This window comes from Citrus sinensis, chromosome 9, assembly GCF_022201045.2.
Source record: "Citrus sinensis cultivar Valencia sweet orange chromosome 9, DVS_A1.0, whole genome shotgun sequence".
Lineage (NCBI taxonomy): Eukaryota > Viridiplantae > Streptophyta > Magnoliopsida > Sapindales > Rutaceae > Citrus > Citrus sinensis.
The window spans coordinates 21,317,623-21,378,570 of record NC_068564.1 but is presented as its reverse complement, the minus strand read 5'-3'; the positions used below and the strand labels follow the sequence as shown (position 1 = coordinate 21,378,570).

Here is a 60,948-nt window from a genome sequence, read left to right as displayed (position 1 = left end):
AAACATCTAATTCAATCAAATAGCACCTAAAAACTATTACAATATAAATAAATTGTTGAAAATTATCAGGTTACACACATATATAAAGTTTTACATCACTTTTAATTCACCAAAAAAATGCTTAAATTTACACACATAACATAAGAAGCTCCACGTTTTATTTATATATCGGGTAAAACATGCATAACAAAGCTTTATATACATAAACAAGTTCTACAATATACACACAAAAATGTAAAAACATCCCATATTGCCTTCTTCCATTCTCAGCAAAGTTTCTAATCGTTGCACTGACACATCTATAATTTACATGAATCAAAAGTTCCGTCAAATTGCATATCAAGCTATTAAGAAATATTAAATACAACGTCATTGTTGGAGTTGAATTCTCACTTTCTCAAATTCTGCATTTGTTCAAAGATGCTCCTCTTCTTTCATTCTTAGGTGCCATAAATGGTAATGGATCATGTAACTTCGTAGCTAAACTGCCTAAAGTATTACCAGATTATTGGCGCTCTGTCAGCAATACATCATCTTGTGCCGACATTGTAGGAATAATCATAGAATTCGAGAAAATTGTAGCGGTGTCTACCTTCTATAACCCAAATTATAGCCTCTCAGGGTGGTCAGCTATGAAATTATTACTCTAGCATACGGCTTTGTTCACAATTTCAAATATTTTAGAGCCATATCCCGTACATAGAAGAGAGATATAGCCTTTTCTTTTCATCTCCATGCTCATTAACTTTACTTTCTACTACGATATCCTCCCATGGAAAGAAAGTAAAGTGCTCAACATATGGGTGTAGATAACTTTACTTTTCTTTTCAAAATCAACCATATCCACACACCATAAGCTCGACAACATATGTTATCTACACCCAATACCCTACAGTTAAAGTGCTTAATCAAAGACTTTAATTCCTTTAATTGTATTTTCATATAAAGCCAAGCAAATGAACAAATTAAACCATAATTAAAAATATAAACAAGTGCTTTAATTTTATCATGTCTGTTAGAACTTAAGAAGGCCGACTAATGTCTACATCATTAAATTCCCAAAATATAAGAATGCAGAAGCAACAAAACTCTATATGCAATCTTAAGAATGGAATAAATGACCATAAAATACATTAGTTCATAAAAGGAATCATATTAAGACATTATCCCTATCATATGGGTAAACTTAAATTCTATATCTCAGTTATCTTTAATTTAGTCTACAATAGAGAAGACAACCAATTCAACAATGAATATGAGGGGATTACCAACACATAATCTTATCCATTAGTCATTCTAACATCTGAAATGCATAAATACGAAAACCATTATTCTAAAAACGTCACTTCATTTTCAACTAACTTTTATTACTTTCCTCTGACTCATCAACAATAATGTCACATAACAATATCAATATTGGTTTCTAGACATAGTCTTTGCCTCATTATTGGTATCAAACATGTCTACTTAAACAGTTTTTTGCATTCTTACTAACTTAACTAGTTGTCAACTTAAATTATTGATACTCAATTTCTCACTACAACAACAACGGGCCTGGCTCACAATATGTATTTATTCTGTAAATACATAACAACAGATGGGCAACATTAATAATCAAATGATCAATAGGAATTACACTGCAATAGAGGACCACCCTTATAAGCAAATGACAAACGTATATTGCTTTATTTTTTAACTACAACTTTCGAATATGCGTCCAATTTTAAACAAATTCATATAAAATTGTCTGATCATTATCCTTCAATAAGACATTCTTATTTACTTACAAATAAAAAATAACAATATTTTCTCGTCTTCTTAAATTCTAACGTTCAAATTTCACTTTATAAATAAACATTTATTTTCAAATCCATTTGAAACTTTCTAATAAACAAGTCCCAATCAAGATTTAAAAAACACTAGTTGTTGGGTAAGATACCGTGTCGAGATTTACCCGGTTTACTATTTTTTGTTCCTGCACGTTATTTCTTCCTAAGCATCCCACATTCATTTGTCTACATGAACTTTTTAATACCATCCTTGCATATTCTTTTGTGTGCTTTCCATTTAAAGCAGTAGTTCACATAAAACCTGGTGACGGTTGTTCAAACATGTTAAACATAAGGCCAAAATTTAAAAAAAAAAACATACTCATTCATCCCTAAATTATGACATACTCATGCTTTAGATGACAGTACCGATTATCTATATGCTCATGCCATAAAAACAGAACATTCTATATAGGTAATTCCCCAAAGACTTCCCAAATTAAAACACCTGATCAACCATTTCTTCCACTGCATAATATTTTCACTTCATTGCCAACAATTCATACTGACTATGTTACAATTAAATTTCGTCAAACTAGGTTAAATCATAATGACTATTTTCACTTCCAAACTTAATAATGAAATCATACGCACTTCATCGATAACACATCGTATTGACTATGTTAGAAATAAAATGGCATCAAACTAGTTGAAATCGATACATGAATTTGTTAAATGATATTTTTTTCACGAAAAAAAATATAATTCTTATGCTATCACATATTCAATCACATAATAATCACCATGAGACAGCAGATCACAATCAATGGTTATATGCTATTACATTACAACCCTTAGCCACCTCATCCTTGTTGAGTGTTAGAAAATGTATATTTATAAAGAAGAAAATCGTCATTTTACACTACAAGTTTTACTAACACCTTTACTTTTATGAATTTAACATTCTTTTGATTTAATTCCGTGTGTTTTATTTTAATTACGTATTTTATGTATTTTAGGGACATCATAGTCATTTCACAATAAACGAGAGATCAGATGGCAAAACGGACATCACTTTTGAACTCAGGACGGTCGAAAACCTTAGGAGGAGCATAAAAGGAAAAATGGCACTATTCACATGTACGGTACTATTCACGTATACAGTACTGTATACGTTACTGTTCACGACACTGTTCACATAGACGGACGATGATGTGGCATTGACTGATGAGGTGTCACAATCCTGTTGGACTAAATTTCTTATGTATTGGTGATGGTGACATGGCAGCATATCAGTGGACCAAAAATCTCGCGTACAGTACATGCATCACACAGGATTATTTTCAACCAAACCGCGTTACTGTTCAACCGGGTCAAACCGTATTACTGTTCATCCACATGGTCAAACCGTGCACTGTTGACTGATGACGTGGCGCAATCTTGAGCGTCCAAACTGTTTTTAATCCGATGGCCATGATTTACTCCATGTATCTATAAAAAAGGGGCCTCTCCCCCCTAATTTGATAGTTCTGAATCCATTTTTCAGATCCATTTTCTGTAATTCCTTCACCATCTTGTATTTTCTACATATTTTAATAAATTCCCATTTTACCCCTAGTTCAATTATGAGTATCTAATTTTCTTTCAAGCTTGGGTTGAAGGTGAAGTCTCAACATATATCATGGGCTTTATTTGGTAAATTTATTTTCTTTTCCCCTCTAATTTTTGTGGGTGATTTGACTTTTCGTCGACAAATAATAATAATCTTGTCTAGATACCGCCTTGGTTACACCGGCTCTCTAGTACAAGGTTATTATTATTTGACACGATAAGCCCTTAGCACCATATTGATTAGAGCGTGGTTCATGAGGTGTGTATTTCCCCCTCATGATTTAATTGGTATTAATAAAGAATATTTAGCCCATGGTGCATGTTGATACGGATCCAGATACCCAAGTACGTCATTTCAATAGATTTCTCTTCAATTTATTCTCGTCATTTCAATTTTAATGTTAGAATTTATTCTTGACATTTCAATTCCAATTTTAGGATAATCTAAATCATTTTCACCACAAATCCAATCACCCATTTACAAAATTAATTCTACACACAATTAAAATTCACCTCCTCGTGGGATTGACACTCGTCACCATTGATCTATATTACAATAGATTCGTGCACTTGCGAGTTTAATAAAATTTGCACAACAAGTTTTTGGCGCCGTTGCCGAGGAGGTAAGTAATTTTAATTCATGGAATTAATTTTTGTGAATAATTCCATTTAATTGTTTTCTTGTATTTTTTTCTTTAAAAAAAAAGAAAAAAAAGTGAATCTATATTTAAAGGTTAGTATTTCTTTTCTTTTTCTCTTCTTTAAAATTCTGTAATTTAATTTTCAATTTATTTTTCTTTGTAAATTTTTTTTTGGTTTATCTTATTAATTTATTTTTAGTTAATTTATTTCACATATTTGTTTTGTGTATTTTTATAGTAAGGTTGTAATAGCGCGATAAGGTTAGTATCGTAATTTCTCCTTCCTCTTTATTTTTATTTGTTTTGTTCCCATTTATTTTTTGTTCCTCGCATGCATGGTCGTAGGTTATTATTTCCTAATCTTGAACCTATAGACCTTGAATTAGAAAAAACATTTCGCACACACAAACACGTTAAAAATAAAATGGATTTACAAGAACTACAGGAGAGGCCATTTAAGGACTATTTTAGTCCCTTAGCTAATTTGAGCACAATGTTTATAAGATACCAAAATGTAGCTGATAGGAGTTTTGAATTAAAACCTAGTGTGCTAAATTGTCTCCCCACATTTTATGGCCTAGAAAATGAGGACCCATATAATCATCTGAATGATTTTCATGCCATTTGTCAAACTTTTAAATATGAAAAATTTTCAGACGATGATGTTAAACTCAGATTATTCCCATTTTCTTTAAAGGATAGAGCTCGTTCATGGTTAAATACTTTACCTGCTAATAGCATTGTATCATGGGAACAAATGGTAACGAAATTTTTGAATAAATATTTTTCAGTGTATAAAACCAATGCTATTCGCAGGGAAATCTCGGAGTTTACCCAGAGAGAGGACGATCAATTTTTCGAAACATGGGAGCGATTCAATGGCTACTCTTGAAGTGTCCACATTATGGGTACGAGAAATGGCACCAATGCCAATACTTTTTGGAGGGATTATTGCCGATTGTGCAAGAATGGCTAATGGCAACAAGTGGAGGAGAGATAATGTCAAAAAGTGCATCAGAGATTTGGGAATTCTTCTAGTGACAAGCGGATAATTCCTAACAACGGAGTCGATCACTTAGGAATTGGCGAGTAAATGAGGTTCAAATTGGCGAGTCAACTTCGGGAATCAAAGAAGCCAAGGAGATGGTTGAAGGTCTTGCTCAACAAATAGCATCGTTATCGACTGCTAAATCAATAGAACCACATGACTCATACCTTGATTAAGCCAATGCCATAGGTGTAATGAGAAAGCCATCAAATTATAACCCATACTCCAACACATATAACCATGGATGGAGAGACCACCCCAATTTTTCATGATCTTAAGGATTCCAACAGAATGGACTAGCAGCTCCAGCTCCACCAATGCAACAAATTTCTCAAAATCCTCAAGCCTCTCAGCCACCATTTAGACCATACAATCAAAACCATAACTACTTTCAACCTAGACCATGGGAGGATGCATTCCAGAATTTCAAGAATGTTACTCACTCCACGATTGAGCAACAGAATCGCACCATTGATGGACTACGAAATGAGTTGAGAGCAGGCTTCAATTCACAAGCCCAATCAGTTTCAAGCCTTAAGAAGATGGTGGGACAACTGGCTTATTCAGTTCAGACCTTGGCAATGACCGTTGAGAAAGGTAAGTTTCCAAGTCAACCAGTGCCTAATCCTAAAGGAGTACATGAAGCAAGTACCAGTTTACCACAGCAGCATGGAGAAGTCAAAGCAGTCATGACCTTGCGAAAAGGAAAAGAAGTCGACAACAAAGTGGAGATGTCGGTGACAAAAGAAAATCAAATTGTACCTGTGAATGTTGAAGACTCACCATCGGAGGAAAAAGAAGAAACCAACCCACGAGAATATGTTCCTAAAGCTCCATTTCCTCAGAAGTTAGCTAAAGGAAAGAAGGGAAAACCAACAGGTGAGATTCTCGAAATCTTCAAACAGGTAAGTGTTAACATCCCTTTGCTTGATGCTATAAAGCAAATTCCATCTTATGCCAAGTTTCTTAAAGACTTTTGTACTAAAAAGAGAAATATTCATGTTCAAAAGAAGGCATTTTTAATAGAAAATGTTAGTTCTATACTCCAACACAAAATTCCTCTAAAATGCAAAGACCCAGGCTCCCCCACTATCTCATGTAGCATAGGGAATCACACAATCGAGAATGCTTTATTGGATTTAGGAGCTAGTGTAAATTTGTTGCCTTACTCTGTATTCGTGAAACTTGGACTAGGAGAATTACACCCAACGCTAGTGGTCTTACAACTTGCAGATCGGTCCACGAAAATACCTCGTGGTATTGTGGAGGATGTGCTTATCCAGGTAGACAAATTTTATTTTCCTATTGATTTCATTGTAATTGACACTCAACTAATACAGGATTCGAGGAAGCGCATCCCCATTATTCTAGGCCGACCTTTCTTGGCAATTGCGGATGCTCATATTCAATACAGGACTGTAAATATGCAGTTGTCTTTCGGCAACATGACTATGAAGCTAAATATTTTCAACATTGCCAAACAACCTCACAGTGCAGATGATGAAATTATTGATGTAGATTTAATAGAAACAATAGTTGATAATACTTTTTTTTCAAACCTTAGTGATGATCCTTTACAAACATGTTTAACTCACTTTGGTTTGGATTTTGATATTGACAGATCGGTCGATGAAGTCAACGCCCTACTTGACTCAGCACCATCCATAGACACTAATAAATGGAAGTCAAGAGTAAAACAACTAGCACCAACAGAAAATAAACTTATCCCATCACTAGAATCACCACCAAAACTTGAGCTCAAACCATTGCCCAACACATTGGAATATGCATTTTTGGGAGAAGAAAGTACTCTACCGGTAATCATCTCATCATCTCTAAATGACGAACAAAAAGGTAAGTTGTTGGATGTTTTAAAAGAGTACAAAGGAGCATTAGGATGGACCATAGCGGACATAAAATGTATAAACCCAGTAGACTGCATGCATTATATTCACCTTGATGAAAATGCTAAATCTACTAGGGAAATGCAACGTCGGTTAAATCCTAATATGAAAGAAGTTGTTAGAACAGAGGTCCTTAAGTATTAGACGCATATCATTTACCTAATTTCTGATAGTTCATGAGTCAGTCCTGTACAAGTTGTCCCTAAAAAGTCAGGAGTCACAGTAGTTACCAATGCTGATAATGAATTGATACCAACTAGAGTGACTACAGGATGGCGTGTATGCATTGATTATAGAAAGTTGAATTCTGTCACACGTAAAGACCATTTTCCTTTACCATTTATTGATCAAATACTTGATAGATTAGCAGGCCATGAATTTTATTGCTTTCTAGATGGCTACTCAGGATACAATCAGATCCCTATAGCACCAAAACATCAAGAGAAAACTACTTTCACTTGCCCTTTTGGCACTTTTGCATATAGGAGAATGCCATTTGGATTATGTAATACACCTGCTACATTTCAACGATACATGTTAAGCATTTTTTCTGATATAGTTGAACGATTCCTTGAAATCTTTATGGATGACTTTTCTGTTTTTGGTGACTCGTTTGATCAATGTTTACATCATCTAACACTAGTTCTGCAGAGATGTATCGAAAAGAACTTGGTCTTAAATTGGAAAAAGTGACATTTTATGGTAAAACAAGGTATTGTTCTCGGTCACATCATTTCGAGCAAAGGTATTGAGGTTGACAAAGCCAAGGTGGATCTCATTTCTAATCTCCTCCACCCAAAACAATCAGAAAAGTAAGATCTTTCCTTGGGCATGCTGGTTTCTATAGATGTTTCATTAAAGATTTTAGCAAAGTTTCTAGACCCTTATGCAATTTACTTGCTAAAGATATACCTTTTATCTTTGATGATTCATGTATTGTGGCATTTGAAAAACTAAAGCAGTTGTTGACATCATCACCCATCATTCAGCCCCCAAACTGGAGCTTACCATTTGAGCTCATGTGTGATGCATCTGATTATACAGTAGGAGCAGTATTAGGACAAAGAGTTGATCGAATTCCCCATGTTATTTACTATACTAGTATGACATTGAATGATGCACAGTTGAATTATTCAACTACTGAAAAAGAAATGCTAGTAGTAGTGTTTGCATTAGAAAAATTTCGATTTTATCTCATTGGTTGTAAAATAATTGTATTCACAGATCATGCTGCTCTTCAATATCTTCTCACAAAGAAAGATGCAAAAGCTAGACTAATTCGTTGGGTGTTACTTTTACAGGAGTTTGATTTAGAATTCAAAGATGAGAAAAGCATAGAAAATGTTGTGGCGGACCATCTCTCTCGTCTCCATTTTGACACAATTACAGAGCCATTAATATTGAATGAGTCATTTCCAGATGAACAATTAATGAATATGGAAGTATTACCTTGGTATGCTGATATAGTTAATTATCTTGTTACAGGTAAACTTCCAGAGCATTGGACCAAGCAAGATAAGGCTAAATTCTTTGTAGAAATAAAGAATTTCTTTTGGGATGACCTGTATTTATTCAAGTATTGTGCAGACCAAATTGTTAGACGATGTGTCCCAGAAAGTGAAATTCATATTATCCTTTCATTCTGCCATGAACAGGCTTGTGGAGGCCATTTCAGTACTAAGAAAACAACGACTAAAGTTTTACAATGTGGTTTTTATTGGCCAACTATATTTCGAGATGCTTACACTTTCTGTTCTTTATGTGATAGGTGTCAACGAATGGGGAGCATTACACGAAGGAATATGATGCCATTAAATACAATTTTAGTGGTTGTGATTTTTGATGTACGAGGTATCGACTTCATGGGACCCTTTCCCCCTTCTTTTGGCCATCAATACATATTGGTTGCTGTTGACTACGTATCGAAATAGGTAGAAGCAATTCCATGCAGAACCAATGATCACAAGGTGGTGATAGGATTTTTGAAAAGCAAAATTGTTTCACGCTTTGGATTCCCTCGAGCAATAATCAGTGATGGTGGTGCCCACTTTTGTAACAAAGCATTCAAATCTCTTTTGACAAAGTATTCAATCACTCACAAAGTGGCAACCCCATATCATCCGCAAACCAGTGGCCAAGTTGAGATCTCCAATCGAGAAATAAAGCACATATTAGAAAAGACGGTGAGGCCAGACAGAAAAGATTGGTCATTAAGACTTGATGATGCATTATGGGCATATAGAACAGCTTTCAAGACACCGATTGGGATGTCACCCTACAGGCTAGTGTATGGAAAAGCTTGTCACCTACCTGTGGAACTCAAGCATCGTGCGTATTGGGCCATCAAGAAATTCAACTTTGACATGCAGCAAGCCAGTTCAGAAAGAAGATTACAACTGGCAAAACTTGAAGAAATTCGCAATGATGCATACGAAAATGCCAAGATTTACAAGCAACGAATGAAATTCTTCCATGACAAGCAAATTATGAGAAAATCTTTCACTCCAGGTCAGAAAGTGCTTTTATTCAATTCTCGTTTGCACCTATTCCCAGGTAAGTTACGCTCTCGATGGTCTGGTCCCTTTATTGTTCATACTATTTTTCCACATGGGGCAATTGAAATTAAGGACCCAAAGAACGATGTCACGTTTAAAGTTAATGGTCAAAGATTAAAGCCATATCTAAAGTACCAACCACAAGGTGAAGACACCGAAATAAATTTGAGTGACCCATCAGATTTGAATTGATTTTTTTTCTTTTTGTTGATTTGATTTTTCTTTCTTTCTTTTTATTATTTTTTTGCTAATTGAAATTATTTTTGCATAAGTGTGTTTGTTTAACTATTAAGTTTTCTCTTATCATTTTTAATCATGAGTACCTTACTTAAACCGTTCCTCCTGAACATTCTTAAACCACTTCAACATGTCAAAACTCATCTCAAAAGGCAAATTCAATTTTATAAAACACATCGCATTTGGGCTCTACAACCACCAGAGTTAGTGGCCTATGTTGAGAATCTAGAAAGCCAACTCCGAGATATTGAGATAAGTGTTTACGACATCTAGTTGGAGCTTGAGGTAAATTCAATAAGAGGACGATTTTAATTTTCTTTGTGTGTTTTAATTTATTTTTCTGTTCGTGTGCTTTAGTTTGTTACCCCGGTGAAGTGGCGGATAACGGTACTCCGTGACAATCAAGTCGGTTACTTCAGTTTTTCATAATAACTGACATTCTGAGGTGAAAGTATGGACAAAAATGAGATTCTAGCAAAGCTTCACAAGCGATTCCCTTCACTTCCTCAGAATGCCCTCTTTACGATCTATAAAGCTCAGTCCAAACGCATGCGATTACTCATGAGGAATAACATACCTGCTGACATCCGTTGGTTAATCGAGGCTAAAGTACGATTGGCAGGTGAGTTACCTCCAAAATTTATTGCATACATACCTGGTTGTGGTAAAGGAAATTATGCAAGAAAACGACGAGCTCGAAGAATTTCTGTTGCTTGTCATAAGTGTGCCAAAATGAGTTGCGATAAAAACCCATGTTCTTTAGGAATGGTGTCTGATAATAGGGAAAATAAGATTCAATTCATTAGGGATGGCTTGAATAAGGAGTTATTGGATGATATCCTTCTGTCTCTTGAAATGCATCCTAGTGGATATGTGCAAGGAGCGATTCTCCAGTTATGACCATTATTCCAGAAAGAGCATGCACGATATAGTCTCGGGAATCTGACTATAAACGACCATGTTTGCCAGTTTATAAGAAAACTGGATGGGAAGCCTATCCTCGACCCATAGAGGGCGTTCAAGCCGTTTCTAGACGTAAAACCAGAGGAAGATGTGAGCCACAGTCGCAACTACGTGTAAATATCCTTTTACTTTACTGTTATTTTATTTCATTTCACTGCTGTTTTATTGTTTGCATTATTGTCTTTAATAATTTTATTACTGTTTACTTTTTCCTTTTTACTGTTTCCTTTTTGACTCGCGAGCCATGTGCTTCACGCGTTATTTGACACTAACATGTTATCTCATTCACAGCTGTGATCCACTGTCACCAAGATTCTTAAATGTGATTTCTTTTTTGTCAAGCACTCACAAATTGTTTTTGAGAAGTATCACAATGGCAGCTACTCCCAATAGACAATTTAAGAACATTTTTGTGCTTTTTGGATTTAACTATGGCAAACATAAAGAGTTTGTGGAGGCAGCTATAGATCTTGGTCGAAGCATAGCAGCAAGAAAATTACACTTGGTGTATGGAGGAGGTAACCGAGGGATATTAAAAATGGTCTCAGAAGCAGCTTTTATCAGAGGAAGTCAAGTGTTAGGCATCATCCCAAGAGTCCTAAAACCATTGGACAATTCGTCTGACTCATCAACTGGAGAAGAGTTAGTTGTCTCAGATATGTAAGAAAGAATAACTGAAATGCTTACTCATGCTGATGCTTTTATTTTCCTTCTAGGAGATCTTGCAACACTAGAGGCACTTATCACACTAGCATCTTGGGCCCATCTGCACATTCACCAGAAACCCATTGGTTTGTTAAATGTCAATAACTTTTATTATGGCTTTATCGCATTTCTTAACCATGCAATAAAAAACTATTTCATTCCTTCTAATGTGAAAAAACTTTTTATTTGTGCTCACACTGCTAATTAGCTACTTGATCTGTTACAAGCTTATAAACCAGAGCCAGAACCCTGGACCTTTGTGTTGGAGCGCCCAAATAATGATGGTAACAGTAGCCACAGTAAGAAGTACAAATTAGATTTAACTCTCCGCTTGTAAATATTTTCTTCTGTGTTGCACAACCCAGGTGATGTCTTCTAAACTCTACTTCTTTCCTTTCAAATATTGAGGAGAATGTTTCGTTCTGGTTGGGGGGAGGGAATAGTCGACAATTGTAAAATTTTGGTTAAGTTTTTACTAATTTTTTGTTATAGAAACTAACTGCTGCTAACTTTTTGTGTTGAAGATGGCTGAATATGGAGTGTAGTGACTTTAGAAACGCATCTTCATTGTTAAAAAAAAATTAATTAAAAAAAACTAAAAAAAATCAAACATTTTCTTTTTCTTTATTATGTTTTGATGTTCATTTTTCTTCTTCTTTTTAATTTATTCTTCTAAATATATATTTTCAAATTTTTAAGTCAAAGATGGCTGAATATGAAGTGTAGTGCCTCTAGAAACGCATTTTCTAAGTTAAAAAAAAAATCAATTTCGTTTTCTGTCATTTTAAGTGTAACTTTTCTAATTAGTTTTTATGCATCATTTTCACATTTCTGCATGCATATTTTCCTTTCATGTTTAGAATAGGTTGGGGGGCAGAATGTTGTTTAAAAAAAAATTGTGTGATTTGTTTTAACATTGGATGACATGATTAATTTCAAATTTTAGTATTTGTATTATCTTTGGTCTTAAGTGATGTTACGCTATGTTTGCTACTTTACATGTTGATGTCGGAGACAAATATGAGTTGCTTGAAGGAATGAACATGTCATAAATAAGTGCCAAGTGAGTTGTTGAGCCTATCATTTTCTTGGAGAGTAACCCTTTTGCCCATTCTCTATACAGCTTAGCAGTTTATTATTTTATACACGATCTCTAGATTTCTTTCGAGTTAACCCTTAAAAAAATGGTAAAAAAAAAGAAAAAAAATGTGTGTTGCTACATTGGGAGGCCCGTCTAACTAGTCGATATGGATGATTATTTAGAGCCCTAAAAGACGATGGAAAGGCCATCTTTGATCCGTTTGAGCTATTCTATCCATCCCTTTTATTAAATATCCATAGTTAATCCTTTTGAGCCTTTAAAAAAAAAAACCATTTCTTTGTCAACTTATCATCTTTACCCACTCCGATTTAGAGTATTACCTGATGTCTTATAAGTTCCATCACCTATTTATGTTTGAGAAAATGTAAATAATTATGTTGTTCAGTGAAGTTATGCCAAATAAAAGCAAAAACAAAAAACAAAAGTTGTTGTTTCAAAAGAATAAAAATAATAATAATAGGTGAAATCCACCTTGCAACTTCCAAAAAAAAAAAAATTCTGCATTTTTCTCAAACATACACTTTGTTTTCCTTTCTTTGTTAGCCATATCCCTAGCCTACGTTACGTCCTAATAAAAGTCCTTCTTGATTTTAGGGAACTATAGTTTGAAGTAGAAGTTAGTTATATGGGCTAAAAAGATGTAGTGGTACATATAAAAAATAAATAAATAAATTGGGTTGACTAACATTTTTTATTTGACTTGAGATCGTATTATTTCTAAGCTGAGGGCATATTTATTTCATCTTGGTGAGAGTATGTGATATCACTTCTTTATTATTTTCTCTCAATTACCATTCATTGGAATGACTATTTTTATTGGGTTTAATTTCTTTGTGAGAGTGTCACTACTTCCAGTGAGATTTTGGGGTTTGACATGTCATTCTTGGAAGTAGCTATAACAAAGTCTACTGGGCTAATTCATGTGGATGGTTGATGTGGGTGTGATGTTGCTTTAGACTGGAGATAATGCTTATACTTTTATTTGATTGCTATCATTAATCTGATTGAATAAACACGAGTGTTTCTAAATAAAATTAAAAAAAAATCATTTTGGTTTTGAATTTTGTTTTCGCTTTATTTGCTAGGGACTATCAATAAGCTGGCTGGGGGGTGTGTTGAGTGTTAGAAAATGTATATTTATAAAGGAGAAAATTGTCATTTTACATTACAAGTTTTACTAACACCTTTACTTTTATGAATTTAACCTTCTTTTGATTTAATTCCGCGTGTTTTATTTTAATTAAGTATTTTATGTATTTTAGGGGCATCATAGTCATTTCACAATAAACGAGAGATCAGATGGCAAAACGGACATCACTTTTGAACTCAGGACGGTCGAAAACCTTAGGAGGAGCATAAAAGGAAAAATGGCACTGTTCAAATGTACGGTACTGTATATGTTACTGTTCACGATACTGTTCACATAGACGGACGATGACGTGGCATTGACCGATGATGTGGCATTGACTGATGAGGTGTCACGATCTTGTTGGACTAAAATTCTTATGTACTGGTGATGGTGACGTGGCAGCATATCAGTGGACAAAAAATCTCGCGTACGGTACATGCATCACACATGATTATTTTCAACCATACCGCGTTACTGTTCAATCGGGTCAAACTGTGTTACTATTCATCCGTGTGGTCAAACCACGTACTGTTGACTGATGACGTGGTGCAATCCTGAGCGTCCAAACTGTTTTTAATCCGATGGCCATGATTTACTCCATGTATCTATAAAAAAAGGGCATCTCCCCCCTAATTTGATAGCTCTGAATCCATTTTTGGGATCCATTTTCTGTAATTCCTTCTTCATCTTGTATTTTCTACATATTTTAATAAATTTCCATTTTGCCCCTAGTTCAATTATGAGTAGCTAATTTTCTTTCAAACTTGGGTTGAAGGTGAAGTCTCAACATGTGTCATGGGCTTTATTTGGTAAATTTATTTTCTTTTCCCCTCTAATTTTTTTGGGTGATTTGACTTTTCGTCAACAAATAATAATAATCTTGTCTAAATACCACCTTGATTACACCGGCTCTCTAGTACAATGTTATTATTATTTGGCACGATAAGCCCTTAACACCATATTGATTAGAGCGTGGTTCATGAGGTGTGGATTCCCTCCTTATGATTTAATTGGTATTAATAAGGAATATTGCATGTTGATACGGATCCAGATACCCAAGTACGTCATTTCAATAGATTTCTCTTCAATTTATTCTCGTCATTTCAATTCCAATGTTAGAATTTATTCTTGACATTTTAATTCCAATTTTAGGATAATCTAAATCATTTCCACCACAAATCCAATCACCCATTTACAAAATTAATTCTACACACAATTAAAATTCACCTCCTCGTGGGATCGACACTCGTCACCATTGATCTATATAACAATAGATTCGTGCACTTGCGAGTTCAATAAAATTTGCACAACAATCCTTACCATTGTAGACGGTAAAGTCCAGAGGTGATGGCGACTATAGTCAGGAAGAACTATCAGCTAAAAGAATCTTCAGTGTTTCATATATCATGAAACATATACCGACTCCAGGAACCGCTTTGTAATATTCAAGAAGAAATCCTCTGTACAGACCACGAAAGCCTTCAGTCCGAATTATGTACTTAAATGTACAAAAAAGATCCGTTGTATAAACCCTGGCCCGGCCACCCGCCTCTTCGAGTTCCTTTCTTTGCCTCACCAAATCCAGAGGAAATGTTGCTATTGATGATGCAATGGTTGAAAGAATGCCACATGCCAAACTGACTAGGACAGGGGAATCATTCTGCATCATGACTGCCAAAAAGATCTTAAGGTCTCATATATTGAAAAGCTAATTGCAATACTGGGCCCAACACCCAGAAGCGTTGCACTAAGGCCCTTATAAAGGCCCAAAATTCCCTCATCTCTGCAAATAGTTTGTAAAGCATGACAATTACCTCTATAGTAGATCACGTTTGTCTGAGTTACAAGGCATGTCCTCACAAGGTCCAATGGTTATGTAACAGAGGCATTTGTTATTCCTGCTAAACCACAACTTGCAAAATGTACAAAAAGATTTGAACTTATATTTTCCCCTTGACTTTCCACCACTGGAATGGCGTGTAGCAACTTTTTATAGTGTTCATATGCAAAAAAGTTGATAGAAGAATATGGTAGTCAGTGAGCAATTGTGACCAGATTTCCTTTCCAGAAAGGCCTAAATCCTTCTTCACTAATGATTCAGGAAGCCTCATGCCATATGTTAGCCTTTTCTCAACGGTGCTGTATCAAAGTGCATGCCTTGCACCTTAAAGAGAATGGTAAGCCTTGCAAGAGGAGCTGTACAAGTTTTACTGAGAGCACCAGCTACACCTCCAGCTAAAAGCTAGGATATTGTCCCAATCTGGGACTGATTCTGCAACGTTTTTGTTGCTGTTTCTGTGATATTTTATCAACAGAAACACTTCCATTGCCTGAACTTAAACCTCTTTGGCCTCCTTCTACCACCACCCCCAATCTTGCTTCTGTTTGCATCCCTAATGTGAGTCAAAACCCTCAAGCTCCATTTCTGTAAACTCTAATAATAGAGTAAAAATTTAAAATTTTCAAAAATTTAGCAAGGAAATCAACAATGTCCTTCTTTTTTTTTTTATAGGTTTCAATTTGTTAACTGATTAACATGTTCAATATTGACCAAATATGATGTGCTAACACTATTTAGACATTTCATCGAACGCTTGATGCATATGGTCCATTTAAGAATTTGAAACAGGATAAAATAATTAGAATAATAATTGTGAAACCAATCAATGATATTACAATTTCATTAGTGCTATGAAAAAAAAGTAACGAAATATATTATAACTTTTTGAAACACTCTCTAACTTGTGAAACTGCAGCTCCCCGTCATTTCTCTATATACTAGTAACGGATAGAACTCTGAAACCATTTGTTTTTTTTCCCTCGATTTTCAGCCTTTGTTCAATACAATCCAATATAAAGTTGTATGAAATTTTCGCTAATTACGTTTTAGAGGCGAGCTGTTGCTTCTTCAATAAGTGATTGATCAGATTATGGAATAAGCCTCTTTCAAAAGTGCGTAAAAATTTGTCTATTTCCAAATTTTCCTTTCTTTTCAAAATTTTTGGTGATGAGTGCCTAATCTTCAACCGGCTATAATGAGAAACGCAAGGGATTGACTTTACCGTTGACCCATTTTGCAAATGGTTTCCAACCGGTTTCAACATGTTTTTATTACTGCCCTATACTGCCACGTGTTACTCTTACGTCGGTTAATTGGTCATGTCAGTTATGTTACTTACACCAAATGTAACGTAAGCTTACCCTATGACCGATAAAAAATTCATTTTTTTTTCTCAAAATTCTGCTGTGGCAGTTATTTGGCGCTTATTTCCCACTTGCTCAAAGGGAGAGTAACAGGGGATTGAGAGCAAGAAATCCTCTGAGTACTCTTCTTAATAACACAACATATTGCACCTAATCAATCATGCCTACATGATCCACATATTTAAACACGATACTATTATAATGACATTGTTACTTTCATCTTATCTTTGATCTATCTTATGTGCAAGCTATAAATAATTTACTAATGTATAGGCTATATATATTTATTGTAAACAATAATGCTTGAGGCTTGTGATGCCTTCAACTAACTAATTGCTTAATGTCACATTAGTCGTAAACATACAATAATTTATAGTATATCATTATTATAAATTTATCATTATGCTTATCTTATTAAACATTATTGTACCAATATATGACTAAATAAAAGTTCTAATATGCCTTAAGAACAAAGATTTGAATTTGATGTTACAAAACAATGTGAAATTAGTCATCTAATAAAAAAAATTAAAAATGAGAGTTACCTTAATGGGTCCCACGGAGGCCTGAGAGAGCGCGATTTCAGAAGCGTGGCCTATAGTGACGGTGGGCTTGAGTTGGACGAGTTCTAACTTCTAAGCAAGCCTTTAACTGGAAACTAAAAGCGCCAAAGGTCAATAATAATAATTTTCCCTTTTTTCTATGGTTCTTATAACCACCATAAGATTGGTAATAATAATTTTTGTTATGACCTCAGCTTCAATAAATAGCCACGACCACAAGCCACGATTATGTCTACAGTCACGGTTATGCCTACGGCCGCGCCCATTTTCATAATTGTCATCACGATCATGTCAGATAGCATTTACTTCAAAAATTAGTTTTATACCAATAGGATAGGCTTGATGATTTTTCATTAATAATTCATTATTCGTTTTTGCCACAAAAAAAGCATGCAATCAAGTCTATATATATTTTGTATACTGGCGGGCTCTATAGTGTTGTTGTAAAACCATGTTGGAAGCATAAAATGTTGTAAATATTTTTTCCAACATATCCCAATCAGTAATATTTTCTCCACACAATTTTAACTATGAAGTAATTATGTACAGTCATGTACTGACTTAAAGTCTTGTAACCTAAGGGCATTCCATTCACTACGAGCATTTGGAAGAATTATCAACCTTAAATGACCATATATTTCGTACAAATTACTTCAGAGGACATATGGATCCTTTATAGCAAGATATTATGTTTTAAGTGCTTGATGGAGATGATGGCGTAGAAAAATCATGGCATTGGCTCAATCCTGAAGGGATAAATCATTATTATTTTTTGTTGTGTCACTAACGCCCGTAGCATCAAGATAAATTTCAACATCTAGGATTTAGGATAAATAATTTTCACCATATATATTCAAGGCATTAAACTCTAGTTTTGTCAAGTGAGACATTATCATAAACAAATAAGCCAAGATTAGTATAATGAATACTGAAAAAAAAATGTAAATAACTAGTCTTACTTGTAAAGGTAATTTTAAATAAACATGTGGAAAATAAAAGAGCGAGGGGATAGAATACTTCCTATATTAGAGCAAAGTTGTGCTGATAACATGTTATGATTTGAGGGAATAATATGTGGGCAATTACTGAAATGAGTATGTGAACAATTGACGTTTAATTCACAGATAGACGAGGATTGAAGTAATAGGAACAAAGATGGTGAAGCCAAGAGTTTCGTTGAGCTTCTACTTGTGTTTATATATAAAAGGAATGGGCGGAGAGAAGATGAAATCGAATACGAAGCAAAGGCCAAAATGCAATGCCTCTCAATTGCATTATTTTTCTCTTGTATTTGTAGTAAAGAACAAGTGCATCAAGGGGTGTCAAAATATTCTACAAATGAATCCACTCACAAAGTGGACTCTCCACTTACGGAAAGATTCATTAGTGGCAAATGCAATAATTCACAACACTCCTCCTTGAATTCATCATTTATTTACATATAATGTAAAATGTATTAGTAGATGTGCTTAATACTAAAAACAAGTTTCTTCTTCCATGAGACTTGCCAAATAGACACCTGGTATTTCTACAAGGAGTCCTGCAGCCATGATTCCTTCTTCGATTCCTCCTAAGATCAATTGTCAACATTAAAATTTAAGATTCAATCTTAATCCTTTATCTCACAAGAAAAAAAATCCTGAAGGAAAATCTTAACAGATTGCAATTACACTCCTTTATCATTGACTACACTTGGCACATTCATATTCTTTACCTTGTCAAATTAGTTGCTGCGGATTTTCTGTAACATAACAGTATCCACAAGTGTGACGTTTGCGAAGGAAATTAAAGGAAATATGATGATGATGATAAGCCTATGCTATGATGATGATAGAATCAGTATCCCTATCCTCAGTGACGTAAATAGATGACGTAAGTATATGTGATGTAAGCAACGTGGTTTAGAGATGCTCGAGGTATGTGTCTCATTGCCTATAAATAAGCTTTGTAACCATCTTTCAAAGGCAGGATGCAATTCAGAACTACTTCAAGAAATAAAATACACTCTTTCAGCTCTCTTCAACTTCTTATATATCTTCTATTCAAAGGACAATTTCCGAGAAAGGCTGCAGGAGCTTGATGCACCCATAACCCACAGCAATCAAGATATCGGAAAAAAGGATTAGTATCCTGGCAGCCAGGTTCTACATTTCAATTTTATTGTCATAAAAATTTTATTACTCCAGTTATTTAATTATTTTGAGATATTTTAATAATTAGAAATGAGTAAAGATTATCCAAAGATTGAAGCAAAAGTCTACAATTTTGTAGCAAGAGATTTACCTACCAATAGTTATATACCATTAGGAACTACCAACTATGGAGATTTTGCACCTTTTGTCTTATATGGTCCCGGAGGATTTCTTGAACATAAACAATTAAATTGGACAAATCTATATCTACTGAATAAATTAGGATCTGCTGTAGACAAGGAAACGGGTGAAGTAATAGATGAAATATGTAAAACGACAGATCAAAAGAAAATTGAAAAATTAATACAAAAACTCCCTGAAAATTTACAGAAATTAATGCAACAACAAAAAAATTTATCCGAGAAAATAGAAACATTAAAGCAATTAGACAAAAGTATACACATCCAATTGTTGGAACTGAAAACCGAATTAAAAGAAATAAAAAACAGCTTAGAAGAATTAAGGAAAGGTTTAACATTTCACGTAAGCATCCAACCAGAAAGCCATGATGAATGATGATTAATATACGGGAATAAGCTTAGCAATTACGTAAAAGAACATTTAATTAGATTAATTAGATGGCAGGTTGAATTACTTCACTCTTCTTATGAATTATTTTCAATAAAAGGTACTAACAATTGTCTTGCAGATTTCTTGTCCAGAGATGGAGGAGACAACTAACATCCAAGAATTATCCGAAAGATTTAAAGAGCTGCAAAATTCAGTTGCAATTATGAATCAGAATTATGTTACATTAAATTATCAAGTTATGGGATTACAAGGTCACATGCTTGAAGAAATTACTCGTGCCAAAGTGAGCATGACACAAATAATTGAAAAAATTAATGCATTAGAAAAAACCAACAAAAAAGTTGCGAATAGCCGATGTGACATCGGGGAATTATCTGTTGAGTCTGAAAATAAAATTACCACTCAAGAAGAATTATCAGTGTCGGCTAAAGATGAGCCACACACATCAGAGACGCCAACTTCCGCAGAATTAGTAAAAAACGACAAAAGAGAAAAAGAAAAAATGATGCCTAAAAAGGAGGAAAAAGGCCTGTCTATTCTTGAAAAAAGAAAAAGGCAATATTTGTCTTATGTAAAATATTTGTTAGAAAAGAAAAATCCAGAGAAATGGCTTTACATTGCAAGCCAGCAAAATCTCAACAAAGCAATTATATTCCCAGGAGCGGACCCGAAATTTGTTAGAGGACTCTACGATCAAGGACTTATCTACTGTATTTATCCAGGAAGAACTTGCAGAGAAGTAGAAGCTTTGCCTATGGCAATTCTTGAGTCAGCAAGGACTTATTTTGGAATTACCAGAGCAGAACAAATTTATATTAGATTTTATTCAACAATTCCAGAATTTGTTGGAGAAGAAGTTATCAAGGCAGAACATATTGTCAAGATAGGTATCACCAGAGAGCCTATTATTGGCAATCATGTGGTCCAAGAATTTAATGAGGAACAGCAACTCCGGATTATGACAGCCAAGAGAGCATTGGGATATAAAATTATGTACAATGAATTAAAAGAAATATTAAGATCCGAAGAGATTCCTTGGGTCTACACCAGTGGAAAAGCAAATGAGTTATTGATCTACAGCCAAAGCAAAGTGAGCCAGAGTACCCCAAAGAAGCAAGTAATTGAATCATGGTTCAATGTGTTAGCAAAAGCACAGATGACAATGAGTGAAGAAACGGCTCAACACTTTTGCCAGCTCATGAAGAAAGAAATAATGCACAAGTGTGACTTTTGCGAAGAAAAAGAAAATGTGACGAGCAGCCAAAGCTATGACGAAGATGGAATCTTTATCCCAACTACTACTTAGCTTCGCAAATAAGAGATGCTCGAGGAATGCCTTAGCATCTATAAATAAGCTTAATATGTAACCCAGAGCTACTTCAAAAATAAAGTACTTTCAAGTCTCTTCAACTTCTTCTTCTTATCTTCTTATTCAAATAATTCAGGAAGGAAACCTTTGACTGGTCTGTACCAGAGGCATACAAGTCCACCTACTTTGATGAGAATTCATGGATTCACATCAACACCTAGGGTATGAATAATTAAACTCCCTTAGTACGTAACTAGGATGTGCTTAGTTACCATGGTTTAAGTTAATGGAAAATCCCGAATTAATAGAACAACTTAATAATTTAAAAATTACAGAAGTACGCGTGGATGATTCGACTATGCATGACAGATGCAATTTCAAGTAGGAGACCTAATGTCCCTGCTCGAGGGAATACATGGTGTCCTAAAAGTTTCCTATGTGTTGGTCTGTAACCATTGGTAACCTTGTTTTTGGAACATTTTAATTATTGTCGGTAGTTTTTCTATATATTACTTTTTGTACTATTAAATGTTTTATACGAATGGCCAAATTTTTTTTAAACATTTTGTTAGGGATTTTTTAGTGGCCTCATTAATTGTATCAATAATTAATATTGTAATTTATTCATTTCTTTCTATAATGAATTTGTCTAATTCTAGGTATTTATTACTTTATTATATGGATTAATTTGTCTAGTGTTTTGGATATTTAATATTTATTCCTTTGTCTTAGCATTAACATGATGTACTACTATATAGCTTACATATGATGATTCATATACTCATGGGATTTTAATCTTGTCTTCAATTTATTTCCTCTTTCAATACAAATTCTTTAATTTGATGATCAATTTAGTCTCTTTGGGATGAGAAGGTCATTTATTATAGTGAGGGGATCTAATATTTCATACACTTATCAAGTTTTAGTCTTTGTGTCTTCAATTCATATCGTTTTTAGTGTTTACCAAATACAAAATTGGTGGGTTCTAAGGGTCCCAATTCTTATGGTGTCTTCAATTCTTATGGTGTGCTTACTTGCGGGTTTAGGGAATGCGAATGAATAAATGTGAATGAAACTCATGTTCACTTGGCAAAATGTAATTTGGGAATGAGAATAAAATGTGTGGGTCCCACATAATTTGGGAATAAGGAATGGGAATCATATTCCTTGAACTGACTTTTGTATCCCTCTAATTTTTTCATATTTTCCGAATTACCCTCGTTTAAATCACAATTAATTTTATTATTTTAAATGTCATTATTATTATTGTTGTTGTTGTTGTTGTTGTTATTAATATTATTTATGTTATCAAGGAGGTGGTTTGCGACTTGTTGGATATTCAGATGCCGACTGGGGTGCCGATCTGAATGAGCGCAAATCGACTTCAGGATTTGCATTCTTGCCAAACAGAGGAGCAATTACATAGAGTAACAAGAAGCAAACATGCACGACTTTATCGATGATGGAAGCCAAATATATTGCATGTTCTGCAGCAGTGCAAGAAGCTGTGTAGATTAAGAGATTTATCGAGGACTTGGAGATTAATATTAGCAATGATAGTCCAATAACTATCTACTGTGACAATCAAACTGCTATCTCTTTCTCTAAAGATGCCAAATACGATAGCAAATCGAAAAACATTGAGACTAAATACAATTTCATAAGAGACATTTTGGTGAAGAAGGAAGTAGCCATACAGTAAATATCTACGCATAGCATGATAGCTACTCCACTTACCAAAGCTGTAACGAGGGATGTTTTTGCCTTTCATGCTAAATCATTGGGGCTGTGTAGATTGTAATTTTACATTGTTAAGATGTGCTTATTTGTTGTAAACATTTTTAATACATGAGTTGTTTTGAAATGAAATGGTGTCTCTTGTTTCAATTTATTTTATGAAAGGCATAAATACACACATATAAGAGTATGTCCTCAGGTCAAAATCGGTTTTCTTACACGAGCGGTCACCTTAGTTGCTCTAGAAGCAAGCTGAGATGAGACAAGTAGAATAATAAAATAATGTGTTTGCTGGGGAGCCAAATAAAAGGAATTATTCAACAAGTTTTGTCACCTCGATTAGAATTAAGATAAGGTCTTACACAATTTTTATCATAGACCGACTATGATGTACCCCACCATTATAGAGACCTAATTGAAACCAGATGTGAGATCTTATTTTGGCGCTAGAGGATAGCGTTCATTTTAAGAACTCAGGTCAGGCGCTGTAGAAGAGTGATTGGACTAAAATCTGTACAGTGAATTGAATTAATGAGACATACGCCCTAAAATGGAAGATTCACGGTAACACATGTATCATACCACGCGTGCTTGGTGACCAAAATGGAAAATGAGAGAATCTCCCTTCTTCCTCATTGTGTAAGTTCCATAGGACTTTCTATAAGTCAATCCAGGTATCCTTATGACTATCAACTATGTTTCTGAGATCTTAGATTAATATATTCTAGTTTAGCATGTTATCTATGACCTTGACATGATTCGATCTATGAAACATGACTAGGAAAGTGACTATTCTGGATCGATGGACATGAGTGTGATGGGAAGATTTGATTTTTTCTTTTATGTGATTCACTAGTCGACCAATTGTATAATATCTTTGAGATATTACAATTTTGAATACATAAAGAGATTGCACAATTTTAGCATATCGAGGGGATTTAGTATGCTTGAATATTAAAATAAATTAAATATGGGATACAATGAATATATTTTGAAATTCTCTTGCATATAATTGCAATTGAGACATCTCTTGCCTGAGTTAGCAATCGAGATGTGTTTTTGGCTCATCGAATGAGTTTTTGGATATGTTCATGGTCACACGGTATATTTGCTTGTATGATTGAAGATATGTGGTTTTTCATTGTTTTTTTGTTCACTGCTCTACTACTTCGACATCATCCCATCATGTGCAAGTGGAAGATTTTAGATGGGTGGGTCGCCCAGGATGGGCCAACCCGATCCAATCCGCACATGGTAAGCAGTTACCATATGCTGTTATGGGGCATTGAAGGAAGTTGATTTAAAATCAACTTGCCACATTAGTTTCCAAGATGTAACAAACTCCCAACCAAGAAAAAAAAAAAAGAACGCAGAGAAAAATTGATAAGCAAGAATCTTCATCTTCTTCTCTTCTTCGTGAAAAAAAAATAAGAACAGTGAACAACTCATTAGAAAGAGGGCATTTATACTATAATTAGAGGAGGATTTCCAATTGTGATTTCTTTCCGACCATTAACATGATCCAACACTCGATTACTCTACTGCTTAATTCGTGAAGAAAGGTATTTCTAAAATCCTTATTTTTCTTCACACTTTATACATCCCATCACCCAAAAAAAAAAAACTACTCAAAAGTTTTTGTAAAAGATAATTATAAAGAGTGACTATGGTCTACGGTGGAGAATGGAATCAAAGGCATAGTCAAAGATAACAAAAGCTTCGTAATCTAAACACCGAAACTTTTTATTCAAGTATTGTTGAATAATAATAATAATATAGACGATTTAATGAAACAAAAAGTATTTATGACAAATAAGATACAGAGAATAAACCAACCTCTCCATTTATCATTTTCTCTATTTTATTCTTTTATTCTGTCTCTTCTTCTTGTTCTTTAGTATATGACACAACATTTCATTTTGTTTATTCAATTTGCTGTTGGCCCATCTTTCGGGAAATTATATATGAAATAGAAATGTAAATACAGGTAATATTATATATATGAATTATTTATATGTACAATAAATACTAAGTAACTAAAATAAGACAAATGAAATAATAAAAATATTAATGTAAATGAGATAAGATCAAATATATGATACGATGATACTAAGTAAACAATATTGTTTATGGTAGGCTAGCTATTTGACCATATAAGAAAACCGTCTAAAAACATTGTTGCTGTTGGAGCATCTTCCAGGAAATTACGTACGAAACAGAAATGTAATCACAGCAGTAATATTATATATATACATACACACACACACATATATAAATGATAGATTATATGTGTGTGTGTGTGTGTGTATTCTATTTAGATTTATAGTACTCATGCGAAATAGAGAAACTTCGTTGTAGTGAATGTGTATAGCACTTTGGCAGAAGTAAACAAAGCATACAAGCATGATAAAATTAAGATCAAGATATGTGCGTATGAGATAATTATGAGGACTTTTGAGAGGTGTCAAAAGCTTGACTCTCCTTGATTCTGGATTACAAGCTGCTCAGAACTCAGAATCACATAATTGAATGGATGTCGGGCACGCTTGTGGAAAGAGTGACGCTATGAGCACCCTTTATCATCTCTAAAAAACCACACTTCAAATAAAATTATTTTTTTTTCCTGCAAATTACTTGCATTCATAATCAACCCATTTTTTTTCTTTATCGTTCATGACTTCTTATCTATCCAGAATAAATTTGCTTAAATTTGAAATATTATATTATTCTTTTCCTAATTCTTATTGATTGAACATTTTTTACTTAAGAAATATGTGTAATTTAAGTCAAAGTTATAATTTAAAGTATTTATAATTTAACTCAATATTTTACATTAAAAAATTCATCACTGATAATTCGTGTATATGATAGATTACAAATAACAAGAATGTTAAAGAAAAGAAAAATTAGAAGAATGAATTAAAAAAAGGATTTTTTTTGGAATTAAAAGTAAGAATAATTAAAAAAAAAGTTTTATGAGAACTCAAGACTTGAGTCTTAAAAAAGGCTTAGCAATGAAACTAGACCTCAACTTCAATAAGAAAATAATATTAAAAATTAAAAGAGTGTATTAAAAAAGGGGGACATTTTTTAAATTAAAAATAAGAATAACTAAGGAAAAAAAAATGTAAGAATAACTAGAAAGTAAAACTAAGATCAAGACATGTGCGTATGAGATTATTATGAGGACTTTTGAGGGGTGTCAAAAGCTTGATTCCTCTTGATTACAGATTACAAGCTGCTCAAAACTCAGGATCACAAAATTGAATGGATGTCGAGCACACCTGTAGAAAGAGTGACCCTATGAGCACTAAGAATGGCAAAATCCGAACTCGGATCTGGATGTAGGTGCATCTGGATTCGGATTTGCATTGAACTTTTGGCATCCGAATCCTCAAAAAAAATATACGAATTGGGATGCAGGTAATATCTGCAAGGATTGCAAGTGGATTTTCCGGATATTTGGATCTGCATAATAATAAATTTAAATATAATTTAAAATTCAACAATTTACCTAATAATATCAAATAAAGTCCAATTATGATTCAACAATCAATAATTCAACATCAATTCAACATAACTAATATACAATAGTACCATAAATCCACAAATGATAATCTCACAACATAAATCAAACATAAAAACAAAAAAAAATCTAAGGTAAACCGATTCATTACTATAATATCTAATTATTATTATTATTTTAAATTTTTAACATATTTTTCATAGTCAATGAAGATTATAGAGTTAATAATGCATGTAAATATTAAATAAATAATTTAGCTTATATGTTTTTCAATTGAAATTTAATTAAATAAATAACTTAATTATAAAATAATACGGATCCGGATATCAAGTTTTCTAGATGCACTTACATCCGGATTCGCATCTGCATGGATCTTGGTCAAATCTACATTTTTTAACATGCAGATTCGAATTTTTCCGGATCCGGATCTTCCGGATCTTTGCGGATGCTGGCCGAATCCGGAGTTTACTACTATCCCTAATGAGTACCCCTTTGTCAGCTTAAAAAAAACCCGCACTTCAAATAAAACTATATTTAAGGATAAATAAGAATTAGCAATCACTTAGATCTTTTTTCCTACAAATTACTTGTAGTCATAATCAATCTTTTTTTTTGTTTTTTTATCTGTCATGACTCCCTGTGTGTCGAAAATAAATTTTCTTAAATTTAAAATATTCTATTTTTTTCTAATTCTTATTGATTGAACAATTTTTTTTAATTTTAGATTACTTTCAAATTATAATTTAAAATACGTGTAATTTAAGTCAAAATTATAATTTAAAGCATTTTTAGTTTAAGTCAATGATTAACATTAAAAAATTCATCACCGATAAAACTTTTTAATTCGTGTGTAGGATAGATTTCAAATTAACAAGAATGTTAAAAAAAATATTAGAAGTGTATTAAAAAAAAGGACATTTTGGAACTAAAAGTAAGAATAAGCAAAAAAGAAAAAGAAAAAAAAAGAGGTCTTATGAGAATATTAGAGGGGTGGTGGCGATCCAACTATGTGAAAAGAAATAATAAAAGACATTTTTAAATTAACTCATGCAAATAAAAGACATTTTTAAAATTAACTCGCGCATCCATTGAAGCTCGAACCCAAAACCTAAGCTTAAGTCTTAGAAAAGTTTAGCAATGAAGCTAGACGTCAAGCTCAATAAGAAAATAATATTAAAAATTAAACGAGTGATTAAAAAAGGGCATTTTTTGGAATTAAAAGTAAGAATAACTAGAAAAATAATAATAATAAAAAGGTTTTATGAAGAGGTTAAAGGGGCGTCAATAATCCAACATAAAAGGAATCAACATGGCTCAACAAAAGATCAGGAAACCCAAATTAAATAAGCACAATTAAGTCCAACAAAACCATGAATGCCCAAAAAAATTCCAACATTAAAATAAAAGGGATAAGAACAAAAAAATATCCACATTGAAGACAACCATGATCAATAATTTTTTCGCCAAAATTGTTTTTGGTCAAATATGTTATATGATCCTCATGCAGAAAAATATATGATATGATCTTTATATATAAATGATAATTTGTACAGTTTCTTTAATTCGAAGCTTTTCATCGGACTCATAATTGCTTTAATTTGCAGCGTTTACTCAGAAGGCACTAGTGTTATTCTAAAGTAAAATCTATGCAAATTCAATAAGAATCTCAACAAGCGAAAATCCATTTCAGCTTCAAGTGCTAAACAATTTAGAATAAGCTTAGTTGGCCAACTCAACTAGAACAACCAAAGCTATATGCCAAAAGGGTGAAAAAAAGAATATATCTAACCAGATTGCAATGAGATACTTATTTTAAGTTACGACCCCAGTCCTCAACACCTTCAAGTGTACCCGAAAACTCGCAGTTGAAATAATGGATGCGAAATGTTAAGGAAGCTCATTGTGCTGAGTTTATGAAGAATAGAAAGACAAAGAAGCTCTCAGTCTTAGTTAGTGAAGCAAGTCCATAGTGCCAGCTCATCAGTGCCAGATCAGCAGAAGTAGTTACGGGTATTGACAAGTCAGCATAAGTTGTTAATGTTTGTTACTAGTTTCTTTAGCATGTGTATGTAAACAACTTCGAGTATATAAGCTGCATTAGATCAGTTGTTATGTGTAATCAAATAATCAAGAAATAAGAACTCTGATTTTCCTCTGTAAATTAATAATCAAGAAATAAGAACTCTGATTTTCCTCTGTAAATTTTCTCTTGAAACAAACAGCTTTTAACTTTCTTTCACGAAATGAGAGAAACTGCAATGAAACAGAGATATAAGTACGAATATCAAACAGAGGATTCATTTTCCCGCTTTATTTAATTTTCAACCCATGAGAAATCACAAATTTCAATGCTTCAATTTGGTCGAGCACCACATTCTGATTCTGACCAACTCTTTGATCCAAGTGGAGCATTTCTAGTAATTTAACATGAAAATAAATTGCCAGAGTAGATACAATAAATAAACAAATAAAAAGTAAATGAAATACCATGTGCAAATGTAAAGAACATAAATTGAAATTGAGAAGCGTACTTACACATAAATTCAGAGAAAATAATATTCACTTGGCTCTGCCCTTCATTCGAGTGGTCTAAATCTTTTAGGTTGTGGTTTCTCATCGTAATCATCCCAACAGACACTTCCTCTCGCTTCAGCCACTGCCATATCTGATCCAACAAAATCGTGATGGAATTCATTCAGATTATAAGAAGTGAAGCGAGTCCATTGCTTTGTTGTTTGGTCGAACTCCTCAACTTCATGCATATAAACTGGATGGAAGCCGCACCTTTTCACCTTCAATACAGGATCTGGCCCAGCCATACCGAATTTCTCTCTAAAATCAATAAATGACAACCTAAAATGATTAGATTCAAAATGCCAATTAGTATCATAGCAGCGTTGACGAGACAAATAGAGTAGCCAAAGATGGTCTGACCCACAATGACCGAAAATCTCTCTAAAATCTATATAACTAATGGTACCAGAACCATCCATAGAGCATTCCAATTGATATGTGGCATATGAACACCATATTTTGATGCCAGTTGAATGTTTAGGGACATGAAAAACACAGCAAATAGCATATCCCACAACCTTATTCATATTATAAAAATATGAAGGCCTCGTGGCTGTTATTGAAGAACCCTCATTCTGATACATGAACCACTTTGGAATTTCACTTCCTGGAACAACAATGCTCAGTTTATGGCTTGGATTTGACACTGCGTGCAACCAAACAATAAAAAATGAACAAGTCTAGTCCATTGTTTAATTGGTAGGCATAATCTTTTCATAGCTGGAAGATACAGAGTGAGACACTGACATCAAGGTACTCTCGTACGATTGAAATTGCCAAACCGTTCTTTCCGAGTAATTTCTAGCTGTCTATACAATCGATTACTGTGTATTCTGACTTGCGTAGATTTAGTGCACCTGATAATGTCACCAACGAAGAACAACCATTCGCTCTAACTAACCATAAGTTGGGTGGAATTTGTGGCAGAGATTGAAGCCTTTTACAATCTTCCAACTCTAGTTCTTTAAGATTGAGAAGACCACTAATGCTTGCCGGCAGCGTAACAAAAATTGTTTCTACTCAGATACAACTCTTTTAATGAGCATAAGTTGCCAATATCACTTGGGATTGCTCCTTCCCCTAGATTACAGTCACTGATATCCAATTTGATTAAAGAGCACAAACCTGACAGAGAATACAACATCAAAGCTACAGGATATGAACTCTTTCCCATCAAATTGAAAGGAACGTGCAAATGCCATAATGTAGATGATGGTGGTCCACTGCACCCAGAAAAAGAGAGCGCGCTGGGCCTGTTTGGTATTGTTTTTGGATTTGTATTTTCTGAGAACAAAAATGAGAATGAAAATAATGTTTTGCAGTTACTGTATTTTGAATTTAAATATGCGTTTGGCATTATTTTCTGTATCCTGTATTTTAAAATTGAAAACAATAATATGTGTTCGGTAGATATAATTGAAAATGATAAAAATAATGAATATGTGTTCGGTAGTACAATTTTCAAAAACAGTTTTTACTAAACATTTAATTCATACTTATAGTTAGAAAATAATTGTTTAACTAATACATAGACAATCATACCATAAATAATTTAAACAAAATAATTATAAAAAAATACATGATCATAAAATTTTAGTATTAACATTAATAAAAAAAAAAGTTTTACATTGTCATTGTTTTTACACTATAATTAAGATACATATTACAATACATATGATTTAAACAAAATAATTATAAAAATTACATGATAGACATCATGCATTATGTGTCTCCTCCACAAAAATACTTGAAGTCAAGCAACAGAAATCTCCTCCACACCACTGAGATCCTCAACAAACTGTGCTTTTGATTCCAAATCAATGAACTGGTTCGACTTACTAGCTAAATACGATATGCTAACTCTTCCCCGGCATCTAATGTAGTTGGCTACAGCTTTCATCTCTTCATGTGATATGTATATGTATTTTCCTTTATCATCCATGACACCAGAAAGCCCTATTCAAATAGCAAATTCAAGGTAAAATTCCTTAGCGAGCATTTTACAGAACATAGCTCCACATCATAAACCACCAATAGAATAAAAGGACCATTCTAGTTTATCCATGACAAGGTAAAAATGTAATCAAAATTACCAAGGATTAGAGACAAAACCTAAACTAAGGTCAACCAGAAGGAAATACAATGGCCAAAGAATACAAACTGGGAAGATCTAACATATCAACATCAGTGACTCAACAAGCACCAAAGTAAATTCAGAGTTCATTATCAGTATGACCACATCAATGGAACTTAAACCAATGAAAATCAGTAAAATAGTTAGCCCTCCACAGGTGAAATCAAACACCTTTTAAATATTTCTCTTTCACACCATTATTTTTTAGCTATGAATAGAAAGTGGGCAAGAAGCAGCACTGCACCATGAAAAGATTAAGGCAATTTAACTCTAACAAAGCATGACCAGAGCACACAGAGGAGGGGGAAAAAAAGCATAACCAAAGCAATTAGCCCTTGCTAAAATGTGAAAATGGAGTGTACGCACAGAAAAAAGAACAATCAAAGGCATATCAATTACGTAGACCATACTCACTTGACATAAGAATAATAACAGTTAGATCATCATTGTGAAGCTGGTGCAAAATAGCATCTTGAATCGTCACAAGCCTCTGACAACAAGATAAATGAGAAAAAAAAAAAAAGAATCAGAAGATCTCAAATCAGAAAACTAGCGGTCTGGTATATATGATATTTAGTATGCCAACATGAATTAACACAGAAAAATGCACACACATAACAGTTTGTCAAGCCAATCTCACACAGCCTCCACACCAGTACTATAACACAAAATCTTGGCAAAGCAGTCAATATTGGCTTTATAAAGCCAGGAATAGTTAAGCAAAATCTCACACCATACTTTTAATAAAAAATAAAAAATCAGCAACTCACAATAGCAGAGACGGAGCCGACAGAGCAGTAGCAGTCGAGGCAGTCGAGATGGAGCAGCAGCGGTGGAGACAAAGCAGCGACGGTGGCGGAGATGGAGCAACAGCAGTGGCCCAATGAAGCAGCTGCGGCAGTGGAGACAGAGTACAGCAGCCGATTTGGGCACGTCGAGAGAGAGTAAGTGCTGTGAGTGGATCACGAGAGAGAGTCGAAGAGATAAAGCACACCGAGAGAGAGAGGAAGCGCTGTGAGTAGATCGGGAGAGAAAGTCGAAGAGATAAGCCGAAGAGATGGAGGAGTTTGTTTTTTAATTTATTTTTTAGTTTAGTTTTAGAATACGTGGAGAACATGTTAAACATGTTCTCACTTTCATAGTTATAAAAGTGAATTCCAAATTATTTGTTTTATAATTTGTTTTTTGAAATTCAGCCACCGAACACGTACTAACTTAAATTTAGAAAAGGAAAATGAAAACAGGGCCTATAAAATGATACCGAACGGGATGGAGGTCGTCTTATGGCTGTTCCGCTTATATCAAGTTCTTCCAAACTTTCTACTTGCCCAATAGTCTCTGGCATATTTTCAAGTTTGAAGCAGCCTGAGAGATTCAAAGTTTTGAGTAATTTCAAACCATTTATACTGTTGGGAAGTCTCACGAGATTTTTGCAGTTGTTCAAATTCAACAATTCAAGTCCATGCAAAAGTTCAATAGATGATGGCACTTCTGTAATGGAAGTTCCATCTAGATAGAGCTCTAACAGATCTTCCATACTCGCCACAATCTGTGGAAACTTCTTCAATTTTGAGCAACCAGAGAGCTTTAGATTTCTTAGACATTTTAAACTGCTTATAGCAATTGGCAGACTCAATAGATTTTTGCAGCCTTTCAAAGACAACTGAACAAGTCCAGATAGAAGTTCAATTGATACTGGCAGTTCTTTGATGTCAGTTCCATCCAAAAGAAGTTCCCGCAGACACTCCATACTTCCCGCAACGTGTGGAAATTTCCTCAATTTCAAGCAACCAGAAAGAACAAGTGTTTTAAGCGGTTTCATAAAAATCTTACTCGAAAGAGTTGTCAAACTTGTACAACCTTTCAAATTCAACAAAATCAGCTTATTGTGAAGTAACAAAGACGAGTGAATTTCACGCAACCTTGTACAACCTTTAAGATCTAACTCCTCCAAATCTGGGGCCTCAGTTAAGTCTGGTGTCTTAATCAGATTCTCTGAATGTCTGAGTTTCATGACTTTCAACATGTTTAAAGGCTGTTGAACACAAAAAGGATTACATTGATATTTCTTAACATATATATAGCTATAACAGTGAAATTGTTATCAACAATTATTCACTGAAAAAATATAGATAAGTGACAAAAACATTGATCTTACTTTGATTCCTTTCCATAATTCTTCAATGCGGCTGTAACACATTTTAAATTCAACAATTTTACCTAGTTGCAAATTTGATGGCAAAGATTTCAAAGGATATCGATGCCAATCAAGTAACCGCAACTTGTTAGAGAGGCATTCAAGGCCTTCAGGAAGTTGTAGACTACTGATTTTGAGCAATCTTAAGTTGGTCATACACGAAAATGCTTTAGCACTTCACTAAAGTACACCTCATTTTCAAGAGAGTTATCATCAACCATTATTCCTTCAACTACTTCACTTCCCTGAAAATTATAAACAAAGTCGTTCGTTAAAGATTTAACTAGCTAAAAGAGTGAGCAGAGCTGGAAAATAAATACTTTTAGATCCCTTTGTCATTCACTTACTGTATTTTGTGACAAGACATGGCTTACATCTGCTTCCTCCCACAATCTACTGCGTCTTCCAGGCTCGTCAGGGGATTGTCTCCTAACAATTTGTTGACCCATTTCTTGTAACAAATCATGCATCCACAATCTGTCATTCTCACGCACAGTTAATAAAGATTTTTCTATAAGGACACTAATTCCGATAATTGGGTCAAAACCACAGCTGTCTAGAATTTTCGATACATAATCTCTGTTCTCCCATTTATAGAAACACGCAACATCAAGAAATATATTCTTCTCTGCCTCTTTTAGCCCATCAAAACTTATTTGGAGTATATCTAGAATCTTATTTTCGGGATCTCTTTTTAGTCTTTCCTGGGTACTTCTCCACTGATCCACAGGTCTACCAAATAAAAATGAACCCAAAACATCAACAGCTAATGGAAGACCACTAGCATACTTTACAAAACATTTAGCTAGTTCCGAATATTCTTCTAAAGGCTTATAAGTATCAAAGGCTTTCAAACAAAAGAGTCGAAATGCCTCATCAAAATTTAGTGCCTCAAGCTTATAAACTTCCTCGACTCGATGCAACTTCAACAAATGTTCATCCCTCGTTGTTATTATGATCCTGCTGCCTGGACCAAACCAATCACGCTTTCCAGCTAATCCTCGTAGTTGCTCAACATCAGCCACATCATCGATTAAGAGGAGGACCTTTTTATGTCGTAGCCTACTTCCTATCATGTTAACACCATCGTAGACATTCCGTATGCTATTATCTGCAAGCTTCAGTAAATCGGAGAGGAGCTGCTTTTGCAAAGAGATTACACTTCCTTCTTTATCACATATTTCCCTAACATCGGCAAGAAAACTACTCCCATCAAACTAATGAGACATCAAGTCATAAACAACTCTTGCAAGAGTTGTCTTTCCAAGACCTCCCATCCCCCATATCCCGATTGTACGAACATCATTAGACCCTGTACACATAAGAAACTTCAGTTTCTCCAAGCGTGATTCCATTCCTACTAGCTCCTTAGGAATCTCTAGTTCTGAATTCATATAATTAAGTAATATGTTATTATTACATCAGTCAAAAACAATTGGAATGAGAAATTCAAATCCAACCCAATAAAAATTAGATTGGACCGGGTTGCATTGTGATTTGAAGGTTCAAAATTTATATATTATTTCTTTCTATAACAGGATGAGCTAGTTTAAAAGACAATTTAAATCAATTTTTTATAAGCTCATATATTACACACTTAAAAATTAATTAGATTAGGTAAATATGTAATGATATTGATATCATTCCTATTGCGATTATTGCCATTATTATTATTAGTATTTAACAAACCAGGTCAAGAGTCAATTCGTAGAAGGAAATTATATTAGAATAAATAGCAAATGACACAAAACAGATCAGCTTGCAGGCAAGGACGGGGAAAGATTAATACATTAAATAAATTTGGACTAAAATTATAATCACAAGATTAAATCATTATATTGAGAGGCCTAAGCTTGGGCAATAATCTAAGAATAAAGTTTTATTTTTTTTTCAAAATTAATAGCATAAAGCATCACAACATAAAAACATTTAGTCATCAAAAGTTCAAATACAATAATTCAACGTATCAACGTCCATATCTCTTGGTTTGCAGAAACTAATTCATTTATAAATTTTAGATTATTCTCCTTGTGATTTGATTATCTTCAAATCACTCCCTTTTGAACACCTTAATTACCCCATTTTTGTTCAAAAGATAAGGAAAAATAGGGTGAGTTGATTATTTTTTTTTTGGGAAAATATCCACAGTCCACCCGTTTTTTCTAACTTTTTCAAAAATACACAAATTTTTTTTTTACTGGAATCCACCTAAAGTTACATTTTGTTTCACTTTTCCACTTCTGTTTGGAATCCGTTAAGAACACTAACGGAAACTTAAAAAAATGACCATTTTACCCCCCAAAACGAAAATAACAATTTCACCCTAAAAATTACCAAAAATAATCAGATTAAATCTAAATATTTTTCCCATCGGTCAATAAAGAAATTAATTCCACAACCATCAAATACGGTTTTTTTTTTAAATATGTCTGTAATTAGAATGCTAAATTATAACAGTAGTATTAAAAATAGCCAAATCACGCAAACCATTAATTGAATTTAAGATAAGTAGAGTTTTATTATTTATTGAGTTATAATCTCTAGTAGTTAAGATTTTTTTGTACATCACTAACGTACAAATAATGATATTAATAATTAAATCTAATTATTTTTGGTATTTTTTAGGTTGAAATTGTAATTTTCGTTTTGGGGGTAAAATGGTCATTTTTTAAATTTTCTGTTAGTTTTCTTAACGGATTCCAAACGAAAGTGGAAAAGTGAAACAAAATGTAACTTTAAGTGGATTCCAGTAAAAAAAAAAAAAGAATTGTGTATTTTTGAAAAAGTTAGAAAAAACGAGTGGACGGTGGATATTTTCCTTTTTTTTTTGTATTCTTAACAAAAATGGGAGGTAAATTGAGATTTTCAAAAGTGAATGGGTAATTTAAAGATACTCAATTTACGAGAGGAACCCTTTTACTACACATCATATGATATACATACTTATTAAATAGAAGTTGTTTAATTGAAAACAGTGTTGAATGAATACTAAAATCTGTTTTGTAGTTACTAAACTTGCAAAATAGACAAAATTAATATTTGAGAAAAAGAATGATTACCTATCTTTCAATTCCCAACCTGATATATTGGCTACCACTTTTAAAACGTGTCTCCACTTTTGCACCTTTTCTATATTATCCTTGAAAACTTCTTCATGTTTAGCAAAGGCTTCTCCAAAACTTGTTGTTTGTTTCCTTACAACAGTTGGTTCCACATCATAGAAAATTGGAAAATTTTGATCCTCTTTGTTTTTGCATTCAACAATCTTAACAAGTTCATCCAAGCACCAAGTGGAAGAAGCGTAGTTTTTTTAGAAAACAATAATCGAAATTATTGATTCTTCAATTGCTTTAAGGAGATTTCGTGGAATGGATCCTCCTTTCTCAAGTTGTTTGTCATCCCTAAATACATAAATTCCTTTATTGTTCAAAGCAGTATAGAGATTACCTATGAACCTTTTACAGGTATCTTCTCCTCTAAAGCTTAAGAAGGCATCGTATTTCCCATGAGAGACATTTTGGAAGCTCGTTGAAGCCATTATATTAATTTGTTCCTAAAAATTTAGAATAAATCAAGTGAAATCCAGTGAACGTACAATACTATGCAAACAATGAGATTCATTCAAAATTATGGGCAGCGCAAGAATGAAAATGTTATAAATTATATATAAATCCTTTTTTTTTTAACAACCTTCACAGTAACTCATATGAATAGTGACTCTAAACAGTTTTACGTGAACAATATTGTATAAACAATAATCCATGAACAGTAATTTCAGAATTAATTAATTAGAAAAATTAATATATCTATCGTTTTAATTTGCTTACACTTATTAAGATATATCTAAATTCTTTACACATGATAAATCCCAAGATGTAATAGAAATCTTATCTAGATGCTAATTGGGGACTGATCTGTTTCTTATTCTTGATCCTTAGTGTATTGACTGAATCTTGGTAGGTTCTTGGGTCAAGTTCAGTGAGTTAAGTGTTCTTGGGGTGAGGTTGATCTCGTTAGGTTGGGTCTACATCATAACAAATTGGTATCAGAGCTACTACTCTCTGCCTTTAGATTCAAGAAATGGGTACCAAGATTGATCTGGAAAAGTTTACTGGGCAGAATGATTTCAATATGTGGAAGATCAAGATGGAGGCTTTGCTGATCACTCAAGGTTTTGGAAATGCCATTGAACCAGCCTCCAAGAAAGAGGGAATGGAGGGCTCTTCTTCTACAACTTCTGAACAAGTTGCTAAGATTGATAAGAAGGCTAGGAGTACTATCATTCTCAGTCTAGGGGACTCTGTGATAAGGGAGGTTGCGAAAGAAAGAACTGTTGTAGGGCTATGGACAAAATTAAAGAATCTGTATATGACAAAATCTCTTGCAAATAGGTTGTACATCAAAAAGAAAATCTTCTCATTAAGGATGGTTGAAGGGTCATCACTTGATGAGCATATTGATAAGTTCAACAAGGTTTGTGATGCTCTGGAGACTATTGATGAAGGCTTAAGTGATGAGAGTAAAGCACTTCTGTTAATTAGCTCATTGCCTAAATCATATGAGCATTTTGTTGATGCTCTTTTGTATGGGAGACAAACACTTTCTTTGGAAGAGGTTAAATCAGCTCTTGGCACAAAGAAACTGAAAGACAAGCAAGAGAAGGCTGACAGTGAGTCTGGTGAGGGTTTAATGGCCAGAGGCAAACCTGAGAAGAGGGAAGGCAAATGAAAGAAACAAGAAAGATCTAAGTCAAAACAGAAGCAGCTTAAATGCTTCCATTGTCACAAGGAAGGGCATTTCAAGAGGGATTGCCCTGAGAGGAAGTCCAAGATCAAAGATTCAAAGGATAAAGTAGGGAATGCAGCAATTGCCACAGATGAATCCAGTTATGAAACAGCTGAAGTACTCATAGCTTCCAAAGAAAAGATTCAAGGTGAGTGGGTTCTTGACTCAGGATGCACCTTTCATATGTGTCCAAATAGAAACTATTTTACATCATATTGAAATACTAACTAGGCGACCCAAGAGGGGGGTGAATTGGGATTTTAAAATTTAAGTTAAGCAACCCACACAACAATTTAATCTATTGCCTTAATCAAATTGAAAACAATAAATTCAATCATGCACAATATTAAAAGAGTAAGGGAAGAGAAAACAAACACAATGATTTTTACATGGTTCGGCAATCCCCGCCTACGTCCAAGCCTCCAAACTCACCGGGCTTGAGGATTTCACTAAGCTAGCCTCCCAAGGCTTCAAACGCTTACAATTGACTTCCAAGGTGTCAATGGACCTTTACAACAAGAGATTATCCCCAATCTCTTAACCCAAGTGTATCCCAACACTTACAATCTTTTAACTTAATTTTACAAAAAAGATTATAAATGAATCTCTCTCACACAATGTGTTTGATCACAAGTGAAAGCTCAATGTGTGAATGAATGAGATGAATACAAGAATTTAAAGCTCAATGAAAGTTGTATTCTCAATATTTTGCTCAATGATGATCGTTGGAGTTCTTCTTGTTTGAATTGGATTGAGTTTATTTATAGTTGGAGCTGAAAACTAGCCGTTATTGACTTTCTGCACACTGTCGGATCGCCGCTAACTAGATGTCGGATCGCCGTTTGACTGGTCAATATGATCGTTGGGGCTGATTTTTAAATTGTCGAATCGCCGTTATCTAGATGTCGGATCGCCGTTTAGGTCCAGAGGCTAATCTTCAGTTCTGTTAAATATCGGCGAGCCGTTTATCAAAATTGTCAGATCGTCGTTTAGGTCCAGAGGCTAATCTTCAATTCTGTTAGATGTCGGCGAGCCGTTATCAAGATGTCGGATCGCCGTTTTCTACAGTAACTGCTACAGGGAAATATTTTCCAAAATTATAATTTGACCCCAAAACTTTATAAAACTGTATTACGGCCCAAAACGTTATGAAACTTTGCAAATAGATCCAATTTTAGAATTTCTATGTAATGCTTTGTTAATCCCAAAACTTTATGAAATTATGATGTAGCCCAAAATGCTATGACACTTTTCAAATAAGTTCTTCTCCAAAATTTCAAGCAATACTTGTTGATTTCAAAGTTTTCAAAATTCTTTCAATTAAACCATAAACTTGAAAGAACAAATAATTTCATAAAATCATTTTTCCGTTAAATATAAAACCTTTAAAATGTGAAAATAATGATTTATTTAAAAAGAAAATAATTTGAGCTTAAAAGATTAATTATTCTTAGTCTTGTTTGTTATCATCAAAATCAACATTATAGAAACATATATGTTAACAATCTCCCCCTTTTTGATAATGACAAACATTTCATATATTTAAAGAATGATTCCACAAATTTCTCCCTCTTCTTGTTTGTTATCATCAAAATCAATATTATGGAAACATATATGTTAACAATCTCCCCCTTTTTTATGATGACAAACGTTTTATGTATTTAAAAAATGATTGCACAAATTGCTCCTCCTAAATGTAAGCTTCTCTTACAATTTAGCTAAATTAACAAATTTAAATACATGCATTCTTCTCCCCCTCATCATCAAAAAGAAAATTTAGTGGAAAAGAAAAAAAAAAGTTGAAACGTTGTTACCCATATTGTTTAAGTAGAAATTTCGATAGAATCTCCCCCTAACAATAAGCATCACTTCAAATACAAGTTTAGTAATATCACTCCCAAATTATCATAAATCCTCACACACACCATGCAATCAAATCATCATCATATCTGAAAATCATCACCATAATCACATATCAACCATCAAATCAATACCCAAAGTGCATATTATTCTTCTCTTTTTGATAACATCAAAATGATATATTACTTTGTTTCCCCCTTTGGACAACAAAAAAGTTCAAAATGCATATTATCCAAAATTATATTATATGCTCCCCCTAAATATATGGCCAATTTAAAATTTTAACCGAAATGATTTTATCCAAAAACATATCATATTTATCTCCCCCTTCATTGTAAAAAAGAAAAGATAGATAGATGCAATCGAAATAAGATCATAAAAAATAATTCAATGAAGATATTACCCACTTAGTGCGAGCAAAGATTTCGGCAAAGTCTCCCCTTAAAAATGAACAAATTCTCAAATACACAACATGATTAAAAAAATATAATCTTCAACAATTATAACAAACCAATAACTTTACCAATTCATCAAGAAACACACATATAATCATCAATCATCAAAATCATCAAGAAATCAATTTTAATAGTATTAATAACATGATTAGAGATATTAATAAATTTCATCATCCTAAGTTCATGCCGAATTTTTGAAAATTGTTCTTCACAAAAGGTTTTGATTTGTATACCCAATTGGCATGCAAAAGTTATAAGAACATATTATCAACTATCCAAGCTTCATAATTATTAATCACATTAAAAATTAAACACATTTAGGATCTAATGTGACATTTCAATATAACTTAAAAAAAATCTCATACGCTTAAAATTCTCGAAGTATATGTATTTTTTTTTTTTTTGATATCATTTACAACAAGTAATGCATATTCAACAATATATCGATAAAGTGCAAAAAAATGCATATGTTCACCAATCATAGATTGCATAAAATCAAACTTCATCAAATACAGTATAATCATCAAAGCACATTCTTTATCATCAAAACTTAAGCAAAGCATAAGTACATAATGACAATATATATAGCATCGAAATCAACATAGCTATTAAGATAAGCCATCATTATGAGTTAAAGAACAAGTGATCAAATCCATTATTACAAATGCTCACATATATTTTTTAAGTGATGATCTAGTAGTTACACTTTGTGATGGATATTCCAAAATTAAGATCTTAAGGTGAGAAGAAACATACCTCCACTCTTTAGGGAGTGTTTGAGAAGTACTTTCATTTTACTCCGCATTTGTTTCTTCATGTTGCTCCTCTTGATTTTCAAGTGGTGCATTCTTTTGGCTATCATTTGATAATCTTCTTGTAGCTTTTCATCTACATTATCATCAACAACAACTTTCTCCGTAGAGAAAGAATTAGACTCATCAAATATAACATGTATAAATTCTTCCACAATCAAAGTTCTTTTGTTATACACTCTATAAGTTTTGCTTATGTTTGAATAGCCAAGAAAAATATCAACATCAAATTTTGGATCAAATTTGCCAAGATTATATTTTGTGTTCAAAATAAAACATTTGCATCCAAAAACTTTGCAATAACTAATGTTGAGTTTTCTATATTTCCAAAGCTCATAGAGAGTATTATTGAGATGATGTCTAATCAATGTGGTCCTAACCAGTTTTTTTTTAATAGACCTATTCTTACTCTCTACAACTCCATTTTGTTGTGGAGTCCTAGGTGATGAAAATTTATGCACAATGGCAAAATCATTACAAAAAAATCTCAAATGCATGATTTTCGAATTATCCACCATGATCACTTATTTATCATGCTTAGGCATTACATAATCATTAAAATCAAAACAAATCCATCATGATGAGTTGACAAGCTATCATCATATTTATATATAATCATGCATCATGATAAAGCATTCAACGTTATACACAATGATAATTTGATCATGTAAACATACAAGCATACTTTCGCAAATTCATTTTTCATGATTCATTCAACAAAATTAACATGGCAAGAATTGTTACCAAAACAATTAAATCATCTTGCCTCATATTTTTCTCCTAGATCATACTCAAGTGATTATCCTCACAAGCTTTCATCAAGGAATTTCTCCACCATTCCTTGATTGTGGTACCTACAAAGGAAACATTCACGTTGTGCCCTTTGGTACCCAAATATTATTGGGTCCTTGAGTGTTAGCAATGGTTCCTTTTGGAACCCAAACACATTTTACTCCATAATATACTTTTCTTTTAATAGGACAATCAAACTTCATGTGACCGTTTTGATTATAATAATGACATACAACTTGATTGTTAATAGATGTATTCTTCACAAAATAATTCTTATAATACTTTTGTTTCAAATTTGGCTTATAACCAAATCCTCCTTTATCAAACACACATTTTTGTGAATTAATCAAGTTATCCAACATCTTTTATCCATTTGTAAATTTTAAAACAATCTCATTTAACTCATTGCTCTTCTTCTTAAGCATTTCATTTCCCTTTTTCAAGTCATCTATGTGATATTCTAAATGCTCATGTGAAGTGCTAGGTTTCTCATTTGATAATACAACTCTATCATGCAATGTTTTATTCTCTAATTCTAGACATGTAATCTTTGCACATAGAGATTCATTTTCATTTTTGAGCTCTACCATTTTCTTTTTAAGACATGCATTCTTTTTACGAAATTTCATCCACTCATCATGCAATTCTTTAAAAGCATCATGTAATTCATCATAAGTAGGAAGATCATTTACCTCATCAAGTTCATCATCCGATTCATCTCCAATTGCCATGAGAGCTAGATTTGTCATTTCTTGATGCTCTTCATCATCACTTGTTTCCTCATCGCTATCATCCCATGTGGCTACCATTGCTTTCTTCTTGAGCTTGTTGAGAAGAGGGCATTCCGTTCTTATATGGCCAAGCTTCTTGCACTCATAACATTTGATTAATTCCTTCTTCTCCTTTCGGTTCTTGAGGTCTCTAAATTTTCTTCGCTCACCAGATTTCTTAAAAAGTTTTCTGAACCTCCTAGCCAGCATATCCATCTCCTCCTCATCCAGCTCGCTTTCCTCAGCACTCTCCTGTTTCGAGACTTTGAGAGCAATGTTTTTCTTCTTCTCCTCATTGCCTCTTTCGGCTGCTAAGTCTTCCTCATAAGAGAACCAATTAAATCATCAATAGGTAAGATATTTAAATCCTTGGCTTCCTCAATGGTAATCCTTTTTGGTCTCCATTCCTTAGGTAGCGACCTAATAATTTTCTTAACTTCTCGCTATTTGAAAAAGTCTTTCCTAGGGCTCCTAGAGTGTTCACTATGTCCGTAAATCTAGTATACATAGAATACACACTCTCATTTTGTTCCATTTGGAACTATTCATATTGCCGAGTGTACCTACTAATTTTAGACTCTTTTACTTGATTTGTGCCTTCATAAACAACTTCAAGTTTGTGCCAAATTTCATTAGCACTCTCACAACTAGATACTCTATGAAATTCTTTCTTATCTAATGCACAAAACAAGGCATTCATAGCTTTGGAATTTAGAGTAGCTTTTCTCTTTTCCAATTCATTCCATTCCCGTGAAGGTTTTGGAATATCTTCCCCGACTTCATTTTTAGTCAAAGGCATAAATGGACCATCACAAACAATTTCTCAAATTTCATAATCTAAAGCTTGTAAATAAATTCTCATCCTAGTTTTCCAATAAGGGTAGTCATTACCGTCAAAGAACGGTGGTCTAATTGTGGATTGTCCTTCCCTAAAGATTGAGTCATTATGAGTTGCCATGGATTTTTAACTCTAGACGGTTAAGTCTACACAAGAACACATCGCTCTGATACCAAATGAAATACTAACTAGGCAACCCAAGAGGGGGGGTGAATTGGGATTTTAAAATTTAAGCTAAGCAAACCACACAACAATTTAATCTATTGCCTTAATCAAATTGAAAACAATAAATTCAATCATGCACAATATTAAAATAGTAAGGGAAGAGAAAACAAACACAATGATTTTTACGTGGTTCGGCAATCCCCGCCTACGTCCACGCCTCCAACCTCACCGGGCTTGAGGATTTCACTAAGCTAGCCTCCCAAGGCTTCAAATGCTTACAATTGACTTCCAAGGTGTCAATGGATCTTTACAACAAGAGATTATCCCCAATCTCTTAACCCAAGTGTATCCCAACACTTACAATCTTTTAACTTGATTTTACAAAAAAGATTACAAATGAATCTCTCTCACACAATGTGTTTGATCACAAGTGAAAGCTCAATGTGTGAATGAATGAGATGAATACAAGAATTTAAAGCTCAATGAAAGTTGTATTCTCAATATTTTGCTCAATGATGATCGTTGGAGTTCTTCTTGTTTGAATTGGATTGAGCTTACTTATAGTTGGAGCTGAAAATTAACCGTTATTGACTTTCTGCACACTGTCGGATCGCCGCTAACTAGATGTCGGATCGCCGTTTGACTGGTCAATATGACCGTTGGGGCTGATTTTTAAATTGTCGGATCGCCGTTATCTAGATGTCAGATCGCCGTTTAGGTCCAGAGGCTAATCTTCAGTTCTGTTAAATATCGGCGAGCCATTTATCAAAATTGTCGGATCGTCGTTTAGGTCCAGAGGCTAATCTTCAATTCTGTTAGAGGTCGGCAAGCCATTATCAAGATGTCGGATCGCCGTTTTCTACAGTAACTGCTACAGTGACATATTTTCTAAAATTACAGTTTGACCCCAAAACTTTATAAAACTGTATTACGGCCCAAAACGTTATGAAACTTTACAAATAGGTCCAATTTCAGAATTTCTATGTAATGCTTTGTTAATCCCAAAACTTTCTAAAATTATGATGTAGCCCAAAATGCTATGACACTTTTCAAATAAGTTCTCCAAAATTTCAAGCAATACTTGTTGATTTCAAAGTTTTCAAAATTCTTTCAATTAGACCATAAACTTGAAAGAACAAATAATTTCATAAAATCATTTTTTCATTAAATATAAAACCTTTAAAATGTGAAAATAATGATTTATTTAAAAAGAAAATAATTTGAGCTTAAAAGATTAATTATTCTTAGTCTTGTTTGTTATCATCAAAATCAACATTATGGAAACATATATGTTAACACATATCAGTCATGTGATGGTGGTATGGTATTAATGGGGAATAATTCCATATGTAAAGTAGTTAGTATAGGAACAGTTAGCCTGAAAATGTTTGACGGTGTGGTGAGGGAAATCACACAAGTCAGACATGTCCCTGACCTTAAAAGAAATTTAATTTCTGTGGGGATGTTAGATCAGATAGGATGTACTGTGAAGGCTGAGAAAGGTGTATTGGGAGTGATAAAGGGCTCAATGGTCATAATGAAGGGTAACAAAAACAATGGCCTGTATGTTATGAACGGACAAACAGTCATTGGGGAGGCAAGTATAACTGAGAGTGGTGAGCATAAATCTAAGCTCTGGCACTTGAGGTTAGGACATATGAGTGAGAAGGGGTTGAAAGAACTGAAAAAGAAAGGGGTGTTTGGGAAAGATCAGCTGAACTCTTTGGGATTCTGTGAAGACTGTATACTAGGGAAGGCTTCTAGGATAAAGTTTGAATCTGCAATTCACACTACTAAAGAAAAGCTAGGTTATATACACTTTGACCTGTGGGGACCTGCACAGGTAACCTCTCTAGGTGGTTGTAAATTTTTCTTAACCTTTATTGATTATTTTTCTAGAATGGTATGGGTTTATGCTCTAAAATCTAAAGATGAAGTCCTTGAAAGGTTCAAAAGGTGGAAAGTTTTGGTTGAAAGCTAAATAAATTTGAATGTGAAAGTATTAAGAACAGATAATGGACTGGAATACTGTAACAAGTTGTTTGAGGATTACTGTGAAAAGAATGGTGTTTTAAGGCATAAAACATTAACATTCACTCCTCAGCAAAATGGTCTTGCTGAAAGAATGAACAGAACATTAATGGAGAAAGTGAGATGTCTGTTGATCCACTCAAAGTTACTAAAAGCTCTTTGGGCAGAAGCCTTAAACACAGCCTGCTATTTAGTGAATAGAAGTTCATCAATAGCTATAGGCTATAAGACACCAATGGAACTGTGGTTAGGAAGGGTAGCTGATTACTCTAAGCTCAGGATTTTCGGCTGTGAAGCATATGCACATGTGAAGTAGGGGAAGTTGGAAGCAAGAGCTTTGAAGTACATATTTCTGGGCTATCCTGAGGGGGTCAAAGGCTACAGGTTATGATGTACTGATTTCAAACCACCAAAGTGCATAATTAGCAGGGATGTAACTTTCAATGAAGCAGAAATATTGAACAAAAGAAGGAGTTCTGAGATTAAAGAAAAGAAGCCAGAAGCTGAAGATGAGAAAATTCAGTTTGATGTGGAGCATGTTGAAGGTAAGAAGACTGAAATACTCACAACGGAAGAATCAAGAAAGGTTGATGATGGATCTTATACTGAAGAAGAATCAAAATCAACTGAGAGTGGAAGTAACACTTACCAACTAGCAAGGGACAGAAAAATGAGAACAATCAGACCACCAAAGAGGTATGCAGTTGCAGATTTAATTGCTTATGCTTTATCAGCTGCTCATGAGATCAATGATGATGAACCAAAGATTTATCAAGAGGCAATCACAAGCAAGAATAGTTTGGAATGGAAAAGGGCAATGGATGAGGAAGTTGAATCCCTAATGAAGAATAAAACATGGAAGTTAATTAAGAAGCCAGAAAAGAAGAAGGTTGTAAGATGCAAATGGATATATAAAATCAAGGAAGGGATACCTGGAGCAGAACCTAGGAGGTTTAAGGCTAGGTTAGTGGCTAGAGGCTTCACACAAAGGGAGGGTATTGACTTCACTGAAGTATTCTCCCCAGTGGTGAGGCATGCATCCATAAGAGTCATCCTTGCACTTGTGGCTGTACAAGACATGCATCTTGAATAGATGGATGTTAAAACAGCTTTTCTGCATGGAGAATTACAAGAGGAGATTGTAATGGAGCAACCTGAGGGGTATGAAGTACCTGGCAAAAGGGATTATGTTTGTCTGCTTAAGAATTCTCTTTATAGCTTAAAACAGTCACCTAGGCAATGGTACCTAAGGTTTGATAGTTTCATGGTGAAACATGCCTACAACAAATGCAGCTATGATTGTTGTGTGTATTACAGGGAGATAAGTGAGAGAAGGAGAATCTACCTACTGCTGTATGTTGATGATATGTTGATTGCATGTCATGACAGGGCAGAGATTGATCAGTTGAAGGGATTATTGAGCAGTGAATTTAAAATAAAGGATATTGGGCCTGCAAAGAAGATTCTTGGGGTAGAAATCATCAAAAACAGGAAGGTTGGAACAACGTTTCTGACTCGAAAGGATTACATTGAGAAAGTGCTAGTTAGGTTTGGTATGAATGAATCCAAACATGTTCAAACACCATTGGCAAGTCACTTCAAACTATCAGCAGCTATGTGTCCCCAAACAGCTGCAAAATAGCAAGAAATGTCAAAAGTACCTTACTCAAATGTTGTAGGGAGTCTCATGTACGCAATGGTGCTAACCAGACCAGACATTTCACATGCCCTAAGTGTGGTGAGTAGGTTTATGTCAAACCCAGGGATTGACCACTTGAGGGCAGTAAAATGGATAATGAGGTACCTTAGGGGCACTACAGAGTATGGACAGTTATATGGTGGATCTGGAAATGAAGGAAATATCTTGGTAAGCTATGTAGACTCAGACTTTGCTGGGGATCTCGATAAGAAAAGGTCACTGACATGATATTTGTTTACCTTGGGGGGATGTACAGTCAACTGGAAAGCTACATTACAGAATGCAGTGGCTTTGTCAACTATAGAAGCTGAGTACACAGCAGCTGCAGAAGCTCTCAAGGAAGCCATTTGGCTGAAGGGAATGGTTACTGAACTTGGAGCTGAACAAGACTCAGTTGAGGTTTATTGTGAGAGTCAGAGTGCAATTCACCTCAGCAAAAACCAGACAGATCATGAGAAGACTAAATATATTGATGTGAAGCTCCATTTTGTGAGGCTTGAAGTTTCTAAAGGTGCTGTAAAGCTTCTAAAGATTAATACAGGGGAGAATCCAGCTGACATGCTAACCAAGGCAGTAACTTCTGCTAAGTTCAATCTATGCATGAACTTAGCAGGGATTTGCAGGAACTGACGCTGCAAATCATAAGGAAGAAAGCACTGTGGAGTAACTTGAAGTATTGAGTTCAAGGTGGAGATTGTGAAATGTGAACTGAATACTCAGTCCCGACATGTTGTATGTTGATTTTGTGTTAGCATGAAATTTCGTCTGATAAGAGTTTGGAACGAAACCGACATGAGCCAAAATGTCGTTTTGTGTTATAAGTAGCTCACATGTTTGACACGTGAGCTGAAGGAAATACTTAGTCTTCCAAAACGACTAAGTAAGAAGCCGTTTCAAGCTTGCTTATTAGAGACACGCTGCAAGCACGTGACTGAGGTGGATAATTCTGTTACATTAGCGGGAAAAGCCGCTGAGGAAGTGAGATCTAGAATCAATTGATAAAGGGCTGGAGTTCTGGGTTTTGTAACAGACTGAAAAGCGAGAGAGGACATTGATAAGGGAATGTGAGAGAGTTCTGAATAGGCTTGTAATCTCCATTTGTGTTAATGCTCTTTGTAATTCTTGAAAGCAATAAAGTGAAATCACGGTGTTTGTTTCCAGTGGATGTAGGCATCATTAATTTGGTGCTGAACCACTTTAATTCGTGTGTGTTTTGTTCTTGATCGGTTTCTTATTCTTGATCCTTAGTGTATTGACTGAATCTTGGTAGGTTCTTAGGTCAAGTTCAGTGAGTTAAGTGTTCTTGGGGTGAGGTTGATCTCGTTAGGTTGGGTCTACATCATAACAAATCCAGTCCATTATCAACTGATTCTAGATCTCAATTCCTCAACGGCTTTTCCCGCTAATGTAACAGAATTATCCACCTTAGTCACGTGCTTGCAGCGTGTCTCTAATAAGCAGGCTTGAAACGGCTTCTTACTTAGTCATTTTGGAAGACTAAGTATTTCTTTCAGCTCACGTGTCAGACATGTGAGCTACTTATAACACAGAACGACATTTTGGCTCATGTCGGTTTCGTTCCAAACTCTTATCAGACGACATTTCGTGCTAACACATAATCAACATACAACATGTCGGGACTGAGTATTCAGTTCACATTTCACAGGGACTATGCACACCGATCTCTACTTAAGCAAATCTTTATTAGAACCTCTAGAAGAAGGCAAAGAGTTTGTACAAAATTAACATTCAAATATTTCTTTCAATTTTTTCCTTTTTTTTTACATCAAGATGTGCAAATTAATTCTGAAAATAAAAGAGAGAGATGTATAAGATACAACTTACAGCTTTTGAGTGTATTGCAGGAAGCCACTTAAATGAACTACATTATTATTCTTCTTCTTCTTCTTATTATTATTCTTATTATTATTATTATTCTTATTATTATTATTATTATTATTCTTCTTCTTCTTCTGCTTCTTCTTCTTCTTCTTCTTCTTCTTCTTATTATTAGTCTTATTATTATTATTATTCTTATTATTATTATTATTATTATTATTATTATTATTCTTATTATTATTATTCTTATTATTATTATTATTCTTCTTCTTATTATTCTTATTATTATTATTATTCTTCTTCTTCTTCTTCTTCTTATTATTATTATTATTATTATTATTCTTCTTCTTCTTCTTATTCTTATTATTCTTATTATTCTTATTATTATTATTCTTATTATTCTTATTATTATTCTTATTATTATTCTTATTATTATTCTTATGATTATTCTTATTATTCTTATTATTCTTATTATTATTATTATTATTATTATTATTATTATTATTCTTATTCTTATTCTTATTCTTATTATTCTTATTATTATTATTATTATTATTTTAATAGCACAACTTCAATGCTGTGTTTGATTCAAAGAATTTATTCATCCAATATCACTAATTAAATAAGATTTTAATTATTATATCAATAAAATATTTTTCAACTTATGTTTAATAAATTCTTATTAATTTTTCACAATTTATCCATAATTGTTTGTGGGATTTATTTTAATTGTGTTTAGAACAAAAGAAAAATTAAATTTCTTTGTCATAGAAATTTGCAAAATCCATACATCCAAAAAAAAAAAAAGTATGCTAAACCGTAATTACAATTTAAAAGCATCCAATGAAAATTGATTCAACTTATAAAAAATGTGTTGCTTATAACACACACACACCCTGATCAACAAATATTATCAAATGTTATTTATCGAGATCTAAAGAAAATAAAATTATTAATTATTAGTGTTAAAAAAAGAAAATAGAGAGAAAGAGAAAAATAAAGTAACATAATTACTATAATAATTTCTTTTAACATAAAATTATTGAACAACAAATTAATTATCTTCTTCTTAACTAAATAAACTAATTAACAGCCTCTCATTTACTTCCAAAATATAATAAAAATGTTTTTCAGATGCTCTGATTGGAGCGTGTGTTTGCCGACCTTTACTTAAGCAAATCTTAATTAGAGCCTCAAAGAGAAGCAAATTAAAGAGTTGATACACAAATTAAATTAACATTCAAAGCTTTCTTTCAATTTTATTTATTTCCATTTCTAAAATTCCAGGATGTACAAAATAATTCTGACGGTAAAAGAGAAATGTATAAAATAAAACTTACAGCTTTGAGTGTGTTGAACGAAACCACCTAAATGTTCTGATCAACTCCAATGAAGTGTTTTGATTCAAAGGAAAGAAGTTAACCAGGCAAATATATTTCTTTTGGAAAAAAAAAATGCAATTTCCAGCTCCCCAGATTTATTTGTATGTATTCCAAAAGCAAGTCTTGGTCATCTCAGCACCGAATCGCAATTCGCAAGCTTACATTTTCAAAAGCTTGCATTTTCAAAGTCAGCAATTTGGTACTTGACATTTTGGAGCCGCAGTAAAGAAAAAAAGAGGAAGAAGGGAAAAATGTGGAACTGTGTTTGGTGCGGTTTGACGAAAGGAAAAATAATAATAATAAAATAAAAAGAGTGAACGGTAATTACTCGATGGCTATAAATGAGGGTTTACTCCCTCATTTTCAGTGGTGGACTTACACGTGGAGCCCGGTTTAGTGCAGACAAAATCGTTTAGACTCCTTAATTTTTTATTAATTTAGTAAAATAATAGAGTTTTAATTTTATTTTCATATATGTCCCTAACTCAATTACTCTTACATTTTCATCAATTTAGTATAACAACATAGTTTTTATTTTATATTCAAATATGTCCCTAACTCTGTAACTCGATTACCCTTATGTTTTCATCAATTTTATATAACAATTCAGTTTTTATTTTATTTACAAATATGTCCCTTATTCAATTATATTATTTTCAATTGAAATGAGTGACTTATTTTATAAAATGATTAAATCATATATTTATTGAATAGATTGAAAACACTAGGGAGCTAAAATTTCATTACTACTTTAATTTATTTTAAAAATTTCTAATTGAAAAAAAAATGTCAATGTAATATAACATCATCACTAGTATTAAAAGTACTTACAGAAACAACATGTAGTAACAATTATATATCAATATTTTAATAAAAAAATTTATGTGAATTTTCAGATTTTGTTTATTAGTTATATTAACTAAGAGGACAAGTTAGAGAGTAAAATTTGAGTATTTTAAGAAGTTTTTGATAGAAGAATCATTAACATCTAGTTCTTTAAAGAGAGATAGAGTGCTTGACAAAGAAACAACTGCACCCAAATACATTTTTGCTGAATTAAGTTTAGTTTATTATTGAAACTTTTGACTAATAATACCTTTACAATTTGAAAGGGTGAATAAATTTTAATTGTTTAATTTATTAAGTTTGGTAATTTAGTACTTCACTTCAAACATAAAAGTTTTACTTGTAATTTTTAATTGATTGTAATTACATGTATTGATCTATTTTAATTTGAAATTCTTAATTGATTTTTTAATCCTTATATAATTATATATTATTATAGACTGCAATGTCAGATTCTATAATTGAAAAATAGTGTTTTTATATTCAAGTTGCCTTTTGTTTTTTACTCTTTTTTTATAATTATTTTTGTTTATAGTCCATATTTAGAGAGATAAGATTTTTGGTGTTCCTCCTTCTTTAATGTACTTATTTTTACAGATAAATTTTTATATTCGCTTTAAAATATAAATTTTAAGATTTAGCTTAGAGTAATATTAAGTTATGGATCCGCTCCTGCTCATTTTTATCATCCTATTCTTCTCCTCTTCAATTGTATTGTGAGATATTAAGAGTTTTAATACTCTTGAAAACTAATGAGTGAGAGATTGGGTGTATTGGGATTCTGGGTAATCAGCCAAAAAATACTACAATATTTGTAATCCTCATTACACTAGTAAAATTTTATCCATCTATCTTTGCCCGTGGACATAGGCTAAAAGCGGAACCGCGTAAATTTCTAGTGTCCTTTGTGTGTGCTTGTTCTTCATTTTCTTCCAATTTCATTTTAACTCTAGCCCTGCTTCACCCATCGATTTCCTAATAGTAGTATCAGAGCCAGGTTGCATTTTTTGGAATCAGGATACTGTTCACGTAAAAGGTATTATTCACGTATATAGTATTATTCACATATACAGTATTGTTCCCGTAGATGGCATTGTTTATATATACAGTTACTGTTCACGTGAAACGGTGGGAGTCGATCCTAGCAAAGGTAGTTCTTGGTGAAAAGCGATGGCGGAAAAATACGAAATTGAGAAGTTCAATGGAAACAATTTCTCATTGTGGAAAATGAAGATGAAAGCTATTTTGAGGAAGAATAATTTCTTGGCAACAATTAGAGAAATGCCAATAGAGATAACTAATGATGACAAGTGGAATGAGATGGATGGTAATGTTACTGCTAATCTATACTTGGCACTTGCAGATGGGGTGTTATCTAGTGTGGCAGAGAAAAAGACAGCAAAGAAAATATAAGATTCCCTTTCAAGTTTGTATGAGGCCAAGTCGCTATACAACAAGATCTTCTTAAAGATAAGATTTACACTCTTCAAATGGCGAAATCTACATCGATGACTGACCATATCAACACTTTGAAGACTCTATTTTCACAACTCATGATGTTGGGTCACAAAATAGAGGAAAATGAATGTGCAGAGGTTCTACTTCAAAGTCTACTATATTCATATGATTAATTCATCATCAATCTGACGAACAATAATCAAGTAGAGAGCAGGCGAAAAAAATAAGGAAGACAGACAAGCAAGTTCGTAACAAGTAGAAGCACTATCGGTGACGAGAGGGAGATCAACGGAACGTGGCCCTAGTGGGAGTCACAACCATGGTACATCAAAATCAAGAAGTAAGAAGAATGTCAAATGCTACAATTGTGGCAAGAAAGGGGATGTTAAGAAAGAGTGTTAGAGTAACCAAAAGAGAAGGAATGGTAAAGATCATCAGTCATCAAATGCTTAAGGGTATGTAGCAAGTACCTCGGACGATACCGAAATTCTCTACAGTGAGGCAACAATTGTTTTAAAAGGCAGAAAACGGCTATCTGATGTCTGGCTTATAGACTGAGGAGCTACCTAGCACATGACCTCTCGGACAGAATGGTTCCACACATATGAACCTATCTCAGGAGGATTTGTATACATGGGAGATGATCATGCCTTGGAGATCACTAGTATTGGTACTGTTGAAATAAAAATGTTTCTTGGTAGAGTTCACACAATTAATGAGATATGACATGTTAAAGGCTTGAAGAAGAATCTATTGTCTTTAGTCTTGGCTGCAAAACTCATGTAGAAAATGAAATCATGAAGATAGTCAAATGTGCGCTTGTATTGATGAAGGTGAAAAAAATCAGTGCTAATCTATTCATACTTAAGGGAGAAAAGCTACAGGAAGCTGATACATGTGTCGCATCAAATGAAAAAGAGTCGGCGATGATGTGGCATCTCAAACTTGGCCACATGTCGGAATAAGGTTTGAAGATTCTCTCTAAGTGATAGTTGCTTCCTGGGCTCAAATCAGTAAACTTACCGTTTTGTGAGCACTGTGTTACAAGTAGCATAGATTGAAGTTCAGCAAATCTCACGCCAAAAGTAAATGCATTCTAAACTTGGTTTATTATGATGTTTGGGAATCACCAGACATATCCAGGAGATGTTGTCTTCATCGGCCTTTTACTACTCTAGTTACTCTCATGAGCTACATTAATGGTGTGTTTACTCATGAGATTCAGGAATCAAAATTTGGAATGAGAATAATCTATAATATTTACTTCTTAAGATAGAAGAGGTAAAGACAACTGTTAGGAAAAGAATTACAGCAAATTGGTCGAAACTTATTACTAACAACTAATTGTATCTGTATACGAAACAAAGTGTTACATGCAAAGCTAGGGGTTTGGAATTAGACTTACCTAAGAGTTTAAAAGATAAATAATTAAATTTTCTCACAATATGTAATACTTTTTAAAAATAGATTTGGGTGAAAACCTTGTCTTTGGTATTAATTTCAATGCGGAAAAAAAATTCAACACTTTCAAAAGAAAAAATAATAATTTGAAAAACAGTGAAGCAATTAGCTTGTTACACATATCGTAGACTTGTAAGTGGAGCAATTAGTTTGGATTCGCAACAAGCACTCGTCTCATTTCTTATTTACATTTTTCCAAATTCAGAGAAAGAGAGAGAAATTTTCTGTACAATTATTTGTTAATAATTTAAATTACATAATGCTCCTTTTGCCTTACACAAGCCCTACTAAACAGAGCAATATATATTATTCGAGTTAAAAAATGAACAAGAATCTATAATCGAGAGGCGACGACATTGTCGGTTACAAGAAATGGACATTGTGCCTATCTTCCACTAATTATATACGACACGTCGGTTTATTTTGAAAGGAGGTTGTACGCGTTGACCACTGATAATGAACAAAAGTTACAAAACAACTGCTCCGTTCTTCACGAGAACAAAGCCTAGAAATAGTGAATAGTTGAATCTCTATCATTAGAGTGTTAAAGCCTGAAGTATTATAGAAAAACATTGTAATTATAAAATAAAAGTTAATAGGATGTAATAAATATAATTTTTAAATAATAATTTTGATAAAATTAGAAAAGATATAATATAGTTTTCACATACAAGTGTAAAATTAAATTAACTTAGCTTCCAAACTATAACAGATAATATTTATAAACACTTTAGTGCTGCAACTTTGAAACTATAACTGTCCAAACTCAATCTTAAACAAAGCCTAAGTGAGATCTTGGGGTGGGGGGCGCAAGACTAATCATCAACTGATCTTGATCCAAGAATTTTCTTACTATTTGAAGGTTCTTAAACCTTCACTCATCATAAGCAAGATAATTCGAAGTAGAATGAAGTAGGTATGGTACTTGATTCCTCTAATTATCCTGGATTAAACTCTCAATTCTCGTAAAAATAGGACAATTAAACCTGAGTATGTTCCTGCAAAAGATACTCTAACACTCAAGTCAGTGTTTGGAGATTTTAAAAGCTAAGTTAAATTTGAATTCTCTTAATTTGATTTGAATCATCGCCATTCATTCTCTTAATTTGATTTTGATAGTTAAATTCATTAACTATTTTTTTTCTATTTGAGTTTTTAGCACATGGTTCTATTAGTAATCACGTACCGTTATTTATCAACATTTTGGGGTTGAGAAATGTACAATATTTAAACAAGAACAGAAAATGCAAATTAATTCTGAAAATAAAAGAGAAACGTACAAGATAAACTTTACAGCTTATTGGAACTCCATGAAGTGTTTGCTCAAGGGAAAGAAGATAATCAAATCACGCGACCTCTAGCTCCGCATCCTCAGCTCTGTTTTTAATTGTAGAATTTCCTCATTAAAATAAGTAAAGAATAGAAAATAAAATAAAAAAATAAAGGCTTCACATTTTTCATTGAAGTTGCATAAAGCTTGGGAAGGGAAGAAAAGTTTAGCGCTCTGCATTTCTATTAAAAATAATTGGCTTTAGATTAGGCATCCTTTTGGTTACAAGTCTCGCAAGTTGTTCGGTTATTCAGTCTTTGTACAAGCTTTGGTCAACAAAAGTCACCTCAGCTAACCTGATTAACACTTGTTAGTTAGTGGAATCCGCGCCAGCAGCTTGAGCTTCTGATTTTCCCGCCAAAGCCAAAACTCCGGACGTAACGAATATGAATCATTCTTCGGCAATTAAGGCTTGTAATTTTTGCTTGAATTTGAAGTAGTCATGCAAAATAGAGAAACTTTGCGATAGTGAATGTGTATGGAAATGGATCTGCGGCAGGAGTAAAGCCAAGCATACAAGCATGATAAAATTAAGATCACGTTATTAGAGAACCTACTATCAAAACTGAACCTGTGACCGAGCCAAAAGAAGTGGTCACGTAAGATTTGAATTTGCTATTATTTGATTTAACTTTTCCAGTTGTTAATTGTAAGACTGGTAAGAATCTGAGCCTAAGTTTCCTCGATCAGTTCTGCTATTCATTACTTGCTAACCTTATCAACATTCTTATTCCATGCGTCTGATAACATTATGTTGAACAACACTGAAAGCAATTCACATAGAAGTAATTGTCGTTGAAAAAAATGAGGATTACTAAATTGCTCAAAACTAAAATTATTTGGTAACAGAAGCATTTTACTAAAATAAAGGACTTTGTTGATATTATTCAGCCCACCACAATTTGAAAATGGGAAATGGGAGACTCATTGGAAGAGGGAGGTGGGAATGAGTTTCTCATTCACTGGATTGTTCATTTTACCCCTCTCGAAAATTTAAAATGATCATTTTATCCTCATTTATGACTAATTGCTATATTATTATAATTAATTAATTAATTAATATATTATAATTAATTCATAATAATTATAAAATATTACTATAATTGAAGAATTAATATAGTTATTATTATTAATTAATATATTAATTATTATTGGCAATAATTGTTAATAGTTACAATTTTTAATAAATAATCACAATAATTAATATATTAATATGATTAAATAATTAATATTTATTATTAATTAATATATTTTTATAATTATTATTAATATAATAATTATAATTAATTAGTATATAAATATAATTAATTATGTATTATTAACAATAATTAACAATAATTTTTTTTAATAAATAATCACTATAATTAAAATATAAAATAATAATTATGATAATAGTTCATTAAGTACTTTATAGTAATATATTACAATGTAACTCATTTTGATTTTGATTCAAAGACAAAGTAAACATATTAATGACAATCCAGCTCATTCCGATTCTAATTCCTATAGTTCAAGTAAACAACTTATTCTTATTCTTATTATCTATTCCCATTCCAGCCCATTCCCATATGTTCATTCTGATTCCAGCTTATTCCGATTTCAGTTTAGTAAATGCAGTATAAAATGCATTGGAATCCAACGGTTGATATTAATAATTAATTAAAAATAGTTAAAACTACTAGCAATCTATAGGAATGGTAAACCTTTATTAGTTAAATATCAGTTGGGTCCTTAAAAGATGTTGGATCATTTTGGTAATATTATAGTTTTTAAAATAATTATTGTTAATTTTATTATAGAAATAATCATAAAGATAACCAATTAAACGTTTGATACAATTTTCAAAAGTTCTATGAATTTTAAAAATAGTCGTATGTGTTTAGTAAATCTTACTATAATAATATTGTAAATGACAAGAATGCAAATGATTGAAGTGGACATAATTTTGAATAAAATTTATTTACATATTTATAATATGTATATAAAATATTTTTTATTGTGTATATATAATAATTGATAATTAAAGTAAATATTTTATATTATTAATTTTATTTTTTATTTCGTTATCTCAATATAATTAGTAATAATAATAATCTCTTTAAAATTAATGATTTAATTTCCTAGTTAGTAAGGATAACTCAATAGAATAAATTTAAAAATTAATTTATGGTAATGAAAATAAATATGCAAAATAACACCACACGAAGATTTTTTTACGAGGAAACCTTTGATCCTCACGATTTAGGATAAAAATCTTGACACGTTATTATGTCCACTTGTAGACGAAACAATTCACTATGAAAATAATGTGATCAAGAACACTTACAAAGCTTCGCAGCCGTAAATATCTCGAATCTACATTCTATTGTGTCAACCCTCACAGACTAAAATACGTTATCTAAAATACATTTGAACATTTTCCAAGTGGATTTAAGTGGGCAGCCTTACCAAGACTTGGGTCTTGGGTTTGAGTCTCATGTAGTGTAGTCTCATAGACATTATTTTGGTGCTCTGAGGAATTGTTGTTTCTATCTAGATTTCTTTGTCGTATTTGCCAATGCATTTTACTCGTTACAAAGATGCCTTATTTTCTATTGCTAATGTTATTGGTAAGTCTCTGCGGGTGGACTTGCGACTGCTATTGTTAATTGGCCCTTAATCGCTAGAGTTCTTAATGAGTTCTATCTTCTATTGCTTTTGTTATTTTTCTAGTTGTTGGATGTATTTATTCCCATGCTTGGAGGTTTTAACATACGTCCCTCTCCATATGTATTTTCTTTTATTTTATTAATTTACTGGTAAGGGAGTCCCGCCTAACCCCCCACCTTGGGGTGGTTTCTAATAAAAAAAAAAATCCTCACAGTCCTCATTATTTTTTTCCTACATGAATCAAGCATCAAAATCTGCTCACAAGATAAATTTAAGAGTAAAATGATAAGAGGTGTGAGAGAATCCATCTTGGATTTAACACCTTCAAGCTCAGAAACCTTGCATCAACGAACTTGATGGAGCTAAAGACAAAAGAAGAAAATAAATACTAATTTGATTCTTGATGTTTAAAAATAACATAGGTTGCAGTCACCAAAAATCTAATCTAAAACATTAGCTTCTAACCCTTAAGAAAAGTATTTCTCCAAAATCTAGGGTTAAAAATAAATTTTAAGGAAATAAAATAAGAAGTCACTCACTAAATTCTTCCCCAAAATAAAATTGTCCATAGTTGATCTCCACTTCAAAATGTTTTGGCCCTAACACTTGTAAGCTCGCTCGAGATCGACGGCCTGTAGAGTTTAGAATGATGCTTTTGCATTTTAAGGAGTTGAGGAAAATGGCCATTGGATCCACCAAATTGGATTAAATCAATGGTTTGAAGTAGCAGAGTACGTGGCAGTACCCTCACACAACGCGGATCAACGGCCAACAAGACACGTCACATATATCCTGCGGTCCAACCAAACGCGGGTCAATATCAGGTCAAATACCGGTCGAGTTGATCCATTGACGAACCCGTTTTCAGCGGACGGACCTACATGAGGTCGCATTCAGAGGTCAATCAAGTTCAGTCAACAGAAAAGTCCATAAAGATGCATCATAACTCGGTACAGCAAATTACACAAGATTCCAATCTCCCTCAAAATCTGTCAGGGGTCTCAAAATGACTAAAATAATCATTTTTCTCCTAATGATTTTTAACATAAAGTTTTGACAAATTTTAATACATTGGACATTTTAATTTTATTTGAAATAAAATATTATCAGTAAATGGCTCTTAAATAATCATAATCAGCTCACAACCATAAAATTGAAGGAGCAGAAAACCAAGAGAACAAAATTTCTTCCTAAATTAATTCAATTGAATTTTATATATGAAAAAAATAATACATAAATATGTAAGACAAATAATCTTGCAAAGCAAACGCTTAGATACAAGTAAAATTAAAAATGTAAGAAAATTTACTTGCATGTTTGAGCTTATTGGAAGCAATAAAAGATGGTAAATTTTTACTTGAATTTCTAATTAAGGCCCTATTCGGAATTGAGGTTGGACAGCTGTAACTTTTAAACTACAACACTAAAGTATTTGATAAACACTAACAACTGTATCTTAAAAATTAGTTGTATGATGAAAAATTTATTATATTTTTATTAATTTTATGAAAATTATTATTTAAAAATTATATTTATTATATAATTTTTATTTTTATTTTATAATTATAATTTTTTTCAATAATTTAAACTTAAAAGTTACAATATCTCAATATCACAGAGAACCTAGCTTTCTTTCAAAGAAATCAATGAGATGAATTTTTTGTGTTCTAATTAATTTTTCAAAAACAAAAAATGTAATCAAAAGTGTATGCCGAAAGCAATTATGAAGACTGATCATGGTCTTTAGTGGTGCATGGAATCAAAGAAATGGTCAACGTGATGTTGAGGAAAGTAAGGATTTCTTTTAGTATTTTATCAAGGGCGGCCTCAATGTAATTGCATTTTATAGGGCAAAGTGAATAAAATATTCTTTTAGAAAAATTCCACGATAATCTTTTTAAGGATTTATTATTTTGGAAAAATTCCACTAAAATCTTTTAAAAAATTATTCTTTCGGAAGAATTCCATTATAATCTGTGAATTTTTTTTTTTTTTTAAGTTATAGAATTTTCTTGTTGAAATAAGTGAAGATTGGAAAGTAAAGGTTAAAGGCTCGACATTTTTCTTCGAAGTTGCTTAAAGCTTGGGAAGGGAATAAAGATTAAAGAGTCTCCGTTTCTCTTCGAAATTGTTGAGAATATTAAA

At 33.1% G+C, this 60,948-nt stretch overlaps 2 protein-coding genes, 1 long non-coding RNA gene and 1 pseudogene across 3 annotated transcripts; 1 reads left to right on the top strand and 3 right to left on the bottom strand.

Moving 5' to 3' along the window:
• Positions 1-327: 327 nt before the first annotated feature.
• On the bottom strand, positions 328-16,768 carry LOC102625509 (uncharacterized; annotated as a pseudogene).
• Positions 16,769-20,287: 3,519 nt separating this feature from the next.
• On the top strand, positions 20,288-21,460 carry LOC102617545 (uncharacterized). Its single transcript, XM_052434081.1, has one exon. The coding sequence runs from the start codon at positions 20,288-20,290 to the stop codon at positions 21,458-21,460; it is 1,173 nt and encodes a 390-aa protein (XP_052290041.1).
• Positions 21,461-30,880: 9,420 nt separating this feature from the next.
• Positions 30,881-32,566, bottom strand: LOC127900000 (uncharacterized). The gene is made up of 3 exons (XR_008051903.1): positions 32,205-32,566; positions 31,849-31,924; positions 30,881-31,256 (listed from the first exon to the last, which is right to left on the bottom strand). It is a non-coding gene; the product is annotated as an uncharacterized LOC127900000 (long non-coding RNA).
• Positions 32,567-32,644: 78 nt separating this feature from the next.
• Positions 32,645-34,986, bottom strand: LOC107174298 (disease resistance protein RUN1-like). The gene is made up of 4 exons (XM_052434080.1): positions 34,933-34,986; positions 33,979-34,848; positions 33,790-33,876; positions 32,645-33,469 (listed from the first exon to the last, which is right to left on the bottom strand). The coding sequence occupies exons 1-4, from the start codon at positions 34,984-34,986 to the stop codon at positions 32,645-32,647; spliced, it is 1,836 nt and encodes a 611-aa protein (XP_052290040.1).
• Between the last annotated feature and the right edge of the window lie 25,962 nt (positions 34,987-60,948).

Excerpts from the sequence above, each read along its gene's own strand:
- LOC102617545 (XM_052434081.1), top strand. The coding sequence starts at position 20,288 with ATGGAGGAGACAACTAACATCCAAGAATTATCCGAAAGATTTAAAGAG.
- LOC107174298 (XM_052434080.1), bottom strand. The coding sequence starts at position 34,986 with ATGGAATCACGCTTGGAGAAACTGAAGTTTCTTATGTGTACAGGGTCT. Across the intron at positions 33,877-33,978 it reads ATGTCTTGTCACAAAATACA|GGAAGTGAAGTAGTTGAAGG; the intron begins GTAAGTGAATGA and ends TATAATTTTCAG. Across the intron at positions 33,470-33,789 it reads AAGTGCTAAAGCATTTTCGT|CCTTTAAACATGTTGAAAGT; the intron begins GTATGACCAACT and ends TGTGTTCAACAG.